Source organism: Aotus nancymaae, unplaced genomic scaffold (genome assembly GCF_030222135.1).
Source record: "Aotus nancymaae isolate 86718 unplaced genomic scaffold, 86718_ANA_hifiasm-v0.15.2.pri h1tg000003l, whole genome shotgun sequence".
Taxonomy (NCBI): Eukaryota; Metazoa; Chordata; class Mammalia; order Primates; family Aotidae; genus Aotus; species Aotus nancymaae.
In genome coordinates, this window is record NW_026988414.1 from 14,258,720 (window position 1) to 14,330,808 (window position 72,089).

Here is a 72,089-nt window from a genome sequence, read left to right on the forward strand (position 1 = left end):
TACTACATCAAGGGAATACCCTGTGGTACAAAATAATCTGAACAACAGCCTTCAGCCTTAGACTTTCCCTCTCACATAACTACCCAAATGAGAAGGAACCAGAAAATCAACGCTGGTAATATAACAAAACAAGGCTCTTCTACACCCGCAAAAAAATCACACTAGTTCACCAGCAATGGATCCAAACCAAAAAGAAATCCCTGATTTACCTGAAAAAGAATTAAGGAGGTTAGTTATTAAGCTAATCCAGGTAGGACCCAGAGAAAGATGAAGCCCAGTGCAAGAAAATCCAAAAAAATCATGCAAGAAGTGAAGGTAGAAATAGCATTCTCAGCAACCTGACACAAGAACAGAAAATCAAACACCGCATGTTCTCACTCATAGGCAGGTGTTGAACAATGAGAACACATGGACACAGAGGGGGAGCATCACACACTGGGGTCTATTGGGGGGAACTAGGGGAGGGACAGTGGGGGATAGGGAATTGGGGAGGCATAACATGGGGAGAAATGCCAGATATAGGTGATAGGGATGGAGGCAGCAAACCACATTGCCATGTAGGTACCTACACAACAATCCTGCATGTTCTGCACATGTACCCGAGAACCTAAAGTGCAATAAAATATATTTTTTAAAAAAGAAACATTCAATGAAATAAATAGCTTGAAGAAAAAAAACAATAAAAATTCAGGAAACTTTGAATACATTTTTGGAAATGCAAATTGCTCTGGAAAGTCTCTGCAATAGAATTGAACAAGTAGAAGAAATAAATTCAGAGCTTGAAGACAAGGTCTTCGAATTAACCCAATCCAACAAAGACAAAGAAAAACAGAATAAGAAAATATGAACAAAGCCTCCAAGAAGTCTGGAATTATGTTAAATGACCAAACCTAAGAATAACCGGTGTTTCTGAAGAAGGAGAGAATTCTGAAAGCTTAGAAAATATATTTGGGGCACTAATTGAGAAAAACTTCCCCAGCCGACTAGAGACCTAGACATCCAAATATAAGAAGTGCAGAGAACACCTGGAAATTCATTGCAAAAAGATCTTTTTCTAGGCACATGTCATCAGGTTACCCAAAGTTAAGATGAGGAAACAATCTTAAGAGCTATGAAACAGAAGCACCAAGTAACCTATAAAAGAAAACCTATCAGATTAACAGCAGATTTCTCCACAGAAACCCTACAAGCTAGAAGGGATTGAGGCCCTATCTTCAGCTTCCTCAAACTAAACAATTATCAGTCAAGAATTTTGTATCCAATGAAACTAAGCATCATGTATGAAGGAAAGATATGGTCATTTTCAGACAAACAAATGCTGAGAGAATTTGCCATTACCAAGCCAGCACTACAAGAACTGCTAAAAGGAGCTCTAAATCTTGAAGTGAATTCTGAAAACACATCAAAACAGAATTTCCTTAAAGCATAAATCACACAGGACACATAAAACAAAAATATAAGCTAAAAAGCAAAAGCAAATGACAAAAAAAAAAACAAAAAAAACAAAGTACTCAGGCAAGAAAGAGCATGATGAATGCAATGGTACCTCATATTTCAATACTAACATTAAATGTAAATGGCCTAAATGTTCCAGTTGAAATATACAGAACTTCAGAATGGATAGTAACTCACCACCCAACTATCTGCTGCCTTCAGAAGACTCACTTAACATATAAGGACTCACATAAACTTAAAGGGGTAGAAAAAGGCATTTCATGCAAATGGACCCAAAAAGTGAGCAGTGGTAGCTATTCTTCTATCAGACAAAACAAACTTTAAGGCAATAGAAGTTAAAAGAGGAGACAAAGAGGGACATTATAAAATGGATGGTAAAAGGCCTTGTCCCACAGAAAAATATCATAATCCTAAACATATGTGAACCTAACATTGGAGCTCCCAAATTTATAATACAATTACTAATAGACCTAAGAAGTTAGACAGACAGCAACACAATAATAGTGGGGGACTTCAATATGCTGCTGACAGCACTAAACAGGTAATCAAGACAGAAAGTCAACAAAGAAACAATGGATTTAAGCTATACCTTGGAGCAAATGGACTTAATAGGTATATACAGAACATTTCATCCAACAACCACAGAATACACACTCTATTCAACAGTACATGGAACTTTCTCCAAGATAGACCATATGATAGGCCATAAAATGAGACTCAATAAATTTAAGAAAATTGAAATTATATCAATCACTCTGTCAGACCACAGTGGGATAAAACTGGAAATTAACTCCAAGCCTTCAAAACCATGCAAATACAAGGAAATTAAATGAGCTGCTCCTGAATGAGCACTGAGTCAAAAACAAAATCAAGATGGAAATTTATAAAAATTCTTCCAACTGAATAACAATAATGACACAACTTATCAAAACCTCTAGAATACAGCAAAGGCAGTGCTAAGAGGAAAGTTAATAGCCCTAAATGCCTACATCAAAATGTCTGAAAGAGCACAAACAGACAATCTAAGGTCACATTTCATGGAACTAGAGAAACAGGAACAAATTAAATCCAAACTCAGCAGAAGCAGCAAAATAATCAAGATCAGAGCAGAACTAAATGAAATTGAAACAAAGAAAATACAAAAGATAAATGAAACAAAAACTTGCTTCTTTGAAAAGATAATTAAAATTGATAGAACATTAGCAAGATTAACTGAGTAAAAAAGAGAGAAAATCCAAATAACCTCACAAAGAAATGAAACAGGATGTATTACAACTGACACCACTGAAATACAAAAGATCATTCAAGGCTACTATGAACACCTTTTCACATATAAACTAGAAAACCTAGAGGAGATGAATAAATTCCTGGAGAGATAAAACCCACCTAGCTTAAATCAGGAAGAATTAGATACAGACAAATAATGAGCAGTAATTTAAAATGATAATTAAAAAATTATCAACAGAAAAAGTCCAAGACCTATGGATTCACAGCAGAATTCTACCAGACATTCAAAGAATTGGTACCAATTCTTTTGACACTATTCCACAAGACAGAGAAAGAAGGAACCCTCCCTGACTAATTCTATGTAGCCAGCATTACCCTAATACCAAAACCAGGGAAGGACACAACCAAAAAATAAAGCTACAGACCAGTATCCCTGATGAACATAGATGCTAAAATCTTTAACAAAATACTAGCTAACCAAATCTAAAAACATATCAAAAAGATAATCCACCATGACCAAGTGGGTTTCATACCAGGGATGCAGGGATTATTTAACATACAAAGTCAATAAATGTGATACACCACGTAAACAGAATTAAAAACAAAAATCACATGATAATCTCAATAGATGCAGCAAAAAGCATTAGACAAAATCCAGCATAATTTTATGATTAAAACTCTCAGCAAAATTGACATACAAGGGACATACCTTAACGTAATAAAAGCTATCTATGACAAACCCATAGCCAACATCATACTGAATGAGCAAAAGTTGAAAGCATTCCCTCTGAGAACTGGAAAAAGACAAGGATGCCCACTCTCACCACTGGTCTTCAACATAGCACTGGAAGCCCTACCCAGAGCAATCAGACAAGAGAAATAAAAGGCATCCAAATAGGTAAAGAGGAAGTAGAACAGTCACTGTTTGCTGACTATATGATCATTTGCCTTGAAAACCCTAAGGACTCCTCCAGAAAGCTCCTAGAACTGATAAAAGAATTCAGCAAAGTTTCCAGATACAAGATTAATCTACACAAATCAGTAGCTCTTCTATACACCAACAGCAACCAAGCAGAGAATCAGATCAAAAACTCAACCCCTTTTACAATAGCTGCAAAAAAATAAAATAAAATACTTTGGAATATACCTAACCAAGGAGTCAAAAGACCTCTACAGGGAAAACTGCAAAACACTGCTGAAAGAAATCATAGATGACACAAACAAATGGAAACACATCCTATGCTCATGGATGAGTAAAATGAATATTGTGAAAATGACTATATTGCCAAAAGCAATCTACAAATTCAAAGCAATCCCCATCAAAATACCACCATTATTCTTTGCAGAATTAGAAAAAACATTTCTAAAATTCACATGGAACCAAAAAAAAGCCTGCATAGCCAAAGCAAGACTAAGCAAAAAGAAGAAATCTGAAGGTATCACACTACCTGATCTCATATTGCACTATAAGGCTGTAGTCACCAAAACAGCGTGGTACTGGAATAAAAATAGACACATAGACCAATGCAACACAATAGAGAACCCAGAAATAAACCCAAATATTTACAGCCAACTGATCTTTGACAAAAAAAAAAACAAAAACATAAAGTGAGGAAAGGACACCCTTTTCAACAAATGATGCTGGGATAATTGGCCACATGTAGGAGAATGAAACTGGATCCTCATCTCTTACCTTATACAAAATCAGCTCAAGATGGATTAAAGACTTAAACTAAGACCTGAAACTATAAAAATTACAGAAGATAACATTGGACAAAGCCCTTCTATTATTCTAAGTGAAGTAACTCAGGAATGGAAAACCAAACATCGTATGTTCTCACTGATATGTGAGAGCTAAGCTGTGAGGATGCAAAGGCATAAGAATGATACAATGGACTTTGTGGACTTGGGGGGAGGAGTGGGAGGAGGGAGTGGGATAAAAGACTACAAATACAGTAGAGTATATACTGCTTGGGGGATGGGTGCACCAAAATCTCACAAATCGCCACTAAAGAACTTACTCATGTAACCTAATACCACCTGTACCCCGATAACTTATGGAAAAATGAAACAAAAAATACAAGAAGAAATTACTTAACTCTGTTATGCAACTTAACAATTTTGCAGTAACAAGATGATCACTTTACAACAGCTTCTCCAATCCTTATGTTGTAACATTCTAGGATGTTTATCTATTTCTTGTAAGGGAGGCTGGGTTCACTCCAATTCTGAGAAAGTATTTAAAGTCAAAAAACAAATTGTATTATGTCAAGACTGAGTTATAACTTCCTAGTGTCACATGGCAAGTTTGTAGCAACACCAGGATGAGTACTTGTGCCTCCTAAATGCAAGGCACCACAAACCAATGGGCTTAATGCCAAGAAATTACCTAGGCTGGTCATATGCTCCCCATTTCATAATGAAAGTTCACCAAAAATATTAATATATTTGATGACTGTGAAGTGCCTTTGACTGTTTTCAGCACTTTGTTTGTATAAACACTCATTTAATATATCATCCTTAACTGACAGATACACAAGTCGAGACATTGTCCAGATAAATGTCTTTGCCAGGGTCAACTGATGCCAATTAACTATTAGTATCCATGCAATTCACCATTTATACTATATATTTTTTCCTCCATTCTGCTATAGATGGTCTTCTATTTATTATTTCCCAGATTTATCATTTACATTTTTGATCTTCTTTTAGATTAAGAACTTAAAGATCCATATGCAGAGCTATTCTTTTAAAATTTCCAGCTCAAAGAACTCCTCCTCTGTTAAGCCTTCTTTGATTGCTCCTAGGAAGAACAACCCTCCACTCCCCACCATCCTGGATGGCGGCATAACTGTATGTGTGTGTGTGTGTGTGTGTGTGTGTGTGTGTGCGCGTGCACATTGACATGCCTCTCTTACTGAAATGAATCTAAACTCTATACCTTTGGGGGTACTTCTTGTTCATTTACTTCTGCAGCTTCATGTGCCTTTTTAACCGCAGAGTAGTTTCTTTATAAATATTAGCTGGCCAGATGAGTAAAATAAAGAACACTCTCAAGGAGAAAAAAGAAAGTGAAAACTTTATTTCCATGAACTTAACTGCCAACAAAACTGAGAGGTAGATATTATCCCCGTTTTAAGCTTAGACAAACAAGACAGGTAGTATAAGACAGGATCAGAACACAGATGTGTCTGATTCCCAAAGCTTTTGTTCTCTCTAATACATGAGAAGAAAGAGGCATATTAATGGTCACATGCAGAAGCAGTTAATGTAGTTCACAGGCAAGAAAGGAAGAAAAGGAGCAACAAGAAAATGAACATCAAAAAATAAGGAAGTTGGAATGCTGACAGGTCAAGGCAGAGAGAAAGGCAAGACTTACTAAGCAAGAACTAACTTAGTGCCCAATAAGAAAGTGCAAAGGAAGGAAGATTGTGGTGACATTTAGACAGCTTAGAATGGCAACAGAATTGAGCTTCAGATATTTGGAAGTGTTTTCTTCAAAACTGTGGCAAGAGCCAGAAAAAGTGAAGGGCAGAGACAAGAGCTGCAGCAGGCGAAGAGGAAGCATGATTTAGAGGCAGATGCCATAGCTCAGGAAGGAAGTGCCTTGACCCTACTGTTTGAAAAGGGGCATTCCTGGGAGTGCTGGTACTAAGAACACTTTTGGTTGCTATTTGCAGTGGCATATGGATGAAGGATGATAGCAGCCCTATAGTGATATAAGGGACCGTCATGAATGGCATTTCAAGAAAGAAACCAGGAAGAGATGAGGAACTAGAGTTGTCTATTTTTATCAATCCACAACTGTGAAGTTTATGCATAAAGTTTACTCTCAACTGGCAAGAATTTACATATGGCAAGAGGCACAAGGGGTCGAATTGTACCTCTGTGACTAACAGTGTAGGAGCCTGGGAGATATCACTTTAAATGTCAAGTATGGGAAAGAAAAAATAATAATTGTAAGCATTAATCCACAAAAGTGCTTGACTTCAGACAAACTGTTCTCTTCTCCTTTGAAATAATTAAAACTGGTCAAGTATACACATTGCTGAAATAGAGGATACTTCTGTAAGAATGACATATAGCTTAATTTGAAAGCTTTTTGAATATGTAGGCAAAACTGAAGATATTCTCGGGATTATAACATGGGACCAAAAGAGAAACTTCTCCTTCAAGGGATTTTTAATCCATTATCATAATAACTCCTTGCATTTATAGAGCAATTCCCTAAATTTTATTGGATCCTCTGTCTCACTCGATTCTCAAAGCTTTCACAGAAGACGGTTCAAAAAATAATGTTATCCCATAGATAAAGAAACAAGAGACCAAAGAGCAAAGAAATCAAGAAATTTGCCTTTGTTCAATAGCTTGTCAGTGGTGGAGCCATTTCACTATCAAAGTCTTGCTTCCATAGTTTTTCACCTACAACTCAATGGAGTTGATAGCTTAATCCTGGTCAGAAATGAGGGAACATGGGATATATTATAAATACATGGATACAACATGACTTGATGAATGAGTCTTCCATTTGCATATAGCATCGGCAGGTTTAGAAAGATATAATCACATGTTAAGGACGCTGGAAAACCTGGATGATGGAGTTACACCTCTTATCACAGAATAGAATTCCTGGAATGGATACTTACTCCGATCCCCACAATTTATAAGTAAGGAAACAGCCCTGGAGATGTAAACATGCTAGAATGTCAGAGAACTGGCCTGACCCTCAGCAGCAGTTTCATTCATTGCTTTCTGACAACCAAATTTTCTTGTGACACCTTCAAAATGTTTCCAAATCTGCATACCTTTTACGTAATTCATTTTGTCCCATTTTTTCCTAAGCTGGCCCACATTGTAAGCTTAATTATATTTTAAAGAGATAATTAATTCTTGGCTAGTCACGAAATTTATTATGAACAGTGAAAATAAACATATAACCATTAAAGGTAATACACTCATCTGTCAATCACACAAAATCATCTCATTTACTAACATGTCACACTTTGAAGATACTGATCTAACCTAAATGTCCCATTTTATAGATGAGAGACCTGAGCCCAGAAGTGGGCTCCCAGTGGCAGACCTGAATCCTAAACCACACTACCTCTACCTATGCTCACTTACCTGATCTCAGCTGTTAATATGCCAGGCAAAGGTGTTCTCTGCTTTTAGTGGTGCTAGACTGTCAGACTTGGACAAGAAACTGAAGCCACAGCTAATTCAGCCAAAGATGATGTGTGCAAAGGACTCAGCAATAGCTCAGCTGAGCACAGCACTAGCCAGAGATTCATCCCCTGCCATTAATTTCAAAAGTGCTCTTTGCAAGCAGGAAAATTTTGACAGCAGGTATTTCCCATTGGGGAGCATTAGACTCTTCGGAAGCCTCAGGGTCTCAGCTTAAAGGCCAAAACTACCGAATTTCAACCCTCAGTGATCACTATTCCAATTCCCCTCAATGATAAGGAAAAAGGAGTTTCTGGGAAGACTGGCAGTGGCCAAGCAAGTCTCTGCAAGGAGATGCTGTGTTTTTCAAGGAAAGTAATTTTTGGAATCATAATACTCATGGCAAGCTGAATACTTAGCAAAAGTGGAGTTAAATTTTACTTTGATATATTTTGGACTGGAAAAAAAAATCACATTGACAACAGATAACTCAGAGAGTTTAGAGAAGACCATGACGTTTTTTGGGCATACTTTTATGTGGGGTCCCAGCTACCCAGGATGATAAAGAAGAGAAATTGACAACATGATAGGTAGAAACTAGGAGAACTAAAATGATTGCCAGAACACATCTAAATGGATATAGTGAGCTCAGCATCAAATAGGCAAACTTTAGTATCCCTAAGAGTCTGATCTGGTGGGATTGAGAAGAGTCAACTATACAGTGTAAAAGAAAAAGACATGATCTGACCAAGGAGATGCCATTATTTTTTAATAAGAATGATTACATATTCCATTCTGCTGACCTTGCCTTGGCTATCATGAATCTTAGCAATAAATCTCAAGAACAAAACCAATAACCATATTAAATGTGAGTTATTAGTCTCCATTTTCCATTATAACAGTAATTTTCAAATCTGTCTGTGCATGAAAATTACTTGGGGAATATTTTAAAATATAAATTTCTTAGGCCCAACCTCTGATATTGAACCAGAATTTCTAGCAATAAGGATCATAAAGATAGATAATTAGTACATAGATACATAGACGCATAGATATTAGAATCAAAATCCTTGTATGATTCTTAAGTCAACCATTTGTTTTAAAGTGAGAGTTTGGAACTTGGTCAACTTGGTCATCTTCATATATTATTTCCATTTTAATAATTGAAAGAAAATGAGCTGTAGATTCCCTGAAATTCTTTGCTAAAATAGAGTGAAAATGAAGGCTGCAAAAGGAGGCTAGAAGAAGATAGGAAAGATATAAGAGAGGGCGCAAGTGACCTAGAGACACAAGATCTAGGAACAGGTCTTGGGATATAAATACTTTTCTCCAGTTCCATCCATGTTCTCACTTATGAGTAGGAACTAAATAATGTGTAGACATGGACCTGGAGAGTGAAATAATAGACATTGAAGACACAGAAAGGTGGGAAGAGGGTAAGGAAGGAGAAGTTACCTAATGGGTACAAAGTACACTGTTTAGTTGATGGTTGCCTTAACAGCCCGGGCTAAACAATTATGCAATATATTCATGTGACAAAATTGCACTTGCACTCTCCAAACCTATATAAATTAATATAAAGAGAAGAAAATAGTTTTCTAACCTTGAAGAGAGTCTTTGCCATCCATCTAAAAAAAATGAAGTCAGAGTAGTGACAGCATAAAGTTGTCTTTTTTTTAATAATTTTTTTAACTCTATTTTCATATAGTGTCTCCCAGGGAGTCCATAAATAGAAATATTTATTCCTTTCTGACGAGGCGAAGATACTTCCCAGAAAGAGTCTAAAGGGAAGGCAAGGTGAGTCCCAGGAAGAAGGGTCATGCACTAGCATCTCCTGACCAAGACCTAGGAAGACAGAGGGACACAATCCTGGGGTGGATGTGGATAGAATCAGGTTGAATTATTTCAGGTCAGTCCTGCATTGCTTGGCCCATGGGAAATGGGGTGTTGTTAGTATGAGCCAAGAGCTCAAATTAGCAACTGGCTGGTTTTGATTTAATTACATAGTGAGATAGTTTCCTAGGAGCATACAACACAATCCTTTCTCCTAAACGTGAGTTTAATTTTCAACAAAACACTTCTCTCATAAACATCATGTCGTTTCTAAACCCTTATTGCCATTCCCAGAACTGCTTGCAGCCTTTCAGAAACCCATTATTTTATAATTATAATCAAGGCTATTAGGACAGGACAATTTGTGCCAAAAAGCACATTTACACTCAGAATTGTCACTTAGCACTGTCACAGGAGGGATCATCTTTATTTCTGTAGAAATCAAGGAGTTGCAGACTCTGTCTTTTAAACTTTTAATTTCTAGATGGCATGGGAGTTACTGACCTTGTCTAAATTAGTCTCCATTCACTTCCACTAACCACCCCTGGCAGAGTAGCCCAGGACATTACAGCAAGCGATTATGTGATGGAAAGAATACAGCCCCAAGAATCAGGCCAACCCAAGTTCATACCCTGATTCTGCTCCTTCCAATTGAACAACTCAGTCCTTTCATTTCAGTTTTTTCATCTGTGGAATGGCAAAGCTACAAATACCTGAATCAGAAGGTCATTTTAACAATTAAATGAAGTAATATACAAATAAAATGGTGCCAGGCATGCACTAAAAGCTTAGCAACTTAAAAAAATATACAGACGGTGTAGCAAGTGTTATTGTGATTAATACAAGCTGCGTGACCTATGGCAAGTTACTCGTCCTCTCTGGGCTTCTCTTTTCTCATTTCTAAAATGAGGAGAGCAGTCTCTAATGCACAGGGTAGCAGCAACAATCAGATGCTCACACATGGTGCTCAATATAGTTGGTTCATTTTGATCAACCACTTATTCCACAGATTTTACTTTGAGTTGAAAAGTTCGGTGATCTTCATGAGGGCAGTCAGAGTGTGTGATCTTATTCCAACCATCTGGAAAGTCCTAAGCTTTTGGAACTTTCCCCATAACCTCTGTGTTTAATCACAAGTCTGTGATGCCCATCAGGAAGTCAGATCAACAATAGACATGATAGAACAACCCTAAGCATGTCGTTCAAAGAAAGGCCTGATTTGTTCACTCTTAAAAATCTTTAATCCCATAAATCTTTGATTTATTTTTTCCTGCTCTTGTGGCTGTAATATAAATAAAAACAAGTAACAATAATAATACATCTCTTTGTTTAATATCAGTCAAAATTACAATGGTGAGATAGGAGGTTTTATGCATTTTGTGAGAGCAGGGTGCTGTTGGCATAGAACAGTATTTAGAAGACCTGTCTCTGCAGTGAAGTGGGCTTAGATCCTAATCTCACTAATGAGCAAGTGACACTGGACACATGATAGAACGACTCCCAGACTCAGACTCCTCATTTGTAAATTGGAAATACTTTAATGTCTTCCTAATTCACTGATGTGACAAACTAAATGAGATAGCACAAATAAAGCCCTTGCATAAAACAATTGATCAATTAAATGTAATTATTGCAACTATCAACATTATTGTTTTAACCAAGTAAGGTCTGCTAACAAGGTATTATTTCTTCCATTTTTGTGTATTAAGACCGGAGCCTCAAAGCACTTGTGTGACTTTCACACAATCACACAAGTAAATGGAGACACTGCCTTAGACTAGTTTTCACTCTCCCAGGCAGTTCACTGTCACATTTTGTGTGAGTTTATTTAAGCCTCTCTAGGAGCCTGCTGATGAACTTTCTATAAACTTTCTAAAAAGTTTATAGAGTCCAGAAGAAGGGTGGTGTCTGACAATCCCATGAGTAGAGACTGAGTCAGAAAGAAATGCCTAATTTTAGCTACAGTCATTTCTGTGGTTCCACAGGCTGGGAAAACAGCAATTACTTTAGTGCTGTTACTGAGAAGACCTCCCTGTGCCCTCTTTATCAAGTCTTAGAGGAGTACTCATCCGTAAGGACAGTGTCCCTGTATTGAACATAATACATTATTTTCAATCCTTAGAACAACCTTACAACCTTACTTCTATTCTCATTTTACATTTGAGCTAAGCAGACTCTCAGAGAAGTGGAGCCCAAGGCACATGGTTGATAAGTAGTGAATTTGAGTTTTTGCTCTCTCCAAAAGGCACACTGTCCAAAACATCAGAAACGTGGAAACACTGTGTTAATGCTCATTCTCAGTGTCTTTCTCTCCTCTTTTTGTTCTATGTCCAGATTTTCTACTTATTGTTGATTATCTCTATTGCTTATGCATCCTTTGTTTGAAGCTCCTTCAAGTCCTCTGTGGAAAGAGGATTATAAATAAATTATTTGGTGTGTATAACACATATGCATATGTATTGTCTTAATGATTCCTGGTTTCAGTTGAGAAACCCTTGACTAGTGTCAAGCACACAGAGAACTGCAGGAGTTTCACTTCCTGTTTTGCCAACTTTAAGCATGAAGCAATTGGGTGTGGAAGAATAAAAGTGTCCTTGAGTGAACTGGAGGCCTAGGCTCAGTTTTGTCACTTTCATACTCTGTGGCCTATTGAAATATTTATTCCATTAAACCTCAGCTTTCCCATCAATCATATGGACAAAGTAATTATTTATTTACCACCTCACTCAGCTAGTAAGATATTTAAATATGATTATAGTTGTGTGAATATGTTTCAAGTTGTAAGGTATCACACAAATTTAAGGCATTATAATTGGCATTAATTTCTCCTTATTCCACACTTCATCCCTCTTAAATCCAGAGGGTTTAAAGTGCTACAAAGAGGCTATCTGAGGCATGACTTTACTCTTTCTTCTCCTTCTGTTCTATGCATATAATTTCTTTCCTTTCTTGTCCACCTCACCTGCCATTTCTAGAATTTCCATCTGGGAGAGGGAACTGACAGGAAGTAGGCCAATGTCAGTCTTGTATGTAGGAAATACTCCAAGTTGTATGTTGATCTTCCTTCTCAAAGCCTTGTATATTTGCTTTAATAAACACACATATACATAATTCATATTCAAATATGAATAGAACTGCACTTAAATGTAGCACAGATATACACAAAAACACACATTTTCAAGCACACTAAGAAATTGATGCATACATCTATAGATAAACAATGATGTATGTATGTATGTTAATTCCTTCCTTATCCACAGTTTCACTTTCCCAGGTTTCAGTTACTCATGGTCAGTCATGGTCTGAAAATAGGTGAGTACAGTACAATAAGATGTTTTGAGAGAGACAGCAAGAGAGAAAGAGATCACATTCAAATAACATTTATTATAAAACATTATTATAATTATTCAATTTATCATTAGTTGTTGTTAATCTCTTACAGTGCCTAATTCATAAAATGAACTTTACCTTAGGTAGTTACGTATAGGAAAAAATACTGCATATATGGGGTTTGGTACCATCTGGGGTCTCAAAGATCCACTTGGGGTCTAAGAACATATCCACCAAGGATAAGGGATAAGGTGAGACTACTGTACAAGCACCACAAGCACCATCTCAAACAGCCATAGACATCTACTTCAAATGCATTTATTCTTCAAGAAGTATAATCACACTCTCCTCTATACAGATATGATCATACAGACACACACACTTTCAAATACACACAACCCTGAGAGGGACACACAGGTATATGTTGTTCAAAGGTATATGTTGTTCAAATGCATACATTCTCTTTCACTAGTACATGAGACATAGAAACACATCCAGGGATGTTCAACCACCCTGGACATGCTCAAACCAAACACACTCTGACACACTTAGTAAAAAATCACACTTCTGAGTGTTGTCATAGTTCCAGTTTTGACAGCTGAGTTTTGTTGTCTTTCCTTTTTTGTAGTTTTATCAGATATAGTTGATATTACAAAACTCCATATATTTAATATATACAATATGATGTTTAGACATAGTCATATACCTGTGAAACCATCACCATGATCAAGGTGATAAATATATCCATCACCTCCAAAAGTTTCCTTGTGTATGTATATATGGTAAATATACTTCATGAGATCTACCCTCTTAGCAAAATTTTAAGTGCATAATACAGTATTATTCATTATAGGAACTCTGCTATACAGCTGGTCTTCAGGGCTAATTCATCTTGCATACTATAATTTTATATCAATTAGACAACTCCCTATTTCCTCATTTCTCCCTTCCTCCTTTTCCCTAGGAACCACTGTTCTATTCACTGCTTCTATGGGTTTGACTATTTTAGTACCTCATATAAGTGAAATCAGGCAGTATTTGTCTTTCTGTTACTTGCTTATTTTACATAGCATAATGGCCTCCAGGTTTATCCATGATGTCATAAATGGCAGGATTCCCCCTTTTTTATAGACTGAATAAGATCCCATTATATGTCTGTGCACATTTTCTTTGTCCATTTATTTTTCAATGGACATTTGGGTTGCTTCCATAACTTTGGAAACAGTGATTGTGAAAAGTGCTACAATGAACATGGGAGGGTAAATATTTTCTTGAAATTTTGATTTCAATTATTTTGGGTATACACACAGAAGTGAGATTGCTGGATCATAGAGTAGTTTTATTTTTAATTTTTTAGAAACCTCCATAATGTTTTTCATAATGGGTACACCATTTTACATTCCCTCCAACAATGTAGAAGGGTTCCAATTTCTCTATATCCTTGATGACCCTTTATTTTTATAGCAGCCATTCTACCTGGTATAAGGTCATATTTCATTGTGGTTTTTATTTTCATTTTCCTGATGATGTCCTCATTGTCCTTTTCTTGAATATTCTGTTTCTGGGGAGGCTGGATGAACACTTTTTTCTGGGAACTCCCTTTATATGAATGAACCCCATTAATCTCAGACACATTGTTTTCTCAATGATAGCATCCAATCTTTCCAAAATGTGGTCAGGGAGAAGTGCCCAACAGGAAGCAGCAATGTATGTACTTCCTGCATTGAATCCCTTCTCAAGTAGTTCTCCTGGCAGTGGGGAGGGTGCAGGGGAGGGATCCCAGCCTTCCATGTCTCCCTGAAGAGATTCAGAGGTCCATTAAACACCAATTGTTCTGAAGAAAAAAATTCTGCTGCAACTCATTTTATGGGGTCACCCCAAATGTATAAGCCCATATGTTTCTGGAATCAAGAAAAGGTGACCTTCTGAGGTCATCCCACTTCCTTCCTTGCCCAAATTGTCCATGATATGACCAGGAAGTGGAAATTTTCTTTCCCTGTTTAAAAAAAGTACCCCCTTATACAAATTATTTCAACACTGCTTTCATGACAGTCATAACTTAGGAGGCAATAACTTTGGAATGACATTGAGTGACAAAGTGACAGAGTGTACTTTATGTACTTCCTTAAAAAATGGTGGTTAAATAAATATGGATATTTGAAGCACATCCTGAACAACCTTATTTATGATATTGGCTTAAAGACATTAAAAAATAAAAACTGGACATATAAAAATAAAAATACATCAGGGGTTATTAGTTAAATACAGAGCATTCTCAAGAATGACCAAGATGATTGTGAGGATGTGTTAATCAGGTCTCCTTAGGTATTAGCCACTAAACTTTAACCTCTGTAAGGAAACTGACTTAAAATGGAAGATGCATCTTGCATCATGAGCCCAATGAGTCATCAAGTAGAATTTAAATTCAATGGAAAAGGAAAAAGTGAACACCCAGTTCAGTCAAAACTACCAAAATGGTTTTATGATGGTTATAACATAATATATAATGTAATTTCCATTCAAAAGACTCAGGAGAAGAACAACGCCTCTTTCTGCTTTCTCTGTCCTTATTCAACTTGATGACGTAAGAGTTGAAATGACTTTCTCTGTCATGGGTTCCTTGGCTGATTTGGTTGAAATGCCCACCTGGAACGCTCTGTATTTTAGTCTAGCATTTATTCCTTCTGCACTGAAGGCACCATGAAATTAGCATCCCCATGTATCTTGTGAACCATGGAATTACTTGTCCTTAGCATAATGCCTGGCATGAGGCAGCATTTAATACTCGTTAACTTAACAAGTGTTGGGCCCAGCTGGGCAAGAAATGCCTCAGAAGTTGGTTTTTGTTTTTTCTCTCTTCAGATAGTTATTGCTTCTTGCTAATCGCATCCTGCACCCACTGTTCCTTCTGGATTCCATGGTCTACCATTTAGCAGAGCTTTTCTGAGTCGTCTCCAGAAGATGTGCCTCCCCAGGACACTGTCCTCCCATTCCAGGTAAGTGTTCCTGCTGAGAAGGCGGTACAGCTCCACCTGCTGCCTGAGCAGGGACTTCTCCACCTTCTGCAGGACAATGAAGATGATACCAGCACGACTGCTCAGAAACTGCCAGGTCTGAGCAATCTCATATTCAAAGATACACCAGCGGCTCTGGATGAAGTGCTGGGATACCACAACAATCACCTTTCGGCTTTTATGGAAACCTTCATGGATGATGTTGGCAGCAATGGCCACACCGGGAATAAAGTCTCTGTAGTGAAGGCAGAGCTGAAAGGGAGGCACCCCTTCTTCTAAATTCTTTACTAGTTCATTCCTTACCCAGTCCTCATCCTGGCTTGAGTAGATAACAAAGGCATCATAGATGTTTTCACCTCTACCATACTTTATGCAGCCAGCAAGAAGCATCAGGTGAAAATAGAACTTATAGACCAGAACTGCTACAACAGATACCACAAGCACACTGAGCACTGACACACCAATGATGGTCTTACTCATCTGACAGGTGATATTCAAACTCAGTACAGGTATGCCCTTCCTATTTAAAGGTGTTGCACATTCCATTTGTTCAACTTCCACCAAGTTCCACCTCTGGTCCTTGATCCACTGCAGGAAACTCTGGTGTTCACAAGTACAAGCAAAGTCATTTTGAGTAAGATTTAAGAAAGCTAGACTACTTGGAAAATGCTGTAGTTCCTGATTTTTGGAAGTCCCTATGTGATTGACACTGTAATCCAGAACCTGGAGGGAGTAGAGATGCTTATAAGGAAATGTATCCAATGCAAAGAAGTTGTTGTGGCTCATATTTAGTACCTGAAGTCTGGGAAGTGAGTCAAATGCTGTTGGAGACAACTGCTCCAGTTGACACTCAGAGAGGTCCAGGAATATCAAGTTATTCAGATCTGTGAAGATATCTGGAAGGAAGTTTTTCTGGAAAGAATTTCCAGCCATTTTCAAGACTTTGAGACTGAACAAGCCATTAAAGATGCCATTGAAAGCAACTCTGGTGTGAGTATGAGAAATGTCAAGATAAATGAGGTTTCTGAGTGATAGGAATACTGAAAACTCACTCATTTGTTTCAAATTGGAATGCTGGAAATCCAGGTGTTCTAGTTGTTCTAAGCCCAAGAAGTTTGAACCCATGGTAATAACATCATTGAAGCTCAGATCTAAATACTTTAGGCTGGTTGTCCCAAAATCAGATTGAGAACAGCAACCTTTGAAACTTAAGCCATTTCTACTGAGATCTAGAAACTCAAGGCTTGGCAGATCAACTTCTGAAAAATGATTCCTACCTTTGTTGGCAGTGAAAGTAAGCCTTTTGAGAGATTTGAGTTCCAGTGGAGGAAACTGTTCAAATATACAGTTAACTAATTCTAAATGTTGCCATCTGAAATTATAAGAAAAGTCTTCTACTCTTTTAATATACACACTCACCAGGGAAAATGAAGAAACATTTGCCAAACAATTAAATAAGTCAATAATATCATCCGGAAAGTTGTCTAAGTGTGCTAATCGGAATTCTTTGATAGTCAAATTGCACAGGCCCTCCAGAGCAGATTTGTCAAAGTCTTCGATATTTCTTTCATTTCTAAATTCTCCCAGAACCAAACGATGGACTTCTAACCCAGCCAGACCTTGAATGCAAGTTTTCATTACATTTAAACTATCAAAATTATTTCTCAAAGTCAGCTTATGGAGCCTAATTTCTTTAAATGCACCTGGTTGAATAAAGTTTATAGGGTTCAGGGACAGGTCTAAAGAGAGATTGAGTAGGGGCATTTGATGTAGAACCTGCAAGTCTTTGCAATAAATATTTTGAATATTGTTACTAGAAAGGTCTAAGTGCTCTAGATTGGTCAGATTAGAAAAATACTCAGGTAATTTGAAAGACTGGATTAGATTGTGAGCCACATTAAGGTCCTTCAAAGTTTTGAGATGTCCAATGGGGAAATTCTCTAGCGATAACAGATGTGTCTCCACAGCCACCAGCTTCTGTAAACTTGATAGTCCAAAAAAGGCTCCCAGGGCTAAATTCTGGATAGGATTTCCTGTCAATATTAAGGTGGAGAGGTGGCTTAGGCTCTGATATGCCCCATCTTCGATTGTCTGGATTTCACACCTACAGGAAAAAAAAGACACAGTTTATATAATATTTCTGCTGAATAGGAACCTAAAATAGAATATTAATCCTAGTCATCCAACTCTTCATACAGATGTGATTGGTCATATGATTGTGCATAGGCAAAGACATCAAGCAGGACAGATGATGATGGCATGAGCAAATAGGAAGCTCCACAGATTAAGGTATTATCATACCTGCTGCAATGGTAGGCTCTTGTTGTCATGTTACGTATACATGATAAGCAGAAGAGAAAACCCATATGAAGGAAATCAGCTAAAGATCAATAATGAGATATATAAGAATCATGTGGTTGATAAAGTATGTAATAGCCTTGGATCAAGTTTAGACATTTTCTGTCACACAAAATTGTGATCATACATCTCATTGATACAGATAATATGGATAGTTGTTAGTTGTTAGCCATGATAAATGGTAAATATCAATTTCAAAGACATAAAAAATTACACATAAATGTCACAGATACTCTTAATGTTTATAAAAAGTTGTGCATACATGATAGTGAAATGTTTGAAAGTCATTCTTACAACAGGTACATGCTTGTAACAGGTTTTAGGAGTGAGTTGTGTGGAAGAAAGGGAAAACTATGTACTATGAGAGTTCACCTCCAGAGAACTGTTGTGGACCAAGAGATCAAAGTAGGCTTCTCTGAGAACACTTAAGTTGAAAATTGAAAGACTAGTAGAGGTTAACATAAAAGGAGATGAAAACAGCAGACACAAAAGCCCCAAGGTTGACAGCCAAAATGACACACGGAAAAATCATGACAAATAGCTTCCATGGTTGGATTACAGAGACGAAATTGGAGTGTACAATGTGGAGTTGTGGAGAAAGGTTTCCAATCAGGCAGAAGTTTACTAATAAGATGAAGAGTTTTGAGTTTTATCCCAAGAGAAATGGAAGCCATGCTACATACAATGTTCATAGACATGTCCTAGAGACAAGGCTTTTATACAGTCAGCAAACAGCAAGCCAATGATAAATTCCTTTTAGCATTGCAGGTGCTTGTCCGTTATATTGTACAAATAAGTTATTTCTTAATCCAGCCTTAATTGTATTTACAATATTCCCCACCTGTTACAGCTTCTTCAGCAGTTTCTTAAATAATAAAAGCAATGTGGTCCAAGCTTTTGTTATTTATTGAAAACTAGATAAAGGATAGGCAATACAGTTGAAAGAATACTGTAAGAGGGGACAAAAGAGCTTGGGTTTGGTGTCTCTGCAGTCCTCTCCTACTGTGTGATCTTGAGTACTTCTTTTCCTCTCCGGGTTTTAGTTATCACATTTTCAAATGAAACAGCTGAACCTGATCATTTTTTAAATTCTTTTTTTCAATTATATGATTTTACAGCCTATTATTTTATCTCTGCATTGATCTTTACATCAGACAAGAATGAAAGGATCTTGCTGTGTCTCTATGTCATTACATCAGTGATAATCACTTTAGAGAAACAGAGTATTAAGACAGAGAACATTTAACTTAGATACTGGAGATGTGAACTTAAATCTCTGATCTGTGGCTGACAAGCTATGATTATGTATATAAGTCAATGGAATTCTTCAAGCTTCAGTTTCCTCATCTATAAAAATATATACATATATATATACACATATATGTATATATTTAGATTTTTATATAGATTTCTATAGGGGGAATAAGGCTGCCTGGTCTATCACAGTGCATTCTTACAAGACTAGTTGAGTTACTGTATGTGAACACTGTATGAAAAGACAAAGGATGTCTATTGTGCTACTATTTGTGCTTGCCCTAATTCAGAATCTCCTATGGGCTAACCAGAAGGGAAGCCAGCCTCTGGGTAAGCACATATTTAAGGTTTCTGGGGCAAGTTTCTTAGGTATCTGGTGGATTGAAGGTGAAGATGAATCACATAAGAGACATTGTTTGATGAAAAACTACTTCTTGTTTGAAAAAAAGGGAGAGGTGGTCTACCTTAATAGAGTACTTGATAAAATTTTCACACAGAAAACTGAAATGTAGAACATAATGACATAGATGCAGCTGGTAGCCATTATCCTAAGCAAATTAACAAAGGAACAGAAAGCCAAATGCCACGTGTTCTCACTTTATAAATAAGGGCTAAACATGGAGTACACAGGGACATACAGATGGCAACAATAGACCCTGGAGATTACTAGAGAGGGGACCGAGAGAAAGCAGCAAGGGCTGGAAAACTAACTATTAGGCACTATGTTCACTACCCGAGTGATGGGATAAACTGTACCCTACACCTCAGCATTACACAATATAACCATGTAAACCCCTGAATCTAAAATAAAAGTTGAAATTATTTAAAAAACTAATGAAATTCTATAATAATATTTTATGCTTAAAAAATATACTTCATAAAATTTTTAATATATACAGCATGCTAATATTTATTATCACATTTAATCCAGCAGGATAAGTTTCATCATTTCCACTGATCAGAGGGAGATGAAGTAATATGCCTAAGGTTACATGTTATAAATATTGGGGGTAAACTTGGCTCAGGTCTTCTGACTCCCACAGGGCTCTATGCACTATGCCACTGCCTTTGACTTGTTCCATTACCCCTTTGTTATATCCTATCTGTATCCAAATTAGAGTATAATAGATCATATGTTCATTCTTCTACAGAAATGTCTGCTCTAAAAGAGATTTTCATACTGTGACCTTAGTCTTTATCAAGAATTTCTATAAGTAATATGTAAAATGTTTTACAAACTATTGCAGAGAACATAGTCCATTATCTAGTTCAATTTGCAAATAAGGCCCATGATGATGATGAAAACCCTTTTAGAATTTGGTTCCCCTAAAATATCATAATGACAATTTCATCTGCCACAACAAATGATATATTTCTCTGCATCAGAAAAGAAAAGCTTAGCCACTATTCCCTACCCACAACAGATGTTTTCCTTTGATTTTGACATCTTTCTCCTTGGGTTACTTGTCTTTTTCTAATTCCCTATCCTCTACTCTACTTTTAATATTCTAGGCAGTATTTGAATCTTATGCAGTTCATGAAATCTTTCTTGACTACCCACCACAGAGAAGGCCCCTCTTCTGAACAACACAATTTGTAACCTCTACTTTAAACATAGCATATCACCTATTATTATATATCACTATCTTTATATCAGCTTCAAGACCCAAAAACTCAGAATTAAAATTTGTTGAATATTATACTATATACCCAGCACCATATCCAGGACTTTAAGGTATTAACCTTTTCAAGAAGATATGCCTCCTTAACAATGGGGGCTGTGTGCTATATATCAATATATGCCTGTTTTCTTGCAGAGTGTACAACATATAGCAAGCAGTCAATAAATAGCTGCTTATAAAATAATTTAAGCTAATTTTCTCTCCTGTCTTAGAAGAAAGCCTAAAATTAGAATTGTCCTTAGAAGCTGTCTCGGCCAACTGCCTATTTCTCAGATGAGAAAACTGAGACCTGGAGAACAGACATGGCTTGCTCAAGGTTTTATAGCTAATAAGACATCTAATGTGTGAATGAATAAGTGAATGCAATTGAGACTCCACCAACCAAGTTTTCTGGTCCAATAATGAAATTATAGGACGAAGAACATCTCACCTTGTGCGGTATGTAAAAGTGCATTCATTACCTGGATAAATCCAGCACTTGCAGTTCTGGGAAATTGAAGAAGCTACGGCTGCCTAAATGCCTCAGGGGGTTAAAGCTCAGGTCCAGGTTCTTGGTTGAGAAGGGGATGTTGTCGGGGATTTTGTAGAAATTCAGTTCCATGCATTGATAAGTAATGTTAGGAACCACCTGCAATGATTACACATAAAATGAAGGGTCTTTACTGCATGCTTTGCCAACTCTCCTCTTTCAGACTAGAGACTCGGTGTGGGATGGGGGCTCTTTTTGTGCGAGCACAAAATCCAGTCACCTTTTTTTATCCATCCGTCCATCCATCCATCCGTCCATCCGTCCATCCTTCAATCCATCCGTCCATCCATTCACTCAATTCATACTTATAAAACGTCTAACTCTAGATTAGAAAGTAAAGAGCACCTACTCTGTGCTCAGAATTCCAACCTCTGTGATAAAATGGCAGCATTTAGCAAGAAGCAATGGAATCAGGGGGCAAAGGGTTGAGGCTCCAGAATCTGAAAGCTCTGGGTTTCATGCCAGCTCTTTTGTGTGGTTTAGGGCAACGTCTTTAAAAAAACTAAAACACCCAGGGCATGTCAAGGTGGTGGGAGGCAGCTAGGGGAGGGATAGCAAGGGGTGGGGGAATTGGGGAGGGATAATATTAGGAGAAATACCTAATGTAGATGACGGCAGGGGGGCGGGATAGATACAGCAAACCACCATGGCACGTGTATGCCTATGTAACAAACCTGCACGATCTGCACGTGTACCCCAGAACTTAAAGTGTAACAATAATAATAATAATAAAGAAGAAGACCAAATGCCCAGCTTTTCTAATGTCAAAAGAGTTATAGTTATGTAAATCACTATTTATGTTTCTGTTAACTGGGTCTTGTTCTCAGCAGAAAAAGGAAAAAGTTTTTATCCTTAAAAATGAAAATTCAATCAATTTAAAAATATACAATAAAACTCAACAACGAAAACAAAACACCCTCAGTGAGCCTCGTTTTATCGTATGTAAAATGTAGCTAACAAAATATCTAATAGCGTGCTCGCTGCAGTAGCACATATACTAAAATTGGAATGATACAGAGAAGATTAGCATGACCCCTGCACAAAGATGACACACAAATTCATGATGTGTTCCATATTTTCATGATCTGGCAGCAAATCCCCATGGCAGGCACTCATTTACCTATGTAACAAACCTGTGTGCTAAGCACAGGTACCCCTGAATTTAAAATAAAAGTTGGAAATTTAAAAAAATAAATAAAATATCCAGTATCATTCTAAATATCCCACATTATATAGCACCTTGGGAAGACTGTCGAACAGTCAAGATATCCAGACCTTCCTTAATCGTAGTCCGGATTTTGACAACTGCATTCTTTTTCTTGGCTCACTGAGCCTTGAGCAGAGTGATGTAGAAATAGGGGGAAATCTTTAGAGTGCATGGATTCCCATGGTGGAACCCAGCAAATAAGGTCAAGAGCTTTATGCTGTCTTTGTTCTTATGCTGCTTTCTAGCCTACTTTCCCACATTCTTTGTAAACTTAATTCTCTAACACTCCCATCTAATTTCTGAACTCTCTCATTTCTTCCAACAAAATTCCTTGCTGAAGCAAGCTAATTGTAGTTTTCTGTTGTTTAAACCAATAGAATCTATTCGAAGGATTAAATGAGATAAGGTATTTAAAGAGCTTATTTAAAAGCCCACTACAGTATTAATGATCAGTACATGTCAACATTAATTACTATTATATATTATTAATTCTTTTATCTTATATACTTTCACTTAATCTTCAAATAAGCATTTTAAAGATGAGGAAAATTTTAAAGATGAGAAATTCAAAGATATGAAGTAATATGCACAAAGTCAGAGTTCAAACATGCATGTCTTCATTGACATGTCTGCTTAAATGTTACATGCCATAGGAGCCTCAAAAACAATGTTTAATAGAAATAGAACAGTCCCACACAGCCCTTCCTTGCCCTCTTTTATTTCCTTTCACAAGATGTATCAGCATCTAACATTACATTGTCTGTGTGATTGTTCCCATTGTATTGTTCATATCCTGCACTCCATTGCAAGTGTTGATGGTTTTGCCCGCTGCTTTGTCTCCAGCACTCAGAATGGTGTCTGGCAAATGGTTGATGCTCAATAAATATTTGCTGAATAAATGAATAACTGATTGAATAACTGATTAAATGAGGGTTTACTTAAGTCCAAATTGTAGGCATTTTCTGCCAAGCCCCGTGGGCATTACAAAGAAAAATATGATGTGGCTCCAGATTTCCGTGGACTCACAGTCTAGAGTAAGAGATAAGATAGAGTAAGATAGGAGCAAAGCTAACACTATCTAGAGCGGCCATACAATAGGCTTAGAAAATATGTCCTGGGGTTCAGAGAAAGCAGAGATCAAGTCTGGATTCAGGAAAGACTTTCCAGAAAAAGGAAGATTTTAAAGTAGGTCTTGAAAGATGAGTAAGGCTTAGCTATGCGGAAAGGGGAAGAAAAACATGTCGTAAGGAGAGGACAGTGTGAGCACCGAAGGAGTGGAAAACAAACTCAGATTAGCTGGTGAGTGGTGAGAGTGGTGAAACCTAAGTCAGAGGGCAAGCCAGATCAGGAGAGCTTCAGAGTTTGTCCTGCAGCAATTATTTCAATCATCTATCACAGATAAATTTAGTGGCTACTGTGTGCTGGGAATATAGTGATAAATAAAACCAGCAATGATCCTGCCTCCTTACAGATTCCATTTCAAAGTAGAGAAAATAAACAAAAATATAAAATGTTGTGCTCTAGAAAAGAAAAAAAAAAGCATTATAAGGGGATAAGGCAAGTAAGTGAGGGCTGGGGAGCTCTACATGGGGCAATCAAGGAAGACTGCCCTGAGGAGGAGACATTTAAGCAGAGATCTGAATAGAGTGATTAACCATGAAAATGACTAGAGCTGCACTGACCCATATGGTAGTCACTAGCCATACACAGTTATCAAACACAAGAAATGTAAATAGTCTAAATGGAGATGTGAGGTAAAGGTAAACTATATACTAAATTTCAGACTTAGTACCTAACAAGGAATGTAAAATATCAGTAATAGGTAAATATATATTAAAATTTTAAACATTATTTTGAATTTGCTAAGTTAATGAAAATATCAAAATTAAATTTGCTTTATCTTTTTTTCAGTGAGGCTACTAAAAAATTTAAAAGTATATATGTGGTTCACATAATATTGCCATTAGATAGCACTGGTCTGGCATTCTAGGTAGAAGAAATAGCCAGTACAAAGGCCCTGTGGTAGAAAACTGTTCTAAGACAATAAAGAGGTACTAAAAGTTTCTAAAGAGAGCAATTTCTTAGATCGAAGCCTAAGGAAAAATAATAACAAATGCAAATACATAACAAACAAAAACGTGCAGAATGAATTAAAGGAAGAAGACTGCAATCAGGAAAGCAGTCACTGTGTAGAAGTCAGCGCCAGGGGAAATGAAGGTCTGCCTTACAGTGGCACTAAGGGGATGGGCAGGGATGGAGAGGCTTCAGGGACTGACAGGGAAAGGCACATGGGTAAAAGAAGGAGTCAAGGTTGACTGGTTTTATCTCAGAGTGATCCTGATTAGAGAATCTATCCCCATTAACCTAACAGCAGAGAGATACAGAGAAGAGGACAAGGAGGAGGACTATGGACAGGGAATTGTGGGAACAGAGGACTTCGAGATAATTAATTAGTCTTTTCTAAATATTACTCTGTTTTCTCCCATATCCTCAACTTCAGGGCTGCCACTGGCTTTGCTTCTCCTGAGTATCTGACCTTGCCTCACTGTAAATCATTTTCTTAGCTGTTTGGCTCTACAATGGGTTTCTAAAGCAGCTGTGAAGTCTGTGCAGGGGAAAATCAAAAGAGCTCCATCATGAATAAGGTTACCAATTAGCTGGTTGGTATTTCACAAAGAAAGAAACTGTTGCATTAGCTGATATTATACTTCATTCCCTCTTGCTCTTTTCTTCTCTCTCTCCTTTCTTTTTCCATTCTCTTATTTTATTCATCCTCTGGACTAAACTCTGTGACTGCATACAGAAGTCTGACACCCACCTAGAAAGTTCTTTCTCTTGAGTCACAAACAAGCCAACTTCTTCCTGAGATTGAAAGGGACAAGATGAGTGCTTGAAGCTGTGTGCAAAGACCACCAGTGGGGAAAAAATGACACAGAGGCGATCTGCTTACTCTCTAGTGAAGAAGGTATTATTATAATTATTTTATAAATGTGAAAACTCATCTCAGAGAGGTTTATTTCTTCAAACAGCCACAAGGTAGCAGAGCAGGGATCTTAAGCAGATCTATGTAATCTAATGCCCCTGTTAGCACTCAAAAGTTGCAAATGGAACAAACCCCCATTGGCTGCCTTTAGTGCCCTCTAACAATGAATTAGCGGATCTCTGTGGCTTCCTGAGTCTTTAAGGTATTTAATTCTTTTTTTTTTTTTTTCAAAAATAAACAAACCAGGGCACAGAGTATGAAGTTCTGGGCAGAAGCCAGGGCAAGTTCAGAGGAGCTGACGCCAGGCACGTACCTCCACGCAGGGCTCCCAGCTTTCTGGTCTCACGCAGGAGAGGAAGGCCATGGCTGGGATCAGAGTCCCAGCCAGGCATGAAGCAGGCATCATCCTGGCATCATCCTCACTGCTTCTGTGAGCAGCAGTGGCCCCGTGAACGCGTGGCTGGCTATCGCCGTCTGACCGGGCAGAGATTCTGAGGCACTGGTATCTTGTCTTCCTGGAGCCAGTGCCCCACAGCAATTGGTGTATTCAAAAAAGCTCTGGGCTAAAGGGTGAGAGGAAGTGAAAGTGGCGACCTTAGCATTCTGGACTTTTGTTTCTCTAATAATTATCTCTTTTGTCACAGGAGAGGAAGTTAGAAGAAGAAGAAGAAGAAGAAGGAAACGTCGGCAGACCAGTAGCTAAAGAAACAGCAAGAAGAAGCTAGTTGGCTTTTATCCCAGGACGTCATCTGACCTCTGGCTAGGCGTGGTGACTTTAGGAAAACAATCAGATTCTGTTAAAATAGCCCTGGTAACTCTCTAGGATGATGGTGATATTCCAGTTTTGTTTCAGTTGTAAAAACACCACTTGTATTAGTTTGCTAGGGCTGCCATAACAAAGTACCACAGACTAGGTGGCTCAAACAACAGAGATTTATTTTCTCACAATTCTAAAGGCTTCCAGTCTGAACTCAAGGTGTCACCAAGTACATCTGAATTCTAATCTCCCCTTCTTATAAGGACACCAGTTACGCTGGATTAGGGCCAACCATAGTGACCTCATTCGACCTTACATACCTCTTTAAAGCCTCTCTCTCCATATACAGCCATAATCTGAAGTAGAGAGGTTAGGACTTCGATATATAAGTTTTTGCAGGGACACAATTCAGCCCACCTCTTCTTGTGAAGAAACTCACATACAAAACTGAAAATAAAGCTCCAGTGAAACACAGTTGAAAAGTACAAGAAGATTGCAAAAAGTCTGGGATTTCAAAATCGAATATACTGAAGTTCAGATCCAGGCTGCATGACTCATGGCCTTGAGGCATTGGTCAAGTCACGTAAACCACTAAGCTTTACATTTTTTTTTTTTTCCATTTTCGTTATTGTGGTAAAATCACATAACATAAAATTTATTATCTTAACTATTTGTATGTGTACAATTCAGTAGCATTAATTATATTCTTATTGTTATACAATCATCACCACTATTTATTAAGCAATAACTCCCTATTTCTCCTTTCTCTAGCCCCTGGCAACTACACACTACCTTTTGTCTCTATAATTTTGACTACTGTAAATATCTCTTAGAAGTAGAATCATACAGTAAGTGCCTTTTTGTGACTGGCTTATTTCACTTTGCATAATGTCTTCAAAGTTCATTTCTGTTGTAGTATAGATCAAAGCATTCATAAAGCTGAATAATATTCCATCGTATGTATATACCACGTTTTGCTTATCCATTTGTCTGTTTGTGGACAACTGCCTTGTTACCACATATTAGCTATTGTGAATAATGCTGCTAAAAACATGGTTGACAGATATCTCTTAGAGTCCCTGCTTTCAATTCTTTTGGATATGTAATCAGATGTGAGATTGGTGGATCATATGGTAAAGCTGTTTTTAATTTTTGAGCAACCACCACACTATTCTCCACAGCATCTGTACCATTTTACATTCCCACAAGTGGTGTACAAGTGTTCCTATTTCTTCACATCTTCGCCAACACTTATTATTACTTTCTGGTCTGTAAAATGTGGTTTTTAATCACATTTTTAATCACAGCAGAAGCTCACATTTATAAAATATATGAAAATAAAGCTATACAATGGTATTATACAAATGACACAAGCCTAACAACCTTTAGTTTTCTGGCCTTTAAAATGGAGATAATCACATGTATCTTCAATTACTGAATGAAACTAACACATAAAATTTCTAGCCTAGAGTATCATCATTACATCTCATAAATGAGAGCCATCATGAGGATTGAAAATGTGGATAGAATGAGGATGATAGTATGTATCTCAAAGGATTATCATGGGATTAAATGAGCTGGCATTGTGAATCTTTTAGGACAGTGTTTGGAAAGTAGCAAGTGCAATGTAAGTTTCTGTTAAATAAGAACATGATTTAAAATGGGAATATTATGGGTACTGTGTCCTGGACAGTCCCTACTGTAATATCTTCCAAGCACTTCCAATCCAACATGTCAAAAACCAAGCTGTGAGGGATCATTTTGTAGTGGACTGAATACAAACTCTTGTAGACTCCATCAAGACACCAGTAGAGTTAAGATAAAAACAACCTCCATGTTAAAACTTTGCTCTGAGGATTTCGACTATTTATGTAAAGATCTTAGAACAGTGCCTGACACAGAATAGTTGCTCAATCAAGTTTAGTTCCCTGGAAAGTTAATGGTGCTTCACTTCTACATGCTCATCCAAGGTGGAAATCTCTTTGACTTTATTTCCCTTATTTCCTCATTTCTCATGCTAAGTATGCATTAACTTAATTTTTTTTATTTTCTGTATTCTTGATATTCTGGCATCTGGGAAGAGACTGCACCTACCAGGGCTAGTCAGTTCTTAAAGACAGCAAAGGATCTGCCCTGAAGCATGCCTTTCTTATGCACACTAACCCATCCAGAGCCCTTACTCTGAACCACCTCCTCTACCTGGCTCTTACACCCAAATAGACACCATTATTCAGCCCTAATCATCACAGGTCCAGGTACAAGACAACTAGAGACAGACCCTATACCCCAGAGCCCACTGAGGTTATTCAAACTAGCCAATCCTGCCTTGCCTCGCCTTGCCCTGCTTATCCTGCCTTGCCTTGCCTTTTCTGAAGAAAAAACAATCAAAGCTTGTGCCTGTAATTTCCTCTTGCTCCCTCTGCCTCCTGACCCTGGTGCTTCCCATGTGGCCCTGCATGGTGTGGCATGACCCCTCCTCTTAGGAACTGTAAACAACAAATTATATTTCCGGTGGCATCATCTTCTGATCTGTTGTTTTCCCCATAGCTGAATAATAAAATCTACATTTTAAAAAATGTTCCACCAAGTTCTAGAAATTGTATCTGTAAAATAATTATAAAATGCCAGTCACCATTTCTACTAGCATTACAATTAAACATATCCCATGGCCTAGACTAGCAAAATATACTATTAAGAAGTCTCCCAAAGTCTAGATTCACATCTTTCAATGTATCAGCTCTTCCAATTGATTCTTCATCCTACAGTTAAAATCATCTTTCTAAAATAGAAATACGATTTCCACGTCATGCTTATAATGATTTCAGACTGTGTATTACCTAGACAAAAAACCTCCTGACCTACCCACATCACACACGCACATACAGAAACACTCCACTCCCTAAGAATGAGAAAGAAATATGTGTGTTATTTCAAGCCAGACATAACTAGACCCCATTACTAGGACACAGTGCTTTAGTGAATAGAGGAATAGAAGTGTGTAACAGACAAATGCCCTTTCTTTCCATCATTTGGAGAGGAAACTGCTTGACAGTCAAGATAAGGACCTAAGAAAAAGGGCCCAGGGAAGTCCTTTCAACTATGTTTTCTGAGATGTTAATACATGTATTTTATAGAAGTCTCCCTGGAATTTTTTCCTATCTGTGACTGAAGAATCCCTGGTAGTGACTTGTAAAGAGGTTTCCTTTTCATGGGAAATGAATGGGATTAACACACAATCATTTACCGACCTTAAACAAAAGGTATCTAGGTTCTATGTTGCTCTTCCAAAAGGCAGGCCATGTGTCAAATACAAATTAGAAACTGTAAGCCCCTTGGTTATCAAATCTTATTTGCTTATGTTGATGGACTTACTGATGCAGTATTATAATGAGGTAAAATAGTGGTGATTAGTTACCATTATGGGCCTGCAATTTCCACTGCAGTAGAATCATAATTACATGTTTTTTTTACTTTTATTTTATGTCCAGAAGTACATGTGCAGGGTGAGCAGGTGTGTTACATAGGTAAACATGTGTCATGGGGGTTTGTTGTACAGAATTAATTGCATCTTAAGCACAGTGGTAGAGATTTGGCGAAAGGCATAAGAAACCACTTGGTCTTCCACATTCTTCATGCAAAGCAACTTCAACTAAGGACCCATAATTGTTCAGTCAATGGAGGAATCCCATCTTTGCCAGGGACCTGGAAGAAGTGTTTGCTACTATTTGGCAGGTAATGCATATGCTGTAAGAAATATGAACAAAACTGACCAGTGTTAAGTTAAGCTAATTGCTGTATAAACTTACAAATTTTATTGTGACTTAATAAATGATTTCCTTGCTCATGAAGCACTCAATGAGGATATTTCTGATCGGAGTACCGTAGGTATGATTCCTGGTTCCAGGCTTCTTTTATTTCATTGTTTTTTCATATTTAACATGCAGCCTCCAAGTTTACTGCAGAATGTGAAGAAAGTAGGGGATGATATCAGGTACTTAACTACCTCTGCTCAGAAGTGACATGCATTATCTCTGCTCCCATTGTATATGACCAAAACTAGTCCCGACACAGTATCTAGTTGTAAGGGATCTCTATTTTCTAAACTTCATGGCTCTTGTCTCTACCTAAAATTTAAATACACACACACACACACACACACACACACACTCACTTAATGGTGACCACTGCTTCACAGCACCAATCCTATACTGTGGAAGAGGAACACAAAATTTGGTTGATCAGCAGGCTGTATTTATGCCACAACCTCTACAATTTCCATTACATAGTGATTTAAAAATAAATAAAAATAAAAACACTAGGGGTGAGAAATCACAATATAGCCTGGCTCAGAGAAGAAAGGTTCTATTAACTTGCCATATCTAGAAACCATACCTCATTGTATCCAACTAACTCAACAAGTTTTTAAGTTTCACATTTTTTCATGTCAACACCTCTCAAATCAGAATGTATCTCATAATTGATGATATAGTACAATTATAATTGGCAGAGTTTTTTTTCTTAGTGGCAAATAAAGTAATGGTACATCTTATAATTAGTGATATCTTATGTACAACAACAATTTGTTACTAGGAAGGAAAAAATGATCTGTTCAGGTAAGTAAAAGAAGCAAATAAACAGAGAAAAAGATTTATTTTCTGAGGACTCTTTAGAACATGTATTAGACTAATGTTTATTTTGTATCTATGAAAGTAGGTAGAGTACTCAATGTTTCCCAACTTTTTGACCCATTCAACCCTCTTTTATCCTTGGACACCCATTACCAGTCCAGAATCCATTAATGTGCCATGGCCCAATGCTCTTGTGGTATATAGTACAGAAAATGCTGCTTTTAAGCAAAAGCATAAAGGGTTGGCTTTCTCGTGGTGCCAGGTGACTTAATTCCTGTCTCTACGGTGTGGTCCTCACATTAAGTACTGCCCTGTGCATCTCATTAATTTTCTCCCAAATGCCCTGTACATTTCAGTATGTTCTTCACAAGCACAAGAGGTGAGTGAGTGTACCCTCACAGATAATCAGCCTACATAGTGCCATCTCCTCCCCAGACCAAAATGTCTATGACCTTTCCTGCATTATTTTTAAAATTACTTTGAATTTATCATCTTTTCATTATCTGCCTCTACTAGTAGAATATAAACTCCATGAGAGTGGAGGCCTTGTATGATGCTCACAGTTATTGAATGCATGGGTAGATGTGTAGTTGATGAATACATCCATGAACAATATATCTGCATTTATTTTTTACATGTAGCTCATATCTTAGAATATTTGTCACCTTTGTGGACTGAGTAATGTGACTCTCTTATTAGAAGTCTAGTGATTATTCTGGGGCTGTTCTTATACTTTTCTACATCCTTACATTCTATGGGGATTCATGAATCCTAGTTTAAGCAACAGCAAGAAAGACAGTCATAGCAAGTGGATTTGAAGGGAAGTCCTGTTGCAGTAAATACTGTTTTTTCCTGAGGCAGAAAAATCCTCTTTGCCCATTTAGTCATGAATAAATAGGCAAAGGACAACTTATTGTAGGCAACAGGGTTTTCCCTCTTTGTTCTGACTTTGTACTCCCCCAGTTTGGCCAGTGAATCCATGCTTATCCATTCAGACCCTGGAACAGCATGGTGTAATATAGAAAAGGTGTATTAGCCCATTCTCACACTGCAGTGAAGAAATATCCAAGACAGGGAAGTTTATTTAAAAAAAAAAAAAAAAAAAAGAGGTTTAATTGACTCACTATTATGCAGGACTAGGGAGACCTCAGGAAACTTACAATTATGGCAGAAGGAGAAGTGGACATGTCCGTCTTCACATGCTGGCAGAAGGAGAAGTGCAAGCAGGGTAAATATCTGGCACTTATAAAACCATTGGATCTCATGAGAACTCACTCACAATAATGAGGAAAGCAGGATGGGGATAACTGCCCCCATGATTGAATTACCTCCCACCAGTTTCCTCCCACGATACATGAGGATTATGAGAACTACAATTCAAGAAGAGATTTGGGTGAGGACACAGCCAAATCATATCAGAAGGCTATATTTTAAAATATTTAAATATCCTTTTTACTTTCTGGCATCATCATTTTGTGTGTGTGTGTGAGACTAATTTTTAACATAGTTGAATTTCCTTAAACTATATTACAAAAATAACACTACGGCCTAATTAATAATATTATCTGAGTGTTAAATGAGATCTCATATGTAGATGTACTTGTAAATGTTACAACTTTACACAAATGTTGACTATAATTCATTCATTTATTTATTCACCAAACATGTATGGGATGGTTATCATTTTGCCAGGCACTGTTCTGTGCAGGAAAACTACAACAGTGAACAAAGCACTCCCTCTCACTCAAGTAGAGTGTGTATTCTAATGAGTAGAGAGATGATAATAATTATAAATAAGTGTATTACATAGTAGGTCAGAAGATGTTAGGATCTATAGGCAAAGTTTAAGACGGAGCAGAGTGAAGAGTGGTGGGTGATATTAAAGTTTTGTTTATTTATTTATTTATTTATTTTCTCTTTTTTTTCCTATTTATTTATCTTTTAATTTCTGTGGGTACATAGTAGGTATATAGTCTGTATCTTTTGATACAGACATGCAATTTGAAATAAGCACATCCTAAAGAATGGAGTATGTATCCCCTCAAGTATTTATCTTTTGAGTTACAATCTAGTTTCACTTAAATAATTTTAACATGTACAATTAAGCTATTATTGACTTTATAGTCACACTGTTCTGCTGTCAAATATAGGATAATCAGTGTGGGTCTCGTTGAGAAAGTGATATTTTGAGCCAATTCTGGATAGAGTCCCTAGCTATGCAGATATTTTGGAGAAAAACACCCCAGTTAGAATAGTGGTTCTTAACTGGAAATGATTTTGCCCCAGGGGATATTTTGCAATATCTTGAGACATTTGTGTTTGTCGTAACTTTGGGGTCAGAGATGTTGCTGCTAGTAACCACTATGCAGAGACCAGGGATGCTGCTAAGCCTCTGACCATGTGCTAGATCCAGGACAGTCTCCCAGCCTAAAATATCAATAGTGCCAAGGTTGAGAAGCCCTGAGTTAGAAGAATAAGCCAGTACAAAGATCCAGAGACAGGAAAGTGCCAGAACAAACAACAAAGCCAGTGTAGAGAAGCACAGTTTGCCAGGTAGATTACTTAGGGCATTGTAGAACATTGTTAAGACTTTCCATCTTATTAACACATGCCAAATTTCCCCAACTAAGCATTTGTCACTTTTTCTTCAGTCCTCCCACGGCATCCATCTGTGATGTTCAAGAGGGATTATCTTCCTCTCCCACTAGGCTTTTAGCTCCCTTATGACAGAAGCCAAATCTAGTGCATCTCTGTGCACCCTCTGCCTATCATTGTGCCAAATAATACCTAGAAGTTTAATGCATGTTAGTTGTATGAATGATTGTGAAAATAACTTCAGGTAATAGGCACAATTGACTTGGGTCTTATTTCACATACAGGCTAAGAAGGTCCAAGTGAGGACAGATTAGATCTCTTACATTCATAGTTGTAGCCTTAGTGTTTACTTGTTATCAGTAGGTGATAAGTGCTCAATTAACATTAAATGAATGAAGAAATGAGTAGGTTGTATATAATCAGCCATTTTTTTTTATCACTGGTCAATCAGATTTCTCTTCTTTTTAGCAACTTCACTGAGAAAGAAGTAGGAAAAATGTAAAAGGAAATTTGTCTGTCTTTTTCTAGAAGACAACCTGTGACAAAAGGTTGTCTTTGAGTTGGTATCTGATGCAATCCTAGGCTAGACTTGCAAGTCACATTATAACGCATCACTGTGGCAGCACATGCTTACGTAACCCAGGAGTGTATGACATGTTTTTTTGGAAGGAATGGGGTAAGGACATGAGTAACTTACCTTAGTTGTCAAGTAGCTGGTTGATTTCACAATTGCTCTTCTTTTCTTCTACCTTCCACCCTGGAGAAGTCTAAGAATCTGGAAGGAATCAGACTGGGAAATGATGGACAAATATGCAAGTTGGGCAAACACACATGAAGCACAGAAAAGTGTCCAGTGTGTTATTTCCTTGAAGTTCAAAAGATATAATCCAATCTATGCATAGTCCAAAGAATGGTGCAGGATTCAGAGCAACATCCATACCGAAATTAACTTTTCAAAAAATGGATCCTCAGGATGTCCTCAGCTTTATCCTCAACGTTTGTGAGAGATCTAATACGAGCTAGTCCTTCTGCCACAGAATTGTGTTCCTCTCAGACTCTGCCCCTTACTTGCTGTCTCCCACCCCAACAGACTTTTGGTCCTTAACTCTTTTTTTTCCTTCTAAAGTACAGGCATTCTATTAGCCACAAACTTCGATAGGAGTTGTTAGTTATTCCCTGATTGACTTGGTGTTGTTGATGGATAGAAAGACAGAGAATTTACTAATTCTAAGGAGCAGAGGGTGATGTTAAGAGGCTGCTTTAATTAAAGTAAACTAAATTAAAGAAAATTAAAGTAAACTAAAAGATGAGGTGTTTACTGAAGGTGAAACTCTTCCATCAAAATTTTTGTAATTTATGTTGTATAAGTACCTGCCTCCTCTCTTACTTTGAGTCAGCATTTAAATTAAAAAATGGAAAAGAAAAAACCCCTCCTAGTGCCTTGGCATTAGAAGGTTGAAGCTATAGGGAGCAGGAAGATGCAGAGATAAAGATAGAAAATAAATGGTTAGATGTGACATTATGGGAAGGAATTGCACTCAGAGTAACAAAAAATACGTTGAGAGTACTAAACATAAATATGCTTCAATTTTGACTCTGCCCTTTTGATTTATGACAAAGCAACCATATCTTTTTCCTTTAGCTCCTCTAGAGCTCAGCACAGGGAACTGCTCAGATTAAATGTCCATTGAATGTTTCAATAAACTAATAATTGCAATGACACGGCATGGAGTAATAACTGAAATTCATGGACTCTGCATTAGATTGGAAATCCTGGCTTCTGATACTTGCTCCATCACTTACCAGCTGTGTGACTTCAAACAAACCACTGAACTTCGTAAGCTTTAGTTTCCTTCCCTGTATTATACTTGCTGCAAGGAGAAAATGAGATAATATAGGCTAAGATTATGATAACTTTAAGATATATTTCATTTATGTTAATGGTTGATATAGACTTTTCATTGCTTATGTAAAAGTATTCTCCAATATATCTTTCCGATCATAAGCTGTTTATTCTAGGTAGGTTTCTTAACATCCTACATCTTTTAGTCAGTTGGAGGCTTCTATTACAAGAAAATTCAAAGCAAACAACTGATAAAACTCTTGTTCCTCTATATATTGGAGTTTACTTTCAACACAACGTAAATATATTTTCCAACTGAAGGAAACAGTGCAGCTGTTTCCATCACTAAGTAAGTACATACCACGTCAAGCAGGGCTCCAGATATTGAGTATGGAAAGAGGTGGTGACTTAGGGCAGCAATACCCAATGTTTTGGGCATTGGGGACCAGTTTTGTGGAAGACATTTTTTCCACGATGTTTCAGGATGAAATTGTTCTACCTCAGATCATCGGGCATTAGATTCTCATAAGGAGTACACCACCTAGATCCCTCACATGTACAGTTCACAATAGGGGTTCGTGCTTCTGTGAGAATCTAATGCCACTGCTGATCTGACAGGAGGTGGAGCTCAGGCAGTAATGCTCTCCTGCCCACCACTCACCTCCTGCTGTGGGCATTGGTTCCTAACAGACCACAGACTGGTACCAATCTGCCTCCTGGGTGTTGGGGACCTCTGACCTAGGGTGTTCGGAAAAAACAAAACACAAAACTTGTCCTCCGTAGCTTCAGGCTCAGCTCAAAGTCAATCTCCTTTATAAAGTTGTCTCTGGTTCCTTCTAGAAAGCATCACCTACTCCCAGTCTCACACACTCACACATCCCAAGTGAAAGTTATCTTGCTTTTCTTTAGGAAGACGGTCCTGGCTCTTATGCATACTCTTCTGTATTGAAGGGCTTTTTATCACAGCTCATATTCCACCCCCAAAAATCAGGAATTCCCTCAGGATATGACCTTTGCCTTGCACATATATGTAGTGGCATCTCATCTTGTAGTAAAAATAGATGAAAGAACAAAAGGAAAGAAGAAATAAAGTATGGAAGGAAAAAAGGGAGAAAGGAAGAGACTAAAATCAATGAATGAACTTGATAGCAGGATACATTTTGAAAAGTAAATATTGGGAAACTACATATAACACAACTTCCCTAAACAAAATAAAATGATTTGACCCTATACTAAAGTACAATGTGAAGCTCAAATATGATGCAACGGGAAGAAAAATAAATCCTCATTCTCTAAGAGCTTATGTGAACACTCTCCCCTTTTCCTTCTTCTGAGGTGACCTGGACACCATTGTCAGCGCTGCACAGTGAGATCCATAGGCACAGCTTCTCAACAGGCATTTGTGTCATTTCCACCAATCACCAGCGTTTGCTTCTACCTCTGCCTCTGTCCCAGTCCAGCTGAGGAGCACATGCCAGGCGACTGGCCATTCCAAAATCTCCCTTCTGCTGTTGGAAAATGGTTTCCACAGAGGTAGCTTATTTGTATCCAAATCCCTCACCTTTAAATGTGCTGAAAAGTGAGTTTGAAATTAGACTCAGAGCCATATGGCAAAGCTGAGGGCAACATATGGTTGCCGAATGTTCAATGCTGATCTATAGAATCTTTAAGTGCACCTTCCAGCTCTCTTTACACAGGAGGCAATGGTAAGATTGGAATTCTGTATTTTGAACTGCCCTGTCCTTCATGTGAGAAAATGAAACTCATAACTCAGCATTCCTGATAAACTTATTTTAGGTTTTTTTGGTTGTGGTGAGTTTGCAGTGCAGAGGAATACCTATGCTCCTACTTATGATCAACGGGTTGTAAACTCTTAAGAGGATTCAGTCTGTGAACTGGAAGTATAACGTGTCCAATAAAAAAGTGAGTTTAGGTCACCTGGACTAGGTCTCACCTACAGATTTCAGTCATGCCCCTGTAAACTGCAGGTGGGGACAAATCAGTCCCACCCAAACAGGGAGCGTACTGAGCTAAGGTAATACAATGAGATGATAAGGGGAGAGATGGGTTCTGTGGTCAAAACATGAAAACAGACTTGATTAACAAGCTGAAAAGTCTGAAGAGAAGGACATTATTAAAGAAAACTGGTGAATCATGTATACAAAATCAAAGAGAAAGAAAACACATGCACAGGAAAGTAGATAATTCAGAACATACCTCTGAAAATGCCAGTCCACAGCACGTCCTCCCTGCCTCACTCCACTATCAATATCATCATTAGTGCAAAGGCAAAGAATACTATCACTATTGAGTCAGATGCCAGAAAGCTTGGCTGGGCAAATTGGTAGGGATTTGACCATGTTCTACCATTATATGAAATCAAATTGCCAAGAAGGGGAGCTCGTCTTGATATGAGACTAAAGAAATAACTATTTTTTTAAATTTCTGAAAACTGAAACTTGGATATACACATGCACTTTTTCATATAGCTAAATCTGGCAAAGTTAGGACTCAAACTCAGTTTTTAAAAAAATTCCAGTTTTATCATTACACTATACCATCAGACAAATCAACAAACAATTAAGCAATGGGGAAACCTTTAGTGCGGAAAGCCATCAAAAAATATCCTGGGAAAGAAGGACACACAGAGAGAGAAAAGGGGCTAAGACATCTGAGATACAGCAAACCAATGTGATTTTTATCACTATAACTATTGCCATCATTGAGGTCCAGTGTTTATATAAGTCAGGGAGTCACTTTGATAATGATATATCACTAAACTGTAACTGATGTCCTAAACAGCTTTATTGGAATTTACAAGTCACTAAATAAAAGTGTATAATTCAATGGTGTTTATTATATTCACTCATAGGTTCAACTATAACCACAGCCACCTTTAAAGCATTTTCATCGCCACAAATAGAAACCCCAAACCCTTTAACTCTCACTCATATCCACTGTGATAATGGAGGATCCCATTATCACAGCCCTAAGCCAACATTAATTTACTTTCTCTATATATAAATTTACCTATTCTGGATATTTTATATAGATGGAATCATATAATATGCAGCATTTTGTGACTGGCTTCTTTATGTGGCATAATGTTTTTAAGGTTCATCTGTGTTATATTAATAGTATGCATCAGTTACTCTATTCTTTTTGTAGCTGAATAATATTTCATTATATGCATGTACTAGAGTTTATCCATTCACTAATTGATGACTATTTGATTTGTTTCATCTTTTGGCTATTATGAACAATACTGTTACAACATATGTGAATAAGTTTTTGTGTGGGCATGTTTTAATTTCTCTTGGTTATATACCTAGAAGTGGGACTGCAGAGTAACACAATAACTCTGCTTAATCATTTGAGAAACTTTTCGACTGTCTTCCAAAGTGACTGCCCTATTTTACACTACTACCAGCAATGTATCAAGGTTCCAACTTCTGCAACCTCACCAATGCTTGCTATTGTCTGTTTTTATCTATTGTACTGGATATAAAGTGGTATCTCATTGTTTTTATTTTCATTTCCCTGATGACTAATGGTGCCAGGCATCTTTGCAAGTTTTTATTGCCTATTTGTATATTTTCTTTGGAGAAATGTCTATTCAATATCACTGTCCGTGTTCTAATTGAGTAATTTGTTATTGGCAAGTTATTTGTTATTTTATTATCAAGTTAGAAGTGTTCTATATATATTTTCTCTGAATATACTCATTTCTTATTAGATATATGATGTATGAATATTTTATCCCATTCTGTGAGTTGTCTTGACTTTTGTGATTGTGTCCTTTGAAACAAATGCTTCTAACTTTTGATTTCCAAATTATCTATTGTTTCTCGTGTTGTTCTTAATATAATGCTTTTGGCATTATAGATAAGAATCCATCACTAAATCTGAGGTAATAAGGATTTATTACTATGTTTTCTTATAAAAGTTTTCTAGCCTTAGCTCCTACATTTGGGTCTCTGATTCATTTTGCGTTAATTTTTGCATGTAGTGTGATGTAAGAAATTATTCTGTTGCATGTGACTATCCAGTTCCCAGCACCCTTTGCTAAAAAGACTATTACTTTTCCACTGAAGAATATTGTCACTGTGGCTGAAAATTAGATGATCATAGACACATAGACTATCTCTGAACTCTCAATTTTGCTATATTTATCTACATGTCTACCCTTATGCCAATACCACACTGTCTTAATTACTGTTATCTTGCAGTAAGTTTTGAATTCTGGAAATGTCAGCTATTTAAATATATTCTTCTTTTTTAGGTTGTTTTTGGCTCTCCTGGTTCCCTTGAAATCCCATGGGAATTTTAGAATTAGCTTGTTAATTTCTACAAAGAAGCCAGCTAGAATTTTATAGGTATTACACTGAATTTGTAGATTGATTTGGGAAATCTTATCATTTTAACAGTTTTAGGTCTTATAATCCATGAACATAAGGTATTTTCTGTTCATTGAGATGTTCTTTAATTTATTTCAACAATACTTTGCAGTTTTCAGAGTTTAAGTTTTGTACTTATACTTTTAAAATATATACTTGTTGACATATACTTTATAGTTTATTAAATTAATTTTTTATAAAATTATAAATTGTTTTCTTAATTTCATTTTCAGACTGTTCAAGTGTATAGAAATGCAATTGAATTTTTATACAATCTTAAATTCTGCAACCCTGCTGACTCATTTACTAGTTCTAATAGTTTTTAGTGCATTTTTTAGGATTTTCTATATGTGAGATGCTATCAATTATAAATAGAGATATCTCGACTTCAGTGTTTTCAATCTGGATTTTTTTTTTTCTTTCCTAATTATTCTGGCTAGAACCACCTGTACAATATTGAATAGAAGTTGTAAGAACAGACATCTTTGTGTTGTTCTTGCTTATAGGGGGAAACTACTCTGTCTTTCATAATTCAATATGTTTTTGGCTGTGAGTTTCTTATAGATGGCCTTTGTCAGCTAAAATAATAATGCAGAACAAGTGTGTAACTATAGATTCTGTTGTACTACCTTCTCTTTTAATATTTCTAGTTCTCTTCACTTGTATCTGTGCCCTAGACTTCTCATCTGGAGTCATTTCCTTAGTCCTACACCATTTTTCTCCCATCCTCCTTCTTCATGCTCTTATTGTCAGATATATTAACTTTCTGCATACTATAGCCCCAAAATGCATTATATACATGTTATTTTATAAAATTCCTCCTTAAGTAATTTAAGAATAAAGCTATGCAGTTATACTGGTTTTTATATTTACATAATTACCTTTTGGTGCTCTTATGTGAATTCAAATTACTGTCTGGAGTCACTTTTCAATAGAAGAGCATCCTTTACTTAGTTCCTTTCTTGTAAGTCAGCTCTGCTAATAACAAGTAAATTCTTTCAGCTTTTGTGTACTGGGAATGTCTGTATTTCCCTTTCATTTCTGAAAGATGGCTCTGATGAATATAAGATTCTTTTTTTAAGTATTTAAATTAGGGCATTTTTATTTTTTAAGTCTTATTTTATTTTTAACTGAAAATAGTTGTTATGTATTTGTGGGGTATGATGTGATGTTTCAATACACATATACATTATGGTATGATCAAATCAGGTTAATTAACATATCTATTACCTCAAATATTTATTATTTTTGTGATAAGAACATTTAAAAACCTCTCTTTCAGCCATTTTGCAATATACAATACATTAGCTATAGTCATCATGCTGTGCAATAGATCACCAAAACATTTTTATCTTGTGTAAATGAAATTTTGTATGCCTTGACTTTTTTTTTTTGTCTACTCCCACTAAGCCTCTAGTACCCACTATTCTACTCTCTAATTCTATAAATTTGGCTTTTTTAGATCCTGCATATAAGTGAGATTGTACAGTATTTGCTGCTCTTGTCTGTCTTATTTCACTTAGGGTAAAGTCCTCTAGGTTCATCAATGTTGCAGCCAATGACAGAATTTTCTTCTTTTTTAAGGCTACATGGTATCCCATTATGTATCCAGAGCACATTTTCTTAGTCCCTTTGTTAATGGACATTGAGTTGTTACCAAATCTTGGCTATTGCAAACAATGATGCAACGAACATGGGCGGGCAGACATCTCTTCCACCCAATTTCAATCTCTTTGGACATATACCCAGAAACGGGGTTACTCAATCATATGACAATTGTATTTTTAGTTTAAGGAACTTCCATACAGTTTTCTAAAATGGCTATACTAATTTACAATACCACCAACAGTGTACAAATGCTCCCTTTTCTCTGCATAGGATTTTAGATTAACAGATTTTTCCTTTGATCACTTTAAATAATTGTCCCACTATCTTCTGGCCTGCATTGTTTCTGATGAGAGGTACATTGTTAATCTTACGTGAGGGGAGGATCCATTGTAAATGACAAATCATCTTTTTCTTGCTGCTTTCAAACCGTTTTCCTTATCTTTAGCTTACAATATTTTTACTATAATGTGTCTATTTGTGGATCTCTGCATTTATCCTACTTGAAATTTGTTGAGTTTCCTAAATATGTAGTTTTAGGTTATTATTTTTTTTTTTTTTCAAAACAATTGGGGAAATTTTGAGCCAATTTTTAAAAATATTTTTTTCTGCTCCTTTCCCTTTTTTCTCTCCTTTATGTGCTCCTGTTATGCACATGTTGGTAGGCTTAATGGTATCCTACATACCTATAAAACTCTTTCATTTTTCTTCAATTCTTTTTCTCTCTGTTCGTTGGAAGGAATCTTTTCTATTGATCTCTCTTCAAGTTTCTTAACTCTTTTTTTCTTTCTATTGAAAGCTACTCCTGGTCCCCTCTAGTGAATGTTCCTTTCAGTTAAACTTTTCAACTTCAGAATTTGTATTTGGCTCATTTTAATTGATATTATTTCATTGATATTATTTATTTAATATCAACTTTACATCTCTAATTATGGTTTCCTTTTGTTCTTTGAATATGTTTATAATGGCCACTTTGAATGTTTCATTATAGCTAACATCTACTCTCATAGGCAGCTTCTGTTGCTTTTTCTTTATACAGTGTATGGGCCATAATTTCCTTCTTTTTTTTTTTCAATGGTTTATAGTTTTTTGTTGAAAAGAGAATATTTCAGATAATATATTGTAGCAATTCTAGGTCTGTTCCCTTCCTCTTTGAAGCTTATTGTAATTTGCTTATTTGTTTCATAACCAGTTTTTTGTTGTTGTTTTTTTTTGTAAAATCTATTTATTTACTCCCCCCTGCACTGTTAAATATCTGATGTTATTTTTTAGTGAGTACAGTCATAGGTGTGCCAGCATTCACCCTGGAAAGACAGTGGTGTTGGCAGGACTCTCTTTGACTGTATCTCTCCAGACCATGCTCAGCTGTAAAACTCCACTAATTGCTGTAAGACTGTTCTATGGTTTTCAACAATGTCCTGGGGCATAAATTCCTATACAGGCTAATTCAATAAATGTCAGTCTCCTTTGAAGGAATAGTTCTAAAGTCATCATTAGAGATCCCTTTTGACCACAGAAGGGTCCCTCTCAGCTGTCTCTTTCTCAATTTATCTCCAGAAAACTAGCCAGCCTACAGTTTAGCCCATATTTCCAATATATCTTCTATTATTCTCTCAATTACATTTTATCACAACCTCTGCTGTCTTTGAGAAAAATCTTGATCCTTTTGCAAATCAAGTCAGAGATTAGGAACTATCTGTTTTGGGAAGAGATTAAGAACTATCTGTTTTAATGCCTTTTGGGCCACCTAGGCAAAATTTCTAAACCAGCTCTGGACAGTGAATGGTATACTTCTCTATGAGTGACATTCCCCACTTTAGAAACTGAGTGCTCAGTGGATAAGGATAGTCTCAGGTCTTCTAGGCTTGCCTCTGCCAGCATGAAACCACGCACTGCCTTAACAAATGGGATAGGGGTGATTGGAATTTTTTTTTTTTTTTTTTTTTTTTGGAGACGGAGTTTTGCTCTTGTTACCCAGGCTGGAGTGCAATGGCGCGATCTCGGCTCACCGCAACTTCTGCCTCCTGGGTTCAGGCAATTCTCCTGCCTCAGCCTCTCGAGTAACTGGGATTACAGGCACGCGCCACCGTGCCCAGCTAATTTTTTGTATTTTTAGTAGAGACGGGGTTTCACTATGTTGACCAGGATGGTCTCGATCTCTTGACCTCGTGATCCACCCCCCTCGGCCTCCTAAAGTGCTGGGATTACAGGCGTGAGCCACCGCGCCAGGCCTGATTGGAATTTTAGTACTTAAAGATGAATGTCCAAGGTAGAGTACTCCTTCTATTTAGTGGGAGCTGAGCAGAAAAAAGGAACATCCACTTTTGCCTTCACTTGCCCAGAACTTAGCCTCAGAAACAGGTAGGTGGAAGCAATATGAGAAATGGTGACATTTTGCCCTAGGTAGCTCCTCAGCTGAAAGTTACGGAGTAATAGAAATCCACGTTCTGGAGATCATCAGCCTAGAGTCTAGTTTCTGTCTCACTGAGCTGGGAGTGGGGATTGAGTGAGTCTTGATTCAGATACTACAGAGTCTCACTATTTCTACCAAGTCTTAGTACATTTTCTTAAATAAATGATTAATCATTTGCTATATGCCCTTTGAACCATTTTTCACAGACTTTGTGGGATTGCGTGTGTGTGTGTGTATATGTGTGTGTGTTTACTAATTTTCACTAGTTTCTAAGATGAACATGTCCATGGAGCTCCTCGTGCTGCCATATGAAAAGTGGAACTCAAACATAGGAGCTCAAACATGGAACATTATTCACCAAAGTTAATATCCCAACAGTATGGCCAGTAATCACAACATAAGCAATGGGAAATAAAAAGCAATAAAGAGGAGGTAAATGGGGTATAGAAAGGAAAAGAACAGCAGCAGCAAGAAAGACATTTGATGGGGCCAAGCATGGTAGCTCACACCTGTAATCCCAGTACTTTGGGAGACTTCAGGTGGATCGCCTGAAGTCAGGAGTGTGTGAGCAGCCTGGTCAATGTGGTGAAACCATGTCTCTACTAAAAATACAAAAATTAGATGGGCGTGGTGGCAGGTGCCTGTAATCCCAGCTACTTAGGAGGCTGAGACAGGAGAATCTCTTGAACCCCAGAGGCAGAGATTGCAGTGAGTCAAGATTATGCCATTGCACTCCAGCCTGCATGACAAGAGCAAAATTCTGTCTCAAAAAAAATAAAAAATAAAATAAAGACATTTGATAGAGGAAAAAAGCAGAGTGAAAATATAGAAAAACAATGATAGAATTGCAAAACACCCATAATTGATCCAAATTAAGTCAAAAGAAACTTGGGTGTAGAGCAACTGACATATGTTGATATCCCTCACACTGGCCTTTCATCAAACAGCGACTTATCTTCCAACATCGCCCAATTATTTCATTGTTCATGTGTTGGGATTCCCAAAGGTCATCTTCAATTCTTGCAAAAAAAAATATCTATACATGCTTTTCCCTTCTTCCTCAACATATAAAAATCCTTCCTATCCTTGGAGGATTAACTCAAATGCTATCTTCTGCAGAAATCATCCTTTTATTTACCCAGAGCTGCTTTGACTTTTGCTCTATCCATTTTCTGATTTTTCCTAATAATTTTCCCGTATATCCATTGTAAAATTATCTTTGCTTCCTCACTCCAGAGTGTTTTGGCTCCTGTTTATACCCAAGTCTAATTGTCTGAGATACCCTCAAAGATCCTTTCACTGTATTTCTGTTTTCTTATGTTGACCAAAGAATACTCATATTCAATAATCCTATTTCGTCAAGATATATAAATGTTAAAAGCAACTGCAGAGAAAGGTTTGTACAATGAGATGCTTATATTCTTCCATCCATCATGTGAATGAATAAGGTTGATGAATGAATTGAATAAATGAATGTCAGAAATAATGAAATGTGTATATTATCATATTGGGAAATTAAGAAAAGCAACTCAGTAATCTTGGAGGAGAATGAAGTAAAGACAGAGCACAAAATGATTTCTATGGGCTTCAGAAAAAGAGAGGACAGGAGGAAGGAGATAAGGGACAGATGGTGCTGGTCCCCTGATGATCAGAAAATGGGTGACTAGTTCTGCTAGAAATAGGAGTTCTAGAAGGCAAATAGGTCCAGAAAGCTATGGTTGCAAGGCCAATTTTGCTGGCTATATGTAGAGGCTTTAGAGACAAAGGAGCACATATCTCTTCTTAAAATTGTAGGTATTTATGCCTGAGATGAAACTGAATTCTGTTTGGGCAAGAGATTTGCTAATGTAGACAAAGCAAAGAACAGCACAGTAACTCTTGGTGGCAAATCATACAAAACTAGAGCAATCTGGTTAAAGGTAACTCATGCCCATGGAAACAGTGGCAGCATTTGTGCCAAATTCTTAAGCAACCTTTGTGCTAAGGCCATTGGATGGAGAATTCATGTGATGTTGTACCCTTCAAGGATTTTAACTAATAAAAAATAAATAAATAAAAGTAGATGTGTAAAAAAAAAGATAGAACAGCCTGCATAAATGTTTTCTTTTGAGAAGTGTTTGTTCATATCCTTTGCCCACTTTTTGATAGGGCCAAGAAACATGAAAAAAACTCATCATCGCTGGTCATTAGAGAAATGCAAATCAAAACCACATTGAGATACCATCTCACACTAGTTAGAACGGTGATCATTAAAAAGTAGGGAGACAACAGATACTGAAAAGGCTGTGGAGAAATAGGAACACTTTTACACTGTTGGTGGGAGTGTAAATTAGTTCAATCATTGTGGAAGACGGTGTGCCAATACCTTAAGGATCTGGAACGAGAAATACCATTTGACCCAGCAATATCATTACTGGATATATATCCAAAGGATTATAAAACATTCAATTATAAAGACACATGCACATGTATGTTTATTGCAGCACTGTTCACAATAGCAAAGATCTGGAACCAACTCAAATGCTCATCAAAGATAGACTGGATAAAGAAAATGTGGCACATATAGACCATGGAATTCTATGCAGCCATTAAAAAGGATGAGTTCATGTCCTTTGCAGGGACATGGATGAAGCCGGAAACCATCAGTCTCAGCAAACTGACACAAGAACAGAAAAACAAACACCGCATGTTCTCACTCATAAGTGGGTGTTGAAAAATGGGAACACACGGACACAGGGAGGGGAACATCACACACTGGGGTCTGTCAGGGGGTGGAAGGTTAAGGGAGGGATAGCAGAGGGTAGGGGGATTACGGAGGGCTAACATTAGGAGAAGTACCAATTGTAGATGACAGGGAGATGGATGCAGCAAACCACCATGGCACGTGTATATCTATGTAACAAACCTGCATGTTCTGCACATGTACCCCAGAACTTAAAGTATATGTATGTGTATATATGTATATGTGTGTATATATATGTATATATGTATATGTATGTGTATATATGTATATGTATGTGTATATATGTGTATGTGTATATATATACATACACATATATATATATATATATATGACAGAACAGGAAAATAAGTCTATTTTTTATAACTGTCACAAACATTTGCTATGTGATCTTCAGCACAGCACAGCATCTACATCTCCAGTTCAATGACTTAACCTGTAAAGGAAGGAGCCACACTAAACTTCATTTTTTCCTCTTCAGAGTTCCGGTATGTTATGTAAAGAAGAATGTGGTAAAACAATATCAAAAGGGTAACAGATCTCCAGAAAATAGAAAATTAAAGACAATACTTTTTTTAATTAAATGAAAAAATATAAAGAGAAGGTGACTATAGCTGTAAGGTGCTGCATTCCATTTCAGCTTCCTAAAGGACATTCACCTTCTCCCCCTTCAGTTACACAACCATCTCGAACAAAGAGCATATAACTTAGAAATGTTTATTTTTAACAAAGAAAGAAGCCTGGACATAACGTCACAGCTTGGAAAATGTTATCTCTCCAGAGTTTTCAGCCTAGATAATTGGATCAGCCTCATCTCACAAATGCCGCTAGCTTCTAAGTCTATGGAGAAATCTGGTTTAAAATTGCCACTCAGAACTGTGAGGGACCTTAACATCTCAATTAAATGGTTGACATAAGAACAAGATAAAAGAAAATGAGAAGATAGACTGAATAATACTGAGAGAAAGGGAATTTCTTCATTGCACAAAGCATAATCTTCATTTAAGCAGAGATTGTCAGAAGTTATTAGCTCCAAATACAAACATATAAAAGTTCAATAACAAATAATTCAACAACAAAAGGCATCAAATTTCTAGATGGGGGATTGAAAATTCAATATCTATCCACACAAAAGAAACTGGAGCACTTTGGACTTTTCCCAGCTCTCAGAATGCATCTCTCCTGGGTTTATAGTAAGGAATCTCCCAAATTAAGCCAGACTTCTAAACAACAATTTGCCAGCAGCAATGTCTGCCAAATGCCAATAAAATTTCAGAATCCCATTGATATCAAGAAGGGAAGATACCTTATAAGAATATTCAAGGGATATGAATTCATCAAATCCAAAACCTGACCTTAGAAAATATTTTCATCTAGAGTTTCTTCTCTGCTCAAAAGTAATGTGACATTACCTACTGAAGGAAGAATGTAGTTCTAACAAGAAAGGGTGGAAGTTATAATGTTCTCCTTAGTGTAATTTCTCCCCAAACAAGTTAGGAAAGTTTCCACAACCCTTGGTCAAATGGGCGAATGTGGCAGAAATAAATGATGAGGACAAGACAGCAATTCATATAGTATTCATATAGCAGTGCAATATTCACGTTCCACTTGAGTGAAGGCATCATGATGAAATGGAAATGGAGCATGTTTTAAAAATAGACAGATTTGAATTTAAATCTCTGCTTCACATTTTGTCAACTGTGTAACTTTATCCCATCACTCTATTTCCATCTATAGAATTGGGATAAAAGCACTGTTTTTATGAAGTTGTCCAAAGAATGATATAAAAAATATTAAGAAAACATCTAGTGCAGAGCCTGGTACACACTAAGTGTGTGCTAGATATGTAAAATATTATCATCTTTATCTTTCCTTTCTTCAAATTACAACATAGAGTTGTCTATAACCCTAATTGCGTTTGTTGAGCACTACCAGTGAGGCCAGAGCAAATAATGACACTGAACCATGACTGAGACTACGTGATCCACCCACCACACAGTGTTGGGCATTTCCTTCAGTTTGGATGTGTACTTGGCTAGTAGTATTGAGGTTAGAAGAAAGGGCCCTAACTTCAGTGTCAAGAGATTTGAGTGGGCACATCACTAGATCTTTCAGAGATTTTCTTACCCTATCTTTTAAACAGGAACTCATAATCTAAGCTCTGCACTCTACTATCTGATTTTTTATTATTATTATTATTATTATTATTATTATTATTATTTGAGTCTGAGTCTCACTCTTGTTGCCAGACTGAAGTGCAGTGGTATATTCTTGGGTCACTGCAACCTCGGCCTTCCAGGTTCAAGTGATTCTTCTGCCTCAGCATCCCAAGTAGCTGGGACTACAGATACGTGCCACGACACCTAGCTAATTTTTTTGTATTTTTAGTAGAGACAGGGTTTCACCATGTTGGCCAGGATGGTCTCGATCTCTTGACCTCGTGATTCGCCCACCTCAGACCCCCAAACTGCTGGGATTACAGGTGTGAGCCACCACACCTGGCCTACTATCTGGTTGATAAAAAGACTTTATTTAACTGGATTTGCATCCCAAATTACCCACCTATCCTACAGGAAATTCTCATTACTTCCCTTAAGTTCGTAGGGTAATTTCCAATTGAGAAAATGCCCATTTATTGACTCATAATAAGCCCCACCAACCAACTCATTTTGAGAAAGTTCTTTCAGGTTCACTGACTCATCAGAAGCCCTGCCAACCATTCGTTCTTACTTTCTCTCTTTTTTTCCTCAACTGTGGTGTGAGAATCAGACTTCTATTATATTCACATGAATCTTTATACATTTTTTTTATTTTCTATTGTAACTGCCAGCTTACCTAACACAGCGCAGTTACTTTAGAAAGAGATCGCCTTCCCTTTTCCTGACACAGTTTTATTTATTAAATTAACTGGCTGCCCCTCCCCCATGCCAACAGATAGCTGCATAGAGAAACAGACTAAGTAAGGCAATGACCATAGGACAGAGAACTCAGATAATAGGAAAAAAAAAAATGCTTTGTCTTGTAGAATGCTAGCTCAAAAGTAAAGCAGAGAGCTCCAGATAGATGATTAACTCTCAAGTCTTTCCCAAATGTTGCCCTGTTCCTATGCGCTGCCTCTGCAAAAGTGAAAGTATTTTGGGACTGGATAAATAGATATTTATCAGACTTGCATTGATGTGGTTTTCATGGAAACTGAATAGGTATTTACCACCTAAAATGCCAGGTTAAGGGAAGTCCACAGTATTTTTTATTTTATTTTTTTAGGCGGAATCTCGCTCTGTCTCCCAGGCTGACCTGCAATAGCGCGATCTTGGCTCACTGCCACCTCCGCCTCCCGGGTTCAAGCGATTCCCCTGCCTCAGCCTCTCGAGTAGCGGGGACTACAGGCGCCCACCACCGCGCCATCTAATTTTTTGTATTTTTAGTAGAGATGGGGTTTCACCTGTTAGCCAGGATGGTCTCTGTCTCCTGACCTCGTGATCTGCCCGCCTAGGCCTCCCAAAGTGCTGGGATTACAGGCATGAGCCACGGCGCCCGGCCCCCACAGGGTTTATATTGTGACAGAGGTGAAAAATCAAATTCAAGAAAATATATCTTTGAATGATCCGATGAATAACAGGAAAAAAAAATTTGAACATAAAGGACTAAGTTTCAATGTTGTATTCAACCTCGATGACAGGAATAAAGGTACCTACCCCATCACTGCTAAGCCCCTCATAATATATCTCTCATCTCCTCTAAAACGGGTAAGTATAGGCTTTTGGGCAGAGATATTTCAGATATTTTCTATTTGCACAGAACTTATAAATTCTACCACTGGTTGGCAAATTATATCATAGCTTGTGAAGTGTTACAATCAGTTAACTGTACAAAATAAGTTCTTAAATCTTAGTTCTGGTTCAGGATCTGCCATTATTTACTGTCCCAGTGAGGATAATCCGCTTCCACTTCCTCAGCCTGAGTTGATCTTTTAGTCTCCTTCATCTGTATTCTTCTGAGTCTCTTTTGTAATGTCCTTTTCCTTGCAACAGTACTAAATACTTCTGTCAGCTTTTCACACTTGTGCGATTTGTATTACCGCCTTTCCAGTTACTAACCAAGTGGCTTCAGTCATGTTAGTAAGCCTCTCTGTGCCTGACTTTCCTCTGTAAAGTGAACAGTAGTTTCCTCATAGAGTATGAGATGAAATGAGATAACAAATCTGGAACTGTGCTTAGAATTGTTCTGGACACATAGCAAAATCAATAAATATAAGCTGCAGTTGTTATAAAGAGTAAATTATAAGATATTTGATAACTGGGGTCATGTTTATTATCTCTCATAGTGCATTTCTGCAAATCCCAGAGTAGACATGACAGTGTTAGGTATGGCAGGAGGCACCCAATAAATCAACACTGACTAAATAGATAAATTAGTAGTAGAAGTATCTTGGAAACCAAACATCTTTCAAATGTTCAATAGTAGAGGTCTTCAGCAAAGAAAATAAAAAATATCCTCCTAGAATAACAGGTATGTGAAATAACTGTTGGCATGCATTAACAGTACTTATTCCAGGCAATATCTCAAAAACAAGAAGACAACACATCTTCACAGAAGCCTATGCTCCTTGTTCCTAAACAATTAATACTAAAATGAACCATAGACTTCGTAGGCTCCAATGGAAAACTGAAGCCTAGAGAAATTTCATAAAATTCCAGTGACTATGTACACAAGAGCTCAAACTAGAATTACTTAAATCTTTCTATTCTACCTTTTCCAGTTTCAAGATCATTCCATAAAGCTTTTTCTAAATAACCCATCTAGAAGTATCAAAACTCCTTTTCTGAGTACTAGAAAAACACTCTCTAAGTTTCTTTTAATTTTTTACATGTATACATTATCTATACATAGTACTTTATCTTGAGGCAGCATATTTCGAATTCAGGCAGACCTACATTTAGATTCCAATTCTGTTACTTAACATCAGATCATCCCCGAGCAAATTCTCTGAATTAATGAAACCTACACATAAGAGCATTTGTTACACGTCTACATGCAAGAATAATTCAACAATAGTTGGGAAGATTGAATAAAAGAGTACCTGTAGACATGCAACAAATGTTAAGTTTCTTTCTTTTTTATCCCTTTTTTTCTCCTAACCATATGTCTGAAAGTTCTTTGATAATACACCCTCTTCTGCTATAGTGAAATATCCTCCTCAGAGAAGAATGGGCATTTATTTTATTTGTTCTTCTATTCTTGGTACACTTCAGGCACCATTTATGAGTAAAACACCTTTAAGACACAAAAATTATATTTCTACTCCAACCCAACTAAGTGAGAGTATGCAGCCTTCTCCTGTGTAGTTACCCTTCAAAGAGTAGAGAGTGGACGAGTTATCTCCAGTGTCTGAAGAGTGAAAAAAGAAAAAAAGAAAAGAAAAACAGACTGAACAAATAATGATTACAGATTTTGGTTTCCTTCATTTCTGTTTTCCCAAGTATCTAAAATATTAAAATAAAACAAAACAAACTCCAAGCCACAAACTCTTCCTATTTCTGGAGGAATAAAATCAATGAGCTTATGGAAGACCCCCCAAAAAAAGTTGTTGCAGTAGATATAACATGAAATGAAGGGGAATTACAGATTGCAATTGACTTACTGCCTTCGTATGCAAGAGGAAGTATGCACTTTCATGAGTAACAAAGTGTTAGTAATCCTTGGTTGAAATACAGTTTTACCTCATGCAATGGTAGTTGGGATCTAAAAGAAAAAATTTTAAATGTAAGAACATTAGGTTGGTACAAAAGTAATTATGGTTTTTGCCATTATTTGTAATATGTAATTAAATTTAATATATAATTAAATGTAATGTATATTACATTTAATAACATAAAGACACACACACACACACACACACACACATACACATAAAACAGAGTCATGGTCCTGAAACAATCTATTCTTCTGGGGGAGAACAAGTAATAAAACCAACAGGTAACAAACATTCAGAGATAATTACCAGTAATACTCAGACATGTGTTTGATGATTAATAGCAATAGATTTCACAGAGGTGGTTAATAAAGAGGCAGGCAGTGTACAGATAATATATAAAATGATTAATATTGACTGTCTTCAGTATTAAAGGAAAAAGGAAGGACTAAAGAGTTTGTCTTTCACAATACCTGCCACTAAGAGGGCTTTGAGGCATTGAGATAACCAGGAAGAAGTTAAAGAAAAAAACTTGCAAACAGAGAAATTATTCATATGAAAGTCTTGAACAAGTTATTTAACCACTCTTGAAAGTGAAACCAGATGATATCTTGGGCCTTTTTCAGTTTTATAAAAAGACTGATTATCACTAATTCCTTTAAGTGTCTGTTTTTAGATAATGAAAACAGTAGCTGAAAGAAGGAAGATTGAGTCAAAAAAAGTTTAATACTGAAGATCAAGAGAGCCAAATGTTGAATATTTGGCAACGGTTAAAACTACGAATCCCTGACATTCAAACCTGAAAGTGCTGATTTATGTACCAGAAAGCATGTGTTAAAAAGTTGTCTATTAGCCACATTTATCTAAATGCAACAGGCTAGGCATGACTCCATCTTCTTAAACAGAATGCCTTCCAAAGCTCACTTCTCTGAGAAATTTCTGAACAAATTTTTTCTTCCAGAAAAATAATCATTCTTGAATGCAAAAAAGACCAGCAAGAAATACATCTGATTATTGCTGAAAATGCTCTATGTGGAACCCTCAAAACTTTCCTATCCAAAACCTTCCTTGATTCCTTTGATTGAACTTGATCAGTCAAGTCTTTAAACTTAGTGCACAAAATAATGAAAAATGAAGAAGAAACATTTTTTTCTTATGAATGGTAATTCAAAAGAAGTGGATCTCAGTAACATGGTGGAAGGGAAAATCTTGGCAAAACCACTGATCTCTAGTCCAGTGCTTCAGTTCTGCTGACAAGGAAAACAATAAGATAAACTAATTCTTCCCAAAGATTAGCAGTTGAGAGACAAAACTATATAAAGGGAATCCTGGACTTAGCATAAAAAGATCTGAGTCATTTGTTCCTGCCAGGTTACCCACTAACTGTGAACTTGAGAAAGTAACATAAACTCTCTCACCTCATTGTCTCAGGTTGGTCATTAAGGGCTTCTAGTGCAAACATTCTCAGATTCTGGTATGCTTTTATGATTAGAGACATTCATAAAAAACAGATCGTACTGGCTTTAATCCCAATCTATGACAATAGGGAGTTGGAAGGGTGTTCTCTCTTCAAACAAATTCTTCTTTAGTATTACAAATAGAAAGGGAATATCAAGATTAATAGATCCCTTACTATCCCAAGAATTATCTTTTTTCCCCCGATTAGGAACTTGATATGTAGTTATTTTTTTTTAAGTATTTTCTTTTCTTGCTATGTGTGGATTTCTCAGGAACAAAAATATTTGGCTAAATATTTTTTGATGTTGACTGCTTAATTTGATTATTTATAGGATTATTTTAAGATATTACCTTGCTTGAATAAATTAATTAGAAGATTACATGTTATATAGCTGCACACAATAAATCCTTCCCAGATGAGGTCATTCTCAGCCATATTTTTTGCCAATATTGTAAGAACCAACTTCTCTCCTAAACTTTGCACCTTTATGTAGAAAGTATTCCCAACCACAATATATAATTCACAGTTAAAACTGGATGTGAGTGGAAAAGAAACAAATCTTTCTTGCACATTTCTCATTAAATCCCCAAAACCTCTGTGGTTTATTTTTAATGCTTTAGAAAAAAATTCTATTACTAAAATTGTCTGGTACTACCAGAAGATATCACCTTTTGTCTTTTGGTCATGGGACCTGCAACCTGAAAAAGTTATTGTGCCTTCATTAGGGTATAAGGATTCTGGGTTATCTTACATAACCTGTTGCTGGGTTAAATCATGAGAAATGAAATATACAAAGAGCAATATGCCCTACAACTTTGATATCATCATCATCATCACCATCATTATCCATCATTGTAGCAAACACTCATAGCATTATTTAGTTTCGGGCACTGTTTTAATTACTTTACACATATTAACATGATGAAGTAGAAATGAAAATATATTCACAGCTTGAGTTGTAAAAATTCAACTTGTAAATGTATTAAAAATTTATTCTTCTGACCATCTTCATACAGATCTATCTTTCACAAAGCTGTCCTGGAATAAGAGTACCACCCAGTGGTGATGTGTTTATCCATTAAGTTCAGTATTTTCTCTATCAAATTTTTTCTTATCTCCTCCAGTAGAGATAGTTACATTGTCTTCCACTTAGTAGGGTTTAGTTATTTAAACTTCAGATGAACTTCCTGACTATATTATTGGAACGTGGTTTTCCTTCCCATTTAATCTTTGTCATTGTTCACCGAGCATGAATTAGAGTTTTTTACTATGAAACTTGGTGTTTGGTCACGTGACTTGCTTGGCCAATAAAATGTATGTGACTGAAAATTAAACCATAGCAACCATAAGCTTTGCACTGGCTTGTGTTGTTTAGCTTTGTCTCTTGCACTTCTGCCCTGTACCATAAGAACACACCCTTATAGGCACTGTTCTTTAACCTCAAGTTCTGGAATAAAAGATAGATGGAATCAATCTAAATCAACCCATAGCTTGAACTAAATCCTCCTAATTGACCTGGATAACTGTGAGGGAGAAAGAAATATTCTTTGTAGACCTTTGAAGTTTGGGGGGTGGTTCTTTCATGGATCATTATTGAAACAGTAACTAGCTAATAAATTCTCATATGTTCATAAGCATGTTAAGTATCTCTACTGGCCACCCTACCCCTTCTTCTTCCAAATCTTGTTTTGTTTCCTTCGGTAAATATATGTTCCTCCTTCAATTTTCTTTCCCTAGGTTTTATGTATAAGCCTCCAAAGTCTTAGACAATGGTCAATGAACATAAAGCAGTTCATTGATAAATAAACTGATAAATCTTTATAAAGGAAATATTTAACATACAGTATACTTAATTAAAAATTTTTTTTTTTTTTTTTTTTTTAGGAAACTACTTTTAATGGTTTATTTATTTATTTATTTATTTATTTATTTATTTATTTTTATTGCATTTTAGGTTTTGGGGTACTTGTGAAAAACATGCAAAGTTGTTGCATAGGTGCATTCATGGCAGTGTGATTTGCTTTTTATGCCATGTTACTTCCATATTTTCTTTCAATGTTAGTCTCATAAGACTAGATTCTGATTGCCTGGGTTGGAATCCTGATTCTGTCTTCATCTCTTACTAGGTATAAGGTCTTGGACAAATTTCTTATTAATGCTTCTGCTTTCTTACCTACAAGGGTGACAAGTGTAGTATCATCAGTACAAGGTTCTTTGCAAGATAAGGTTGTTCGTACATGTAAAGGAATTAGAACAGTCCTAGAAAATGGTAAAAACTCCAAAGGTTTGGCTGCTAACTTCGTCATCATAATCATCTATCACATTTCAAATCTAGAGAAGGGTGTTTGAACATGACCTATAATATGGCTTAATTAGCTGTTTGTGAATGTTCTTGAAATAAACAGTTATCTCTAATTCCTTCTAATCAGAAGATATAATTACTACCTATAATTCTAGACAACATATTTCTGTATTCAATGCGCTTTAGTAGTCTTCAAATAATGTGGTCTTCAGAAGAACTATCCAAGGGGAAAAAGGAACAAGTAGTAATTCTTAAATTTTAATGTTAAAAAATAACTAAGTATGAAGGAAGTTAAAGGATTTGCCCTAAGCTATCATGAGTAGTTGTGTCAGAGCCTGAGTGGGAAAGAATTGGCTTACACATAAACTCTTTTTTTTTTTTTTTAAGGGTGGTTTACTTGTAGGTTGATTCCAAGTTCTTTGGAAATTTAAGTATCACTGGAAAAGATATTGTTAAAAAATGAATATAGAAGTTCTTAATAGTCTTCTAGTGTATGCTTTTCTTGGAAAGGATAGATCCTCCTTCTATTCTCCCCTCTGAAATATTTGACCATATTTCACTTTCAGGGCCTTGTGCTGACATTAAATAAACCAAGTAGAGCGTGAACTTAGGTATCGGGTATTTGGTCCCCAGGAATTCAACTGTTTCTACTGTATTGATTGTTCCTGATCAATGAATGCTTCATCAGGTGATTTTCCTGTATTCTGTAATATTTCAACCTTATGTCTTAAATTTTATGACCCACCCTTCTGATTAATCATGTTCAGAGCCTATCTGTATGTATTCATCTGTTCTCACACTGCTATAAAGACACTACCTACCTGAGACTGAGTAATTTATGAACAAAAAAACATTTAATTAACTCAGTTCCACATGGCTGGGGAGACCTCAGGAAACTTACAATCATGGCAGAAGGCAAATGGGAAGCAAGCACCTTCTTCACAAGGCAGCAGGAGAGAGAGAGAGATTGAAGCGGGAAGTGCCAGACACTTATCAAACAACTAAATCTCTAGAGAACTCACTCACGATTATGAGAACAGCATGGGGAAACCACTCCCATGATTCAATCACCTCCCACCAGGTCCCTTTCTTGACGTGGGGATTACAAGTCTGATTACAATAGATGATGAGATTTGGATGGGGACACAGCCAAACATATCACTGTATATATGTTAATTATTTCTATCTCAATGATTTTATTCCTTACCACATGCAGATGTTTGTGAACAACCTGTTCGAATCTTATTGCTTCCAAAATGTTCCCTCTTATTCGCCTTAATACATTCTGTCCTACCCTCTTTGCAAAGTTGAACAGGAAATAATATTTTTATAAAATATTTTTATTATAAATTAAAAATATATGACCATCCTAGAAAACTTGGAAAATATCGAAGAAAAAACAAGAAGGAAATACAATCTCATCTCATCGATGCATGTCTGCCACATATGCTACAATACTTGAAAAATTTTGCTAATGTTCTTTTATTTTACATATTGCATTTTACTTTAATTTTTGGCAGTGTAAAATTTGAAATATACAACAATTATAGGAACAGGTGTCATTATCTCCATTTTAAATATGGTAAGTCATCATACAAGTTTGTAAGCAGGATCAAGCCAAAAAGATCAGTATTTTCACTGTCCTGTAAGTACCACGCTCATATCTTCACTGTTTTTGCCAAAGGTAAGTCAAAGGTAAGTCATCATACAAGTTTGTAAGCAGGATCAAGCCAAAAAGATCAGTATTTTCACTGTCCTGTAAGTACCACGCTCATATCTTCACTGTTTTTGCATTCCAACTACAACCTCCCTCCTCCATCCCTGGACAATTTCCTCTGCCTTCTTTGCCTAAGAAATGGTATTAGTCCTTAAACCTCGATGTAGTACATAACGTTTACATTTTGGAGTTACAGCTGTATGACATTAGACAAGTTGTCTATGCCCTCTGAACCTAAGGTCCCCCACCTAAAATGGGGTAATATAATTAACCTAAAAAGTAATTGTGAAAATTTACTGAGACCATGTATATATGGTCTAGGACTAGAAACTGATGGAATCAGAATTTAAACCATGTCTGTGTGATTTAATACATCATGTTGCCTCACAAAGATTAGAAACTGCATAAAAGTGGCCCTGAACTAACCAGCCTCAATTGGCCCTGCATGCAAATCTTGGGCCAATTCTAACCTTCTGAACCTAGATTTTCATTGTGCAAAACAGGAACATAATTGTATCTAATGCACAGGAATATCGTAGAAGCTAAATGATATGATATGTGTATCTGGCATATAGAGAGAACTGCAATATATGATAGATTGTCATTTTTCATAATGACAATGATAAAATGACAATGGTGATTAAATGCAGGCTTTCTTTTTGTTATTTATGTCTTTTTTCATCCTCTGTAATGTTCATTGCTAAGCTGGAAAATTCCTTGTGCCTATTATCTTTCCTCGTGAGGAATGTCAGCAAAACATTTTTGAAGAAAGCAAAAAAGTTTCAAGTGCAGGTATCTTAATTCAAAAGAAAGAAAGAAGAAGAAAGACAGGGAAGGAAGGTTGGATTGTGGTATGAAAGTTTTTTCCAGGGTGGGCTACTCATCATCTGTCTTCCTGCTGTTTTGCACCTTTGCTTATACAACACATCCACTCCTAGAGGCATCTTAGCCAAAGAAGGATGAAAGGGGAGCACTGGTGCTCCTTCTGAATGCCACAAGAAACAGAACAGATGAAACAGGAAACGAGGAGGACATAAGTGAGGATGGTGAAATAGGCTGAACCAGGAGAGGAGGAAAAATATGGAAACATGGAAGAAGAGATAAAAATAAAGGAGGACAAAGAAGAGAAGGAGGAAGTGAAGGAGAGAAAAAAGGGAAAAAAGTGAGAAAGAGACGAATGATGAAGAAGGAATTCAATCACAGGAAAGACAAACAAAAGGGAAAATGAGAATGATAAAAAGAAATATGGGAAAAAAGGAAACAAATGTGAACATGATGAAGTCATAGAAAAATAAAAACAATAAAAGAATAAATGAGTGAAGAAAAACAAAAGTGATGAGAAATAAAACAGCCACTGAAGTGAAATAAAAGAAGAAAAGCAAGAGAGAGAGAAAGCAAATTGAGAAGAAGAAGGAGGAGGAGGATGAGGAAGAGAAGGAGAAGAAAAAGAAAGAAAGAAAGAAAGAAAGAAAGAAAGAGCAGGAGGAGGAGGAAGGGGAGAAGGGGGAGGAGTGACCAGGGAGAAGGAGGAGGGGAAGGAGGAGGAGGGAGAAGAGGAGGAAAAGAAAAGAAGAAAAAAATGATGAACCAGATGCTATAAATTAAGATACTACCTCTACTGTCTTAATCAGCTCAAGCTCACATAAAGAAAAATATCATAGATTGGGTGACTTAAATTAACAGAACTTTATTTTCTCACAGTTTTTTCAAGGCCAAGGTGCCAATATGATTGATTTCTGGGAGGGCATTGTGCTTGCATTTTAGGCAACTACCTTCTCACTATGTCCTCACATAGAGGGGAGAGGGAAAGAGAATGAGAGAGCAAGCTTTCTGGTGACTTTTCACACAAGGCCAATCATTCCATGGTGAAGGCCCCACCCTCATGACCTTATGAAAACCTAATCATCTCTCAAAGGCCTTACCTCCAAATATCATCACATAGAGATTAGGGCTTGAACATATAAATCTGAGAGGATGGACACAGTTCAAGTCACAGAACTGCTATTAATGATCATAAACACACTATCAAAGGAAAGTGAGTAGAATGGAGTTGATGTAGCTTATATACTTTGTGCTTCAGTAAATGATTTTGTTATAATCAATCTAGCAATGCTATAAGATATCGACGATGATTTTACAAATAAAGATGTCCATATTTTCTTTCTTTTCTCTAGTAGTAAATCAAAAGGTATTTTGTCCTGAATGTCTTTCTACTGATGCCAGTGTATACCAGCCCTCTTTGATATTTCATTTTTAAATATAACATATTAGGGCTTTTTATTCCCTAGGGGTCACAAGTCATTTCACAGCATTCCTTAAATGCCTTATCTTCCTGGGACAAAATAGATATTTCTAGGCAGAAATGTGGAGCAGGCGAGAGAAGATAGGGCTTGGCTCAAGGAGATAACATATCCTTGTTTGACCTGTATCATCTTGGTCAATGTTTTGACCTGATTCGCTTAATAATCACAAAAGGGAGATTATGTAAGAGGAGGTCTTTGAATAAGGTCTGAAGTAAATTTGGGTGATTCAAGAATAAACCACAGGAAGGATGGAGCCTAAAATCATGGATTGCACAATTTTATAAACCTTACCTTCTACTTAACCAAAATTGTCCTTGTAAAGAAATCAACTCTTTCCCCAGTTCCAAGTAGTAATTGCTAAATCTCTCTGAAAAAATGAAGTAAGTTGAGATCTACAAAATGTTATGCTTACTTTAAGAAAAATGTAAGAATCATCAACTTCATTTAAATTTAAAATTTGTTTACATTAATTTAATTTCAATTAATGCCACTGCAAATTATAGTTAATTTTTATGTAAAGGAAAACAATCACAGAATTTAATTCATGAAAACCCCTCAGTAACAAATGATGAAGTTGAATATATCTCAAACAAGCCAAACTGCATGTTATCACCCAGTGCTGTGTCTAGAGTGTTCTTTCCCTAAGGGGGAAAATACATACAAAATAGAAAAAGCATTATTTCAAAAAGAGGAGAAAATGAAAACAGAGCAAATTTTCTTCTAGAAATTAATCCTATGATGACTCATAGTCAAGTTCCAAAGATATCTATGCAAGAATATTCACCATAACATTCTTAAGACAATTAAAACATGCATGCACACACACACATATACACACATGAGCATCTGAAAACAATTTAGATATCCATCCTATGGCACATATTAATGAAAGCAGTCTTTGCTCATACAGGGAGAAAGTGAGTGTTCATAAAAAGGATATTATGATTCTATATTTATTGACACAGAGAGATAACATCTTGTTAAGTATAAAAAGCAGACCACAGGAAGCATGGACAGTATGATATCATTTATACAAAATGTTCTGTGTGTATGTGTGTGTGTGCATGCATGTGTTTTTGCATGCATGAGTGTGTGTGTGTGTGTGTGTGTGTGTGTTTAGGTGCAGTAAGATAGAGGAGTGCAAGAATACCCATAAGAAACAATGGATTTCCAGAGGATTTTCAACATAGTATTAGCAATTGACATTGAGATGACTGACAGAATTTCTTCCCTGTACTTCTACAAATTTTTTGAATTTTTTTCTGAAACTTAAAAAAATTAAATACATCACAATACAAAGTGTATATATAATCTATAATTTTGAAATAATAAAGAATAATTGTGATGGGTACATGTGGACACAACACATAGTTTAAGATATATTATTTAAATTATTTACAGTGGGTTAATATAATTTTGTAATCAGAAGACATGCGTACGTTTTTGGAATAAATGAGAGTAAAAGGTCATATAAAACATCCATGCTCCTCATGGCTAATGTATCCTCTCTCACATTTGGTTTTGTCTTGTTTACCTACATCAAGCTATTAGTGTATATTACACCTCCTCATTCTCACTAAAGCCAGACCTTGGGAGGCCAGGCGGGTGGATCACCTGAGGTCAGATTTGAGGCTAGCCTGGCCAACCTGGTGAAACCTCGTCTCCACCAAAAATCCAAAACTTAGCCAGGCACAGTGGGTCATGCCTTTAGTCCCAGTTACTTGGGAGGCTGAGGCATGAGAATCACTTGAACCCGGGAGGTGAAGGTTGCAGTGACCCAAGATCATGCCTCCTCACTCCAGCCTGGGCAACAGAGTGAGACTCAGTCTCAAAAAAAAAAAGCCTTAACTGCTGTCTTAAGTTCTTTCCACAAAAAACCTATCCCTGGCAGCTAGTACAGTGCCTAGAACATGGTAGATGTTTGGCAAATATGAGTTGATACAAAAGATAAAAATTATAGACATATTGATAAAACTTTTTTTTTTTGAGATGGAATCTCACTATGTCACCAGGCTGGAGTGCAGTGGGGCAATCACGGCTCACTGCAACCTATGCCTCCCAAGTTCAAGTGATTCTCCTGCCTCTGCCTCCAGAGTAGCTGGGACTTACAGGCATGCACCACCACCCTAGGCTAACTTTTGTATTTTTAGTAGAGGCAGGGTTTCATCATGTTGGCCAGGATGGTCTTGATCTCTTGACCTCATGATCCCCCTGTCTGGGCCTCCCAAAGTGCTAGGATTACAGGCTGATAAAACGATTTTTTAAAATTTGTTTATTATACTTTAAGAAGTTCTCGGGTACATATGGAGATCGTGCAGGTTTGTTACATAGGTATACATGTGCCAGGCTGGTGGTTTGCTGCATCCATCCCCCCTATCATCTACATTAGGTATTTCTGCTAATGCTATCCCTCCCTAATTCCCCCACCCCCTGCTATTCCTCCCCTATCCCCCATCCCCCAGGCCCCAGTGTATGATGTTCTCCCCGCTGTGTCTGTGTGTTCTCATTGTTCAACTTCCACTTAAGAGTGAGAAGCTGCGGTGTTTGGGTTTTTGTTCCTGTGTCAGTTTGCTGAGAACGATGGTTTCCAGTTTCAACCATGTCCCTGCAAAGGACATGAAATCCTTTTTTATGGCTGCATAGTATTCCATGGTGTATATATTCCACATTTTCTTCATCCATTCTATCTTTGATGGGCATATGAGTTAGTTCCAGATCTTTGCTATTGTGAACAGTGCCACAATAAACATATGTGTGCATGTGTTTTTATAATAGAATGACTTATAATCCTTTGGGTATATACCCAGTAATGGGATTGCTGGGTCAAATGATATTTTTATTTCTAGATTCTTGAGGAATTGCCACACTGTCTTCCACAATGGTTGAATTAATTTACACTCCCACCAACAGTGTAAAAGTGTTCCTATTTCTCCACATCTTCTCCAGCATCTGTTGTCTCCTGATTTTTTAATGATAGCCATTTTAACTAGCATGAGGTGATATCTCAGTGTGGTTTTGATTTGCATGAACACCTAGGCAATATCATTCAGGACATAGGCATGGACAAGGACTTCGTGACTAAAACACCAAAAGCAATGGCAACAAAAGCCAAAATAGACAAATGGGATCTAAATAAACTTAAGAGCTTCTACACAGCAAAACTTTTTTATTAAAAAGTTATCTCTTTAATTCACAAATTCTTCCCTGTTTTCACACCTAAATCAGCAGTGATCAGAGACATTCAATTTCCTGCCTAGTAAGCTGCTGCACACTTATGAAAACCCTTTCTGTATAAACTAGCAATAATTTCCCATTGATATTTACTAAGCATCTGCTATGTGCCAAACATTGCATTAAATTTTGGACATAATTTTGGGGAGTTTTTGAAAAGGCCTCATGACTGCCCATAAGAGAATAATTAAAAGACTATATACTGGAAAATGAGGTGGAAAATCAGGCTTCAAATAAAAAATTCATTCTATAAATAAAAGCCCCATTGTGTTACATACATTTGAAATATAAACCACCCTATTCTTTCTTAAACTTTATTTCAAGCGCTGTAATTAATTCCCCAAATATTTTTCTCTTAATAAGAGCAAGTAATTTTTCTCTTGGGTCTTTGCTACCATTTCCAAGTCCTTTTCTGATGTGAAGATCCTTCCTTCATGGATCATTTGGGTCTATATAAAAAATATTCTATTTGTTTAAGTTATTTTACATTTAGAATAGACAAAAAAGGAAAATGCCATATATTGTTCATTATCTATGCTTCAATCCCTGTGATAGATGCTCCACATACATGATCTTTTTTATCTCAAAATGACACCAGGAGCTCTGTGTGATTATAATGATGTAATCAACACCCCACTCACCCTCCTCTCCTTCCAAAGGTCGAAGTTGCTCTAGAAAGCAAAGTGGATAAAAGCCTGGTCAGTCTGGCACTAAAATTTCTGTCCCTGTCATTCTTACTTTACTCCTCTAAAATACAGTGAGTTTTTTTTTAAGGCCACTGGAACCAACTTAAAAGAATTATTTTAGGACCCTCTTTAATGCGTATTGTAACCAGCTTTCATTTAGCACATTTGCAGTAGGTAAATGAAGGTGTAAATTGGGTGAAAACAGTCCTGGAAGGTGATGCCATTTTAATTCACTTCAGGTGTTGGTTTTAAGGTTTAAAGGTCAACTTTTCCATATTCCCAGATAAATTATTTTGAATTCCTACTTTTGTGATATGTAAATGGTATGCTTTCTAGAGACAGCACGAGGGTTCTATATGCTTAAGACTTAATGATGGAGTCAATCATGCTTTTGCCAGCGATGAGGGTCATGGTTTGGGACACTGGTGTCCTCCGTTCTCCTCAAGCCTGGCTATTTGTATCACTGTATTCTTTTCATCTGCAGTTTTTTTTTTTTTTCAAATATTTTTGCACACAGCTGCTGAGTACACCTTTATCTAAACTGTCTTTTGCGATTATATTTTTTGGAGCAATTTCTTCTTTTTTTTCTTCCTTATGTCATAAAATTGTTTCTGCTCTTAAACTTCCCAAGACTTGAGCACTCAGAGCCCCTCCTTTCAATTGCTGGAGCACTTAGGGATAAAAGGTATGATGTGTAACTGTCACGTGGTTCCAAAAGACAGAATGTAGTATAGAGAATGATGACGCAAATGTGGTAAAATGTTAACAATTGTTTAATTAAGGTCACACTATAAAGACGTTCTCTCTATTTTTGCAACTTATTTGTGAGTTTAACATTTTTTCAAATAAAGTATTTTAAAATAGCACTGACAAGACACAAATCCTTCTTTCAGTGTTTTCTTCATTAAAACTGGATCCTGCCTAATCCCGGCCTAAATAAAAAGTAGCAAGCACTTAGTGATTTTTTCAATATTCCATGGATGAATCCCACAGTTTAATAAACCCCACAGTTACCTCCTTCTCCCTCTTTATACCCATCCGTATCCCAGCCTAACTAGAAAGATCAGGATATAGTACTGAGGGTATTGTTCTATTAAGAAACTAGTGATGGAAGACAAGTATCTGAGCTTTATTCCTCTCGGTGTCTCTCACACAAGCCTCATGTTATAAGGGTACACAGTGTCTATTTAGTGACTAAACAAATAATGAATGAATGAATGCCATTTGATATCTCTTAAATACCAGACTTAAAGCTTCTTAACTGCCCCACCCACTGCCATACTCTGAGGACTCACCTACTTGCCGAAATACATATGAAGCCCATCTGCCCACAAAGTATATACAAAGAACACATAGAGAACACAGATGTAGAATTCACAAGATCTTTAGGGATAGAGTTAACAGGGGAGTAATGGACTCAATTTGATGTGTTTTTTTTCTTTTTCCTTTTTTTTTTTTTTTTTTGGAGACAGAGTCTCACTCTGTGTCTCTCAGGTTGGAGTGCAGTGGTGCGATCTCGGCTCACTACAACCTCCACCTCCCGGGTACAAGCAATTCTCCTGACTGCCTCAGCCTTCCGAGTAGCTGGGATTATAAGCACCTGTCACCACGTCTGGCTAATTGTTGTATTTTTAGTAGAGATGGCATTTCACCACGTTGACCAGGCTGGTGTTGAACTCTTGACCTCAGGTGATCCGCCCACCTCAGCCTCTCAAGGTGTTGGGATTACAGGTGTGGACCACCATGGCCGGCCTCAGTTTGAAATTCTGGCTGAAAGTGTATTAACAGGCAGATTCTGAATCTCAAAAGAGCCTGTAAATCTGCTTTTCATTAAAGCTCCCAGGTTATTCTAATATACAGTTAGAATTTTAAAACAACCGAGCTTTAATTTTTACAAACTATGGTGCTTCATGAGATATACCATAAGCCCCTGACACATACTCTCTGTTGTTCTTCCCAAGAAAGACCATGGGAACCGGGATCGGTGGCTCATACCTGAAATCCTAGCACTTTGGGAGGCCCAGGCAGGTGGATCACTTGAGACCTGGCAAAAATGGCAAAACCCCATCTCTACTAAAAATACAAAAATTAGCTGGCCGTGGTGGTGCACATGTGTAATCCTAGCTGCTCAGGAGGCTGAGGCATAACAATCACTTGAACAGAGGAGACGGAGGTTGCAGTGAGCCGAGATGTGCCACTGAACTCCAGCCTGGGAACCAGAGTGAGACTCTGTCTCAAAAAAAAGAAAGAAAGAAAAAAGAGAGACCCCATGGGGGTTGCTACCATTTTTCAGGGTGGGCAGGGCTACATTCAACAATCATAAGTGCATAGGGATGTGTGCATTTCTGATGCTCTTGGCAGTGACTGAACAAAGCATACATCACTTTTATCCTTGTTTCCACGACCTGTATTTGATGTCATTGCTACTAACATTGGGCTCATTGTATTTTCCCCTTTAACTTTAGGAAAACCTTTTCCTGGAAAGAATCATTCATGTTTTACAAACGAGAAAGCGAAATCTCTAAGAGGCTAGGTGTTCTTCAGAAGATATCATAGGTGAGCTGGGCTTTGATTCCAGGTAGCGGAGCCCAAGAGCACACTTTCTTTTAGGTTCCCAGAGCCTATTGTCTCTCCTGAGTCTGTGTCTCTTCATCTTCTTAATATGGCTCTTTAGAGAAGGGATCTTTAGTTTATTTTATGCCATTACTATTTCAGGAACAATAATTTCAGAACAGTTCGTTGGATGTGGGTGAAGAAGTCCTCAGTGAGAGGCATACTCTTTCAACTCAATTTATTCATTCAGCATTGAGTATTACTTTGGCAAGCACTGTGCTAGAGTCTCGCTCTGTCTCCCAGGCTGGAGTGCAGTGGCGTGATCTCAGCTCACTGCAACCTCCACCCACTGGGTTCAGGCAATTCTCCTGCCCCAGCTTCCCAAGTAGCTGGGATTACAGGCAGGCACCATCATGCCCAGCTAATTTTTGTATTTTCATTAGAGATGGGGTTTCAGCATGTTGGCCAGGTTGCTCTCGATCTCCTGACCTTCTGATCCACCCGCCTCAGCCTCCCAAAGTGCTGGTATTACAGGTATGAGCTACGGTACTCAGCTGACACTGTGGATTCTTAACATGTATCCCTAAAGTATATATGGATGGAGGAGGTATGCCCTGTGAACTCTTAAAATTGTATATAAGAACTATGTGTATATTCATGTATCTTTCTGGGGAAAGAGTATAGGCATATGTTGGAGACACTGTGGGTTCAGTACTAGTTAATGAGAAAAAAGCAAATATTGCAATAAAGCAAGTCACATGAACTTTTTGGTTACCCAGTGCATATAAAACTTATGATGACATATACTATAGTCTATTAACTATGCAAGAGCATCATGTCTGAAAAAACAATGTACATACCCTAATTTAAAATACTTCATTGCTGAAACATGACACTGAGATAGGATGTAAGCACATCCTGCTGTTGGAAAATGATGCCCATAGGCTTATTCAATGCAGGATTGCCATAAACCTTGAATATGTTAAAAAAAAAAAAAAAAGCAAAATTTTGAAGTGCAATAAAATGAGGTGTGCCTATACACGATCTTCACTGGATTTTCAAGGAATTTATGACCTTCAGAGCTTAAGTAGTAATAAAGTTTTTGTCCACTTTTAGGGTCTGAGATTCCAAATAAGGGGCATTTCATCTCTTGAGAACTCTTAACAGGCAGAATACCATTCTCCACTCCAACATCTGGAAGCATATATCCATAAAGGTAATGCTATCTATTAATATTCACTGAACATTTACCATATGTCAAGCACTGTTCTAAGTCCCTTAAATATATTAATGCATTTATTCCTCACAATAATTAACATGAGAGAATAGATGAGAAAACTGAGGAAAAGAGAGGTTAAGTCACTTGCCTGAAGTTGCACAGTAAGTATCAGAGCTAGAATTTCAGCCAGGAAGTCTAGTTTTACAAGCAACATTCAGTATTCACTACCTGTATAGAAACAAAGAAATCAGTCCACACTAATTTCTTGTGTACCTTTGGAGGTTTAGTACAATGTAATGCACTTTGAATGAACACTGAAGATGTACACCTGTAGCCCAAAAATACTTGCCCATGATCTGAGTAAGAAGCCCGTACATATACAGTCTAGATCAATACAAGGCAAGGAGGGAAACTACTACCATGACTGTACGTACAAAGAGTAGCATGGAAAACAATAGAGAAAACATGTTTTAATTGAACAATCTAGAAATACTTTATGGCAGTTGGAATGTCATTCCAGGCCCAGAAGTGTTCATGTGATGTTTAATTTTATATGTCCTGTCAACTTAGCTAGGCCATGGTACCCAAATTAGTATTGGTAAAATACTAATCTATATGTTACTATAAAAATAATTTTAGGTGAGGTTAACATTTAAATCAGCTGACTTTGAGTAAAGCAGATTACCCTCCAGAATGTGGGTGGGCCTTATCCAATCAGCTGAAGGCCTCAAGAGAAAAGGGCAGATGAACCCTAAGAAAAAGGAAATTCTGCTTCCAAATTTTCCAAGTAGACATTCCAAGTATGACTGCAATATCACACACACACACACACACACACACACACACACGTTTTATCAGTTTTGTTTCCCTGGAGAGTCCTAACTAATATAGTTTATGTTGCATTTTCCAGTGGCAAATACCCTGGTATGGCTGAAATGTAACTGTGTAATGATTATTTAAAACACAGGCAGAAGGCACTGGCTGAGGCCAGGTCATAAAGAACATTAAATACCAGGTGAGTGAATTTGTATTTCATTTTGTATGTAATGGAAAGTCCTTGAAGGAGTCTCAGGAGAAGAGTGACACAAAGATCTTTAGAAAACCTTATTTAATAATAGCATGCAGGATGAATTTGAGGTGGCCAAGACAGGAGGCATGGTTCTAGTTAGCTGAATACAGAAACTGCTCAGTGAGAGAATCAGAGGATCCCCAGGATGCAAAAACAAATGGATGGAGTTGGTGATCAAAAGAGATAAGTGAATGATAAAAGTTTCAAAAGCTGATTTTTGCTGAGTCATTCTGGGAGATTGTTTTCTCAAAATACTCTTACAAAACACACAGCATATTTACATGATCGGATGGTAAGGGGCAAGAATGAGGATGTCTTTGAGGCTCTCTAGAAGTGGGTTTGCTCTTTCTTTCCCTTTTGCCTTCACCATGTGATGATGCAGTAAGAAAGTCCTCACCAGACGCCAGCATCTTGACCTTGAACTTCCCAGCCTCCAGAACTATGAAGAATAAATTCTGTTCTTTATAACTTACCCAAGTGGTGGTGTTAGTTACAGCAGCACAAAGTGAACTGAGTCATTTCTATAGCTTAAGCTCTATCACTTCAGTTTCCTTAAACATGACATGGCTCTTATACATGGACCTACAAAATGTTAAATATTAGATGTGATATTGTATGGTGAGTGCCTAGTATGGTGTCTGTGATATAGCAAATGCTCAATGAGATTCCCACCCCCAATTTCAGTTAATCTAAGTGATTGGTATCAAGATGTATTCCCCCCACTACTCGGATCTGCTGACCTGGTTGTGAGTGGAATAGGGAAACACTCATACCAGGCAATGTAGTGTGAAGAAATAATAGCAACTCCAAATTTTCTACATAGGAGCCACAGTTAGATTAGCAATGTGGTAAACAGGAATTTGTCTTGAGTTTGTGATTTTGTATTGAACACATTACATTAACCTAGGCCCACTTGACTCAAAAGGTGGTCCACACACTAGCAGCATCAGCATCACCCCAGAGTTTGTGAGAAACTCAGAATCTCAGGTCTGATTCCAACCTATTCAATCAGAATCTGCACTTTAATAAAATACCAGTTGTGCACACATTAAAATCTATGAAGCCCTTGATTAGGCTATATATGACAGGGGTGACTTAGAGGAGCATTGACGGAAATTGCAAGGTAGGGAATACTGCCTTTCCACCCCTAACAAGCCAACCCTCCACATCAACTCTACATTAGGAGAAATAAAGCAAATAGCTATTGATATGATTTGGTTGTGTCCCCACCCAAATCTCATTATTAATTGTAATCCCCATAATCCCCAGGTGTCATGGGAGTAACCCTGTGGGACATAATTAGATCATGGTAGGGGCTTCCCCCATAGTGTTATCATAGTAGTGAGTGAGTTTTCACAAGTTCTGATAGTTTTATAAGGAGTTTCCCTGCTCTTGCTAGCTCTTCTCTCTCCTGCTGCCATGTGATAAGGGTCCTTGCTTCTCCCTTTCACCATGATTGTAAGTTTCCTGAGGCCTTCTCAGCCATGTAGAAATGTGAGTCAATTAAATCTCTTTCCTTTATAAATTACCCAATCTCAGGTATTTCTTTATTGCAGTGTGAGAATGGACTAACACAGCTATGGAAAAGTCCTAAGGTCATGACAGGTAAGAGTACAAGGGAAGGATTTAGAGGAGAAAAGAGCAAAACAATTACCCTAAAGGGTTGTTTCCAAACATAAATAAATAAATAGGCCCAAATACAATTTTTAAACGATCTTTTTAAGAGAAGCCAAATATAAAGCAAACTAATATAATCAGAACTGTTCTACCTAAAATAGATGAAGATCACATGGGACCCAAAGAATGATTTCCACTGCCTCCACCCAGGCTAACTCAAAGCTACCTCCCCAGAAACCTAGTTTGAAAATCACTGGCCTAGAAGCATTTGCTTTTATGAGTAAATTGGGGTATGGTGTGTGAGAGCCAGGGGAAGTGGCCTGAACTTAGGGCCTTGTCCTTAGCTGAACCAAGTGAGTGAATGAGTCACAAACCAGGGCATTCTGTTTGATTGCATCCAGATTAAGGATCAGCAAATCAATAGCTCATGGCTTCCAAGTCAGCTCCACAGGGGCATATAGCAGATCTGTGGGTGGCTCCAGGACTTAGCTAAGGAATTCAGGCATTCATAAGCAACTAGGACAGACCTCTTCTATTTAAGCAGTCTATCATTCCAATTCCTAATAAGGTACTTCTCAAGACCTATTTCACAGATCTAGTACACCGGGAGGTAGACAGACCTAGGAAAGAAATGAAACTCACAGTTGCTGGTGCAACTGTTTAAATCAAGAGAATAGGACTTAGAACCAAATTATCATTGTTAATCCTCCCAAATACACTGTGACTAGAAGTCACTAAGAAGATCAAGTTTTTTGCAAGGCATCATCAGTTTTGTAAACACAGGCAGAAGCAAATGGATTTCCAGGGGTGAAGGTCCGATTTTCCACTCAGCTTCTTATTTAATAGAAACTCAGAGGCTCGAGGAGGTCAAATGCAAGGTCCCATGGAAGAGGGAATACATGCAAATATCTATAAATTCTAGTGTTTTATCTTGGTGATCTCAGTAACCTGTGATAGGCTGTTGAGACTGCCAGTGTATTAAAATCACACGTGCTCAAGGAGATAAATATGTCTGCCGGGTGAAACAGTAATGTTGAATAGATAGTATTAATATTAATTTTTATTATAACCAGATTTGATTGAATGGTAATAGCAGATCTGCTGTCATTATTAGTGCCATGAGGTTAGCTTGTATTTAAGTTACTACGATCTGCTAGACACTTTACATGTATTATGCCACCCTTGTTCACTACTGATTCTCCAGGAGCTAGAACATTTCCTGGTGCAT

At 37.1% G+C, this 72,089-nt stretch overlaps 1 protein-coding gene and 1 non-coding gene across 4 annotated transcripts; one reads left to right on the forward strand and one right to left on the reverse strand.

The window, feature by feature from the left end:
* Positions 1 to 13,042: 13,042 nt before the first annotated feature.
* On the reverse strand, positions 13,043 to 26,758 carry TLR4 (toll like receptor 4). Of its 3 annotated transcripts, none has more exons than XM_012472756.3 (3): positions 26,349 to 26,758; positions 21,778 to 21,944; positions 13,043 to 18,126 (listed from the first exon to the last, which is right to left on the reverse strand). In XM_012472756.3, the coding sequence occupies exons 1-3, from the start codon at positions 26,439 to 26,441 to the stop codon at positions 15,888 to 15,890; spliced, it is 2,499 nt and encodes an 832-aa protein (XP_012328179.2). In that variant the 5' UTR covers positions 26,442 to 26,758; the 3' UTR covers positions 13,043 to 15,887. The 3 variants fall into 3 exon arrangements, with proteins under 3 accessions (XP_012328179.2, XP_012328180.2, XP_012328183.2); XM_012472757.3 differs by lacking the exon at positions 26,349 to 26,758 and adding an exon at positions 25,871 to 26,038; XM_012472760.3 differs by lacking the exon at positions 26,349 to 26,758 and having other exon boundaries at positions 21,747 to 21,829.
* LOC135277275 (U6 spliceosomal RNA) lies at positions 22,819 to 22,925 on the forward strand. The gene has a single exon (XR_010344892.1). It is a non-coding gene; the product is annotated as a U6 spliceosomal RNA (small nuclear RNA).
* Positions 26,759 to 72,089: the final 45,331 nt, after the last annotated feature.

What these genes read in the sequence shown, in the direction of transcription:
- TLR4 (XM_012472756.3), bottom strand. Translation starts at nt 26,441, where the DNA reads ATGATGCCTGCTTCATGCCTGGCTGGGACTCTGATCCCAGCCATGGCC. An exon ending in GCTGGGAGCCCTGCGTGGAG is followed by an intron (nt 21,945 to 26,348) that starts GTACGTGCCTGG and finishes TAATCATTGCAG; the next exon opens with GTGGTTCCTAACATTACTTA. An exon ending in CAAGTGCTGGATTTATCCAG is followed by an intron (nt 18,127 to 21,777) that starts GTAATGAATGCA and finishes TTTTTCCTGTAG; the next exon opens with GTGTGAAATCCAGACAATCG.